The sequence below is a fragment of the Cryptomeria japonica genome, chromosome 9 (assembly GCF_030272615.1).
Source record: "Cryptomeria japonica chromosome 9, Sugi_1.0, whole genome shotgun sequence".
In the NCBI taxonomy this organism is placed as follows: domain Eukaryota; kingdom Viridiplantae; phylum Streptophyta; class Pinopsida; order Cupressales; family Cupressaceae; genus Cryptomeria; species Cryptomeria japonica.
Window position 1 is genome coordinate 449,808,490 of NC_081413.1, and position 72,089 is coordinate 449,880,578.

The window sequence follows — 72,089 nt, forward strand, 5'->3', positions numbered from 1 at the left end:
CTTCTCTTGAATGATATGAATTTATTTGCACTTATTTCTTTCTTTGATGATGCAAACTCAACCAACCATAACCATCGCATGTCCATCTGAATTACATGAACAAGTCATCTATAAACACACCTTATTGGCAAGGTCGGCTAAACCCATAAAAAAATTACATCACATGATACCACCTGACCAATATTATGATTTACATTACATAGCATGGACCTAAATCAAGTAACCAAACAATTATATCCATCGGGGATTCCGCTAAGACCAAAATCCAACACGCTTCACTTACCAGTAGAAACCCTCAATGAAAGTTTAACCAGATCCAAATAGCACCACCATAATAGCACACCATCCAAAGAAAAGTTGTCAAATGCTCAGGATATGACCAAGAAGCACCAACAACATGATAGAAACTGATTCCAAAAGTCGGACCCAAAATCCACTAACCAAGTCATCAAAACAACATACCAATAAAGTTGAAAGCTAGCCGGTAAAGGCATAAACCAACTGGTAACCAGAAATACCAAAAGTGATTACCAAACCATGAAACTGCCAGAATATAGAAAGCATATAACCATCAAAATAAGCATCCAAAACCAATTCCAGAGGCCTGATCATACCTGACCAGAATCACAGCCAAAACAAAAATGATCACCAAGACTAACCAGGATAGATCCAACCGGGATAGTCTCCAACCGGGATATAGTGTTGACATCAATGACAATACTTAACCAAATCCAACATATTGCCAACCGAAGAGTCAAGTCCTTTTGGATTGAATCTGAGTTTTCAAAAAACAACAAAAACATAGGTTGCATTATCATCATTTATGATTGCATCTTGTCATTCCTTATTCTAATTTGTCAAAATTTTCAAAAAACATAGATTGCATTCTTGTCATAGATTACATTATCATCATCTAAGATTTTACTTTGTTGCATATCACTATCATCCAAAAACATAAGTTGCATTATTGTCCTTTTAAGCTACATTTGTCATTCCTTTAGTTGAATTGCATCCTTTAAATCCACAAATCTCAAAACATAGCATAGTGGAATGTGTGTTGAAACAAGGTTCCAATATTATATGATGCAACAAATCTTGACATACCAACCCATGCTTATTCTAATAGATGATACCCAGTTGAGATAATCACAATTCTATCCAACCCAACAACAAGGCAATATCATACAACCAAAATTTAATCCAAATGTTGTTCCACCTACAAACATGCTACCAAAGTATGGAATAGTTCAATTAGGATCACCACCAAACTTTGAATTAATTTTCATGCCAATGCAACTAGGATTTGTCAATATTTCACCAACACCATAACTGAATGTGTCACCGATTTTTTATTCAAATCAATTAAATCAAGGTCACTTTCAACAAGGGCCTTTGTCAAATGTCCAACCTACCTGTCATCCATATTTTGGTTATGTTCAAACTCAATCACTATCAAATTTTCAACAAGAGGCATATTCAAATGAAAAATTAAACTCAGAATCTGAGGTTAATGAGGCATTGAATAATCTTGAGGGTGTGGAAATTTTGGAACAAGTGATCTTAAGGAGACCTCTAAAATACTTCAGACACATTGTAAAACAAATGACCTCAAGTCTTGAGAATCAATCTCTCATAAGTGATGCAGACCTAGAACTGCCCTTGGATGTGACCAAACAAATTGTGTCCCACAATGAGTTCAAACAAATCAAGTCTCAAATCGTGTTTTAGAACAAGAGACAAAAATTCCACTTGTACAATACTAGCAACAAATTCAACCCATGTTTAGCAATGTTTCATTATTCCATCAATAAATTGACCCTCAAATGGCCTTCACTTCTCCTCTCATTTCTTCATCTCCTAAAGTTTTACAAGGGCAATTTACACCATCTCCTCCAAATGATACATCTAATAATGCATCCTCCCATGATAAATTCACAATAGAAATATGTGCTAATCTATGCATTTATACAAAACCATTATACTATTTGGAAATGCAAGATTCAATGCCACCATATGCTTCTATTTTATATAATTCCATTATAAGTCCATCCCCCTCATGTCAAAATATTGATTCCTTACAAGAATCCCCCATGTATATCCAAAGTCCAACCCCATGGAGAATAGAGCCCTAAAACAAATCAAGATCAAGATACCAAGAATGAACAATCACATCCATTTCTTGACAAATATAAATTTTTCTTTGATGATCCCCCTATTCATGTCCATTCTATGCAAGAACACAAAACCTTTTCAATTACCATTGGTATTCCACTCCCCGAGAAAGGTTAAGATATCCCTTCCATTCTTCCTAATGATACTATTGAAAGTCAAGAGTAGAGAACATTTAAATTTCATGTCCACCACAAGACCCTATCATCCCTTTAAATCCTCCATAAGATTCATTTGTTCCTCCATATTCATATCCTAATCCTCTATATATACCCCAAGATCTCATTTCTTTTTATGATCCCATTATTCCTCCCATTCCATCTCATGAAGAGCATGTCATTGATCATGATCCCCCTCATTTTTTTAACATGTTAGTGAAATATGTTCATCAATCCCAAACATGCATAATTGGTTCCTCCACTTTGGTCCAGTTTGATGCACTTCATAATCCCATCATTTGTTTCATATCATATCTACCTCATAGTGGACTCGTGTCCTCTTCTTGAAGCAAAGAGTATCCTAAAAGTCAAAATTTATATAAAGGCAAAGGGGTATACCTTCACAAGAAAGAACCCATCAATATCAAAATAAATCCTAATCGTCATCGCCTTAGTTATATAGCTAAGGCATTGGTGTCCTTGTTAAGTCTAAATCCAAATATGGGTCTAGCTCTTAATCCCTTCCATCCATCTTAGGTCCTTATATCTATTTTCCCCCTATTCAAGGTTAGAAAAAGTACACATATTCAAGCATCTTTCATCCATCAAAAGTCCTTCATATCATTCATATCCATCCATACATTCCTTTCCCCCTCCAAACATTTTGTATGCCAAGCATAAAAATCATAAGTACAATAATCCACATGTATTCAAGGATCAATATGTCTCATCTAATCAACATGTCAAAACAAAGAAAAATAAGATCCAAAAAGAAAAATAAATATGCAAAAGGCCACAAAGGCCCACTAGAAAAAACAAAGAAAATTCAAAAGCTATATGGCTTCCTAAGGCACTTGTAGAAGAAATGCATTCCTCAGAACTACAAATGAGTAAAAAATAAAAAACCATGTGGATTCCTAAGCGGTTCCTTGAAGTAGAATAGTCTAAATAAAAATCCAAAATGGCATCCAAAATTGCTATTCCTTTGTCCAAATATTTGATATCTTTCAAATCACCATACTTTTTCCCATCCAAATATCAAAATCTGAGATCCACTTTTCCTCCATCAATTCAGTTTTTCTCAAGGTGTGTACCCATGTTGATCTTGCCAACATTTCCATCTACTCAAGCACAATTATTCCAATACCCTATCCATTATCCAATGCATATTTTCCATCCTCCCATTCCTCTAATCCAATTCTTTACATAAATCCTTACCTTAGTCCCATCTCATTTCCATGTCATTATTCTACCAACACCTTTAAGCATACCTAAAATAGCCATGGTCCATTGGAACACAAATTTCAGAGGTATCATCTAAACAATGAGATACTTGAGTCCTTCCTCCATTTTTTATCAAGCATCCATTACATTCCAAAAACTATAAAAATAGAAAATGAAAAATATGAAAAATAAAAAAAAGAAGAAAAGAAAAAAAGTAAAGAAAATAATTCGTCCAATAGTGAAAACTTGGCAAACATGCACCTTGCACAAGTACCATGATGAAAACCTAGAAAACATTCATCATGTGTAATCTTTCATCAACTTGCATTCCACACTTGGGGGAAGGTTCCATTTATCTTATCATATATCATATCCTATCACCCTTCAATTTCCTTCATCCCTCGTATCCATTAACACATCATATCCATATCTCATTTTCCACTTTCAATCTTGACAAGGGTAAGGATCCTCCTAAACATCATACATCTTATGGACTTCACCTTGTCTATTATCTCTTATCCTATTCATGTCCCTTATCCATTTTTTATCTTGCTTATACTATCCATATCATATCACCGTCCATACACTCTTTTCCATCCCTTGATCTTGATCCAACATAAGGATGTACATTGAAAAACATGGTTTGAAAAACCTCTTGACATGTCCTCATGTCATGCCATTACTTTTACATTGTCATACCCCAGTCCCTTATCCCATCATGTGATAGCCCTTGGAAATTGCATCCCCTCTATATCCATAATAAATGGCCTCTATCTTCCCTCTATCCACCAACATTTTAGCAAGCTTATTTATCCATTTGTCATATTCCTTGTCTTGCTAGACACTTGGGGCAAATTAATGCACAAAGTCCTAAAATAAATTTAAAAAATCAAATTAAGTCCTTTAAAAATCACAAAAGCCAAATAAATTCCTCAAAAAAAATAAAAAAAATTTGGACAATGTCTTAAAATTATCCAAAATCATTCAAAAAATGTTCAGAAATAATCCAAAAACATTCAAAAAATGACGTAAAATAATTCAAAAAGACTCGTTAAATGTCCTAATAAAAGCATATAAAATCCAAATTGAAGGAACACAAATGGACCACTGAGAGGACAGGTGACAGTGCTAATAAAAACTTTCTAAACTAATCAAATCATTAATAACAGCAATCATAATTTAAGAGAAAAGATATTAAACACATCCATACACACAAGGAAATCACATAACATAGGATGTGTTGGCAATTAACACTCTATTGGTTAAGTTTTATTATGTTTTCATTGATGGCAACATGATTTTGGGTTCTGACTTCATATGGTGTACCGAGAGGCACTTCATAGACTCTACACTAGCACCGGCACCGGCAATGACAAGATAGAAGATTTCTTTGGTCACCAACAATGCAGGTCGACATGGTATAGTAAAGGTCATCGATATTGGAGGTCCACACATCTTGGATCTGGCATCAGCAACTTCATTTAATTTTTATTCATTTATGTTATATGTACAACATGTAATATGATATTGTATATATCCTTGTAAGCCAACATAAGGCATAAATTTGTATAGGGTATATAGGGGAGATTGATTAGATCCTTTTGCATGCATGGGGAATTAGAGATATACATGTGGAATGGATATATATGAATGTAATATAATATGAAATATATCAGAGAGACTATGTATGTGAGGAATTCATTGTAAGGGTTATTCCGGTATTGAGGTTTAGGGTTTTAATCAGAATAGACAGAGCTTAAACTGGAACTGTATTCTGGCATAGGAGATGCTATACTAAGCAGTTCACACTTCTCTAAATTGTTATCTGGATTGTTATGTATTCAGTGAGACTTCTATTGTAATGACCAGTATGCTCTAGGTTGTAAGCCTTCCTACAAGTGCAGGCCCATCATATATTGTAATATCTCTTCATATGGTCTGTGAATTGATATTGTGGGTCACAAATCCCACCGTGGTTTTTCCTCATTGAGGTTTTCCACGTATAAATTTGTGTGTTATGGTTCTCATTTATGTGTTTGTCTTATTGGTTGCATTGCTTCTTTCAATTTTGTTTATACCGGTTGGTGTATGTATGTTTTGCTAAGGCTAAAATCTTCTATTTTAGTATAACACCGATTCAGCCCCCCCATCTCAGTGTTATTGGTTTCCAATAGGATGTACAAGGAAAACCCACAGTGGAGAAAACCTCAATGAGAAATGTTGCTAAAGTCTACTACTTTAATCTAGCCTTACAATGAAAATGTTTTGATTACAAAGTTTATGGGGACCAATCCAGAGCACCAACCCCTGAAGTTTATGCACACCAACACAAAGGATTACCTACCCCTAGTATGAGCACCCACTTAGATGACTATAATAATGATAAAGATTAAAATTATAGATTGAGTACCTTATTACTAATGATTTTTTGTAACTCATAGTTTTATCTGTGCCTAAGAATTATTCCACTCTACTCAGCTCACAAGTTTCATCCTCTGCTCTCCGATATTTGTTCTTCTACTCTTTTGTATCAAATCTTTGATTTCTGCCTTATGTTCTCTTTCTCCCTTTGTTCACTTCTCTTCTTTTGTGTTGTGTATATTTTCTTTTCTTTTTCTTCTCTCCACTCTGAGTATATTCCTTTCAGAGTTCTTCAGAAAATCTGTCATGCCTTCTTTATTTCATGCTCTGTATATTCTTCCTTTTATGCAAAACTCTCTTTCTATCACTCCATACACAATGCTTCCCTCTTGTTGTCTCTTTTTCTCTGTTTTTTGTTTCACTCTATCTATCTTCACACTCTTCTCTCACAAATTCTTATGTTCCTTTTTCCTTTTTTAATTTTTTTAACATTTTTGCCAGTAGCTCAATTGAATGCACATCATGACATACAGGCTGATTTGGTCCTCTGTCTATTCCTTTTAGATAGATAGCCGCCATCATCAAATCCATCCTCTTAGTAATATTTTGCGTTTAAATTATTCTTTTGTGTTCAAATTACTAATTTTAGTAATCTTAAGTCTAATATCTCATTTCTAGATCTTCTCAAGCCTCACAAATGATCTTCTACTTTATCTATAGCTACACACATTAAATGTATCCACCTTCTCAACTTCAATCACAACAATCAAATTGTATTGGACTGATAACCACCATTTTTATTATATCTACATGGCTCTTCTCTAATACCAATTGGTCTCATTTATTGATAGATGGAATTTGATTCGTCCTATGCAAGCCACATCTTTCACTTCTCCTTCTTCATCATCGAGTTGTCTTCAGTCAATGAGTATGTGGACCTCTTTTATGTCGGCATCATCTTTTTCTTCCTTCATCATTGTATCACAAATGAATTGGTTTTTCTTTAATGTAAGTTGGCGAAACAACAACAACACTTAACTATTTCATCATATCCTAGGAGGTCTGGTCTTCTTTGGCGGTTGACTGACAAAACTACGGAAACTCTATGTTTTTGATCCCCATGGACTCTTTTATCATTATATTGCTGATGACTTGGTAAACAAATGGGTTGACCTATGAAATAGTGAAAACCCTTTTGTTTTCTCCTAGTGCAACCTTCTTTCGCTATATCATGGAAGGCCTAGTGGTCAAACAATGTTTGACTGCAAAACTGTGATAATCTTCCCCCTTTGTGTCCTTTCCACTATGCCTCAGATAGCTTGGTCGAAGTGGGGTCCACCCTTGTGGGATGGCGATAACATTTTTCATCTCATCACACCATTGCTGAGAACTTGGTAGTTATTTACTCTTTTCTCATATCACAAGCAATCAAGCAGTTTGTTGACTTTTGATTGCGCAATGGTGATAACCCTTTCCTTTATCACTAAGTCGTGAGTGTCTTAGGCAAGGCAAGGTCCACACTAGTGAAATAGCAATAACATTTTTATCATAGCTACCAATCTCCTTTTTCATGAAATCATAATAGCCCGAGTGACAGTAAATGTTACACCCCCAAAATTGTGAAAACCTTAACGGTCACCTTTGTTTCAAGTCATGATTTTGTAGAAGGCATGATAGCGAAATAGTGAAACAACAAAAAAACTTGCCTTATTCCACAAAGCAATTAAAATTACCTTCTTGGCTTGATTCAATGCATTATACTCAATGTGTGGGCTAACTCCATGCTTTTTCAACCTGTTCAAATCTGCAACTATTTCCTAAATTTGTATCTATGTATATTGACATGAATGACAACTCAATACCAACAATCTCCCACTTTGACATTGATGTCAACCATGCATTCCATGCTTGCATTTAATTCTTTCCTTCTCCCCCTTTGACAATAATGGAAAAAGGTAGATGAACTAAGCTTGACTTTGTCCCCTTTGACCATCTTCTCACAGTAGAGAACTAATCAAAATTTCACCCAATAAACAGTGTAGCCTACCATTAATCTGCTAACCCGTTGGAGAAATGGTCTCTAATTGAGAACTATAACATCTATGCTCCTTCACCATTGAAGTACACATCAACTCAAGGATGTATAGTCTCAAGTTATGAACTCCCCCTGAACCACAAATCTTTATTTCCATTTAAGTGTTGGAGTGAGGGACAACACCAAACCTCAGTCTCAGATATTGAAAGGTATCCTTGGGTAGAGGTTTTGTGAAAATATTAGCCACTTGCTCACTAGTGCTAACATATTCAACTTTGACAAGTCCTTTTCAACAACCTTTTCTCTCAAGAAATGATGCTTAATTGCTATGTGTTTTGTTCTTCAGTGCATAAAAGGGTTCTTAGATATGTTAATAGCACTTGAGTTATCACATATAATAGGAATGGGGTTTAAATATTTTAATTGGAATTCCTGGAGTTCCTGCTTCATCTAGAAAACTTGTGAACAACATGTAGCAGTAGCTATGTACTCGACTTCAACTGTGGATAAAGAAATAGATTCCTATTTCTTGTTGTGCCATGAAACCAACCTATCACCTAGGCAGAAAGCTCCACCACTAGTTCTCTTCTGGTCATCCACACAACCTACCCAATCTGTATCTATGTTGGCTTGCAGAGTAAAGTCATAATTATTTGGATACCACAAACCATAATCAAGTGTACCCTATAGATATTTGAATATCCTTCTCATGACATTTACATGAGATTTCTTTGGGGCAGCTTGAAATATTTCTACCATGTGTATAGCTTGTACTATGTTAAGTTCGGAGGCATTTAGATATAGAAGACTTCCAATCATGGATCTATACATACTTTGATCAACATCAAGTGGCTCATCATTTTTACTTAATTTGCATCTAGTCACCATGGGAGTACCAACAAGTTTTCTTTCTTCCATTTTGAATCTCTTCAATATGTATTTGGCATACTTGGTTTGTGAGATGAATATACCTTTGTTTAGTTAAGATATTTGAAAAACAAGCATGTAGGACAACTCTCACATCAAAGACATTTCAAATTTTGATTGCATTTGATCAGAAAATTCATTACACAAATTGTCTTTATTCCTAGTAAGGATAATTTCATCCACATACACAACAACAATAATCATAAGATTACCTTATATTTTGATATATAGATTGTTGTCAACACATCCCTTTTTGATGCCTTGTTGATTTAGATATTTATCTAGTCTAGAGTACCATTCTCTAGGTGCCTACTTCAATCCATAGAATGATTTCCTTAATCTACATACAAAGTCTCCATTCTCATGCAACTAAAAACCTTCATGTTTCTCAATGTAGACTACTTCTTCAAGGTTGTCATTTAAAAGTCCAAATTTTACATCCATTTGGTATACTTTATGACATTTGTATGATAAAAATGCCAAAAGCAATATAATGGCCTCAAGTTTGGTAATAGGGGAAAATGTTTCTTCAAAGCCTATACCTTCTACTTGTGCATATCCCTTGCATACTAATCTGGCTTTATTTCTGAGCACTTTTTCATCCTCCTTTACCTTGTTCCTCTAGACCCACTTTGTGCTAATGGAATTCTTATCGGCTGGTCTGGGTACTAAGTCCCATGTTTTGTTCTTTTCAATCTGCTATGATTCTTCCTCCATTTCTTTCACCCAATTCTCACTCTTGCTAGCTTCAATGTAGTTCTTTGGTTCCATTTCAGTTAGGAGACAAAATTTGACTTGTTCATTGTTCCTTGCACATCTTCTCCTTGTTTATACACCTTCATTCTTATTGCCAATGATTTGATCTTCAGGATTATTCTTTTGTACATATTTATTTGGGGGCTTGTTAGTGACTTCTTCTTCAATTTTAGATTCTTCTTCCTCTTCATAACATGGTTCCTCAATCTAATTTACCATATTTTTCTTTACATTTTGCAAGTCTTCATCAACTCTTACATTTACACTCTCAACAACTTTCTTGAACTGTTTGTTGAAACACTTGTATGCCTTTTTGTGAGTTGAGTAGACCAAGAATATACCTTCATCACATCTTGCATCAAAGCTTCCTAATCCATCCTCATCTCTTCTGATAAAACATTTTCTTTCAAAAACTTTGAGGTACTTGACAGAGGGTTTCTTTTCATACCATAGCTCATATGGTGTCATTTTTCTATTTACTCTTAGTTTTACCCTATTAAGTGTGGAGACATATATGTGGACTACCTCCTTCCAATAAACATAAAGAAAATTTGACTCATTTAGCATTGTTCTAGCCATTTCCTCGACTATCTTATTCTTCCTTTCCACAACACCATTTTGTTGTGGTGTTCTATCTATTGAATATTGTCTTTTAATTCCATGTAGCTCACAACAATCTTGAAATTCATTTGGTGTTAACTCACCTCCTTGGTTTCATCTCAAGCACTTTAGCTCATATCCACTCTCTTTCTCAACCATTTTTCTAAAAAAATGGAATCTTTCAAATTCTTGTGACTTATCTTGTAGGAAGGTTACCCAAGTCATTCTTGAGTAATAATCATGAATGAGCATCATGAAATACTTTTCACCATTTAGAGCTCTTGTCCTAGTAGGACCACATAAATCAGTATGCACTAGTTCTAATGGTCTAGTGGTTGAATATTCTTTGGTCTTAAAACTCACGTTGGCGTGCTTACCTATTTGACACTCATCACATATAGTGTTTGTTGGTTTTGTAATATTAGGTATGTGTCTCATGTACCCCTAAGAGCTTACTTTAACAAGATTGTCAAAATTTATATCCATGGCCTAATCTTTTGTGTCGTAACCAATTCTCATCCACTTGTCCCATCATACATTTTGACTCATAGCATTCCCTCAAGTTATACACATTGTCATCAGTCCGCTTACCTTTAGCAATTAGTTTCCCATTACTTTATTTCCTTATTTCACATCCACTGGAGTCAAATGTGAATTTGTAGCCTTTGTCACACATTTGGCTTACACTAAGTAAGTTTTGTTTTAACCCTTCAATATAGTATACATTATGTTCTTTCAACTTACCATCAACACTTAATGTTCCTTTGCCTTTTTTCTTGATGGAAGAATTGTCACCAAACCTATCTGAGCCTCCATTCCAATCCTCAAATTTTATAAACTTTTTCTTGTCTCTTGTCATGTGGTTGGAGCACCCATTGTCAACAACCCATAGGTTTTTCATTTCTGCATGTAATGTTGCTTTCACTATTAGACTTGATTCATTTTTGTTATTTTTTTTTTCTAGCCACACTTGCTTGGTTTCTTTTCTTTTCTCTATTATAGCATTTTGATTAGATGTGGATTTTGGTTCCACAACTAATGTATTTTTATGTTTAGTAGCCCTTAACTTGCAGTGATTTTGCTATATGACCATATTTTTGACAATAGTAGAACTTTACATTTATATTAAAATATGAAACAAAGGGTTTGCCACCAGACAAAGATGTTTTTATTCTACACTCGTAGCTTTTATGGCCAAATTCATTACAATAATAGCATATAACATTAAAATCCCTTAGAACAACAAAAAGATTCTTATTTTCATAACTTGGATGAGTGCTATGCATAAGTGTACAAACTAAAATTTTATGTCCATATAAATTACATTTATAATAATAGCCATGAAATAGAGAAGCATACTAGTTATTATTATTGAAATTATTCCTCATTGGCCTTCTTGGAGTAGCATATCTTAGTCCTCTAATCTTCTTTCTCATGTACTTGACTGTGGTGAAGTCATCATCATCCAGCTTCGCCTTTCCTTTAGGAGCAACATGATTGTTTCTTGTAGCAGCAACAACAATCTCCTTCTTTGAAGTAGTAGCATGTGTCTTCAGAATTTCAACAGTAGTATTTAAATCAACTTTCTTTCTTAGATCATTTCTAACTGTAAAAGTTTGTCCATCACCATTCTCACTTGAAGATATAAGGTGTATATATTTCATTAGTGAATCCATATTGGTAGAACAATGGCTAACCTCATATCAAAGCTTGCATAATCCTTTGAATTCTTTTTCTTCTTTAGCATATCATCCAAGGTATTTGTGTTGCTTTCACATTTTAGCCTTAGCTTGAGATTTTCCTTGCATCTTTCAACCTCTTTCTTGAGATTCACAACTTGTTCTTCGAGTTTTTGACATTCCTCTTCTTTGACTTCCAATTATGATTTTATCACTTCATTCATCCTCTTGGATTCCTCTAGCTAAGTTGATAAGGTGTTAATATTCATTTCAAACTCTTCAAGTCTCTCACTCAACTATTTTTGTTCCTCCATGGATGACTTCTTGTATTTGGTGTGCTATTTCTTTAGTATCTTAATTTCTTCAAGATCACATTTTAGTTCTCCTTCAAGGTCAACTTCAACATCAACTTCATCTTCCTCATCACTATCAAGTAGATTTGAGTTTTTTGATTGACATTCATTCTCATTTAGCACTTCATTAGCCATCAATTGGTTGACTACATTTTCATTATCACCATCACTTTCAATTGACTCACTTTCATCATCTGAGACATCACTATCTAAGGTGAAGAGACTTTTCTTCTTTTTGAAATTTATTCTTCTATCCTTGAAAAACTTGTTGCCTTTACTTTTCATACTCCGCTCATTATCATCTATGTTTTCATCATTCAGGCACTTAGCAGAAAAATGTCCTATTTTACCACAGTTCAAACATTTGAAAGGCATCTTACCTTTATATTTACCCAAACCTTTCTTGAAATTCCTAACAAAGTTTCCTTCAGTAGTATCAAAGTTATTTTAATTAATAGTAGTTGCTACTTATTTTCCTTTCTTAGTTGTGTTAAAGGAATATTCTCTTTTAGATGTTTCAATACTGACAATCCTCATTTCATAGGTAGATAGTGAACTAAATAGTTCATCCATAGAGAAGGTTTTGACGTCTTTAGCTTCTTCAATGGTAGAGACCTTTGTGTCATACTTTGTTGTCAATGATCTCAACTCCTTGACAATTACTTCATCTAAAACATCCTCTACACGTCCTCTTATAGAATTAACTATTTCATCCACTCTTTGAAGATAATCAACAATCTTCTCTTCTTCCTTCATCTTTAGTTCTTCAAACTGACCTTGAAGGTTTTGCAATTTGGCCTCCTTTACCTTTACATCTCCTTCATAGATTCTTTGTAGCTTGTCCCATGTCTCTTTTGTAGATGTGTAGTGCATAACTTTGACAAACTCTGTATTAGATAGGCCACTTAGGATAGCACTCTTCGATTTAGCATTGTTCTCATATTCTCTTCTTGCATCAGGGTTTGTAGGAGTAACTTGAGGAACAATATAACAATTTTTTACTAACATCCAAACATCAAAATCGAGGGAGGATAAATAGGTTTCCATTCTTCTGCTTTAAAAGGTATAGTTTGTACCATCAAAAATTGGTTCTTTGGCAGAGGAGGATTATTTTTAGCCATTGTGTTTACAAACTAGAATATACCCAAGATGGAGAAAGCTTGTCAAACAAGGAACCTAGGGCTCTGATACCAATTGAAGGAATACAAATGGACTACTAAGAGGGGGGTGAATCAGTGGTAATAAAAACTTTTTAAACTAATCAAATATTTAATAATAGTAATCATAAACTAAGAGAAATTATATTAAATACATCCATACACACAAGGAAATCACATAACATAGGATGTATGAGGAAAACCCACAGTGGGAAAAACCTTGATGAGAAATGCTACTAGAGTCTACTACTCTAATCCAGCCTCACAATGAAAATGTTTTGATTACAAATTTTATGGGAACCAACCCAACGGAGTACCAATCAAAAGTAGAACCTATCCCTAATCTGAGCACCCTCTCAAATGACTACAATAATGATAAACATTACAATTATAGTTTTAGTACCTTGTTACAAATGATGTTTTTGTAATGCATAGTTTTATCTATACCTAATAATGATTATGCTTTGTTCAACTCACAATTTTCTTCCTCTACTCTCTAGTATCTTTTCTTCTACTTTCTAGTATCAAATCTCTAATTTTTGCCTTCTGCTATCCTTTTTCCCCATGTTCACTTCTCTACTTTTTTGCAGTGTATATCTTCTTTTCTGTTCCTGCTCTCCACTCTGAGTATATTCCTTTCAAAGTTCTTCACACACTTTGTCTTGCCTTCTTTGTTTCCTGCTCTCCATATTCTTCCTTCTCTACATGGCTCTCTTTCTATTACTCCATACACACTGCTTCCCTCTTGTTGTCTCCTTTTTTTTGTTTTCTATTTTACTCTATCTATGTTCACACTCTTCTCTCACATTTTCTTCTCTTCTTTTTTTTTTTTTTGTTTTTGAACAATTCAAACAGGAGTTGAATTGAATGCACATCATCGCATACAAGTTGATTTGATCCTCTATCTATTTCTTTCAAACATATAGCCACCATCATTAAATGAATCCTCTTAGTAATCTTTTATGTTCAGAATATTCTTGTGTTCAGATTACTATTTTTAGTAATCTTAAGTCTGATATCTCATTTTTTGAACTTCTTGAGCCTCACAAATGATCTTCTACTTGCTCTGCAAATACAAACATTAAATGTATCCACCTTATCAGCTTCAATCACAACAATTAGATTGTATTGGACTAATAACCACCATTTTTAGCATATCTACATGGCTCTTCTCTGTCAAAAATTGGTCTCATTTATCGATAGATGGAATTTGATTAGTCCCATATAGGCCACATCTTTGACTTCTCCTTCTTCATCATCAAGTCATCTTCTTGGTCAATGACTACATGGACCTCTTTTATCTCGACATCATCTTTTTTTTCTTTCATCATTGTATCGTAAAAGACTTGGTTGTTGTTTTATGCAAGTTGGCAAAATAGTGACAACATTTAACTTTTTTGCCTTATAGCAAGTGGTCTAGTCTTCTTTGACGGTTGACTACGAATCTGCAAAAATTCTATCTTTTCTCCCCGCAAACTCTTTTTTTGTTACATCACTGATGATTTGGTCAATGTATGGGTTGACCTATGAAATAGAAAAAACCCTTTTGTTTTCTCCCCATGGACCCTTCTTTTTCTATATCATATAAGGCTTGGCATTCAAACAATGTTTGACTATGAAACTACGATAATATTCCCCCTTTTGGTCCTTTTTTCTATGCCACAGATAACTTGGCCAAAGTGGGATCCACCCTTGTAGGATGGTGATTACATTTTTCATCTCATCACACTACCGCCGAGAACTTGGCAGTTATTTACTTTTTCACCATATCAAAAGCAATCAGGCAATATGTTGATTGTTGACTACAAAATGGCAATAACCTTTTCCTTTATCTCTAAGTTGTGGGTGGCTTGGGCAAGGCGGGGTCCGCGTAGGTGAAATAGTGATAACCTTTTTATCATAGCTACCAATTTCTTTTTTAGCAAAATCATGGCAGCCCTAGCAGTAGTAAATGTTACACCCGTGAAACTATAAAAAACCTTAATGGTTGCCCCTATTTGAAGTTGTAGTTTCACAAAAGGCATGATATCAAAATAGAGATGATAACAAAACAACGAAAAAACTTGCCTTCTTCAAGAAAGTGATAAAACCTGCCTTCTTACCTTGACCTAATGCATTAAACTCAACATGTGGGCTAACTCCATGCTTGTTAGCCTATTCAAATCTACATTTGTGGATATTAACATCAATGACAACCCAATGCCAACACAAATAATCGTAGAAAATCCTAAAACTTGGAAAACATTAGAATCTAAAAACAATCAATATCATTTCATCTCATTAATAAACTATCCATTTTGTACATAGACAAACATCTACATGAGCATCAAATAGAAAACACAACAAACACTATGCTTAACCAATCACACATCAACAAATGAACTATTCAATCAAACACGCATTCAAACTAATTGAAATTTTTATATAAATCAAACAATAGAAATATTATTGGTCCTTATTAATTGTCATGTGTCTTATATAGGGTATGGTACACTCAAAACCAGATTGTGTCCTATCTTAGATAGTGTACTGCATTGCCTGAAACTAGGCAACATGATCATCCTATCATCAAACAAACATTATCAATTTTGATACCAAGATCAGAATGTCTATTTGATTTGTTTGGATCTGTGAGTCTTATTTTTTTGATTGATTTATCCACAATCATGTTCCTATGTTGCTTGATGATGTCACTAAGTGTTTTAGAGTGGCTGGGATGGCTCATGGTCATTTTTTCATTTTGTCTTTTGTTTGTAGGACGTTTTGTAAATTTTTGGGGCAGGTATGTCTTGGATGGCTATGTTGGCATGTTAACATTGTGGGTGGTTGGGATGTGCCTTCAAATTTTGTTTCGTGTTTTGAAATTGCTCAGTTTCAATGTTTTATGTTCTTTATATATCCCCTTAGTTCAGGTCTAAATATTTATACCCTAAACCCTTAAATCCTTTTTTAAATAAGCATCTCTTTTCTTTTAATTGTTCATTGACTGCTTTGAGCTAGTTCCCGGTCACATTAATCATGACTTGAGCCTATTATACCATCATCATGACTGACACCATGTTAGGATTTATGATAGTCCCAAAGATACTGAGACGGGGGGGGGGGGGGGCTGAATCAGTATCTAACCGGTTTATAGAATTTTTGACCTTATTAAGTATTTTGCATTCTAAAACAATGTACCGGTAAACAAGAATTAATGCAGTAAATAAGAATAGTAAAGACAACATAGAAAGCACACCATAACACAAGATGTTTAATGAGGAAACCCGGTGTGGGAAAAAACTCGGTGGGATTTGTGACCCACAATATTCACTCACTGGCCAATGAATGGATATTAATTACAAGAGGGGCCTGCACATGTAGGAAGGCCAACTACCTAGAGCTCAATGCTCAATTACAAAAGGAAGTCTCACCAACTTACAAAATGGATTATGAGAATCCAATATAATGTACTGCAACAAAATAGCATCTGCTATGCCAGGTTCAGTACCAGTTTAAGCTCATACAATAACCATAAACCCTTCTACAAAATTTGCCTTAATATTTTCTCTACATATCCATCATATCTATTCTCTATCATGCATCCTTCAAAGTATCTACAAGATGTCATACTTATATATGAGTCTTATGCCATGTCAGCTTACAAAAAAATATTACAATTAAATACAAAATAAAATAATCAAAATGTTGTCGGCTGAGATGCTAGTAAACATTATTGTCATTGTCAGTGAACTATCTGCCGGTGTAGAGTATGTCGGTGTCGGTGCCATAAGATTGCAAGGTTGGCATCAATGACAAAACCTTCAATCACCTTTAACTACCATTAGAGTGTGCAATGCCAACAATCTCCCTCTTTGGCATTGATGACAACACTCATGAGAAAAATCCAAAAAATTGTCCCAAAAGTGACGTCCAAAAATCTTACCAAAACTGTGTGCTCCCCCTGAGCAGATGATCTCTTTTGCAAGTCATTTTTCTCAGTTCTACTACTCCCACTTTGATATCAATGACAAAGGTTGTCAAAAATCTGTCAAATGAGTGCAGTTTTCAGCTAGAACCTTGTAGTGGGTTGGTTACAATCTGGAATAAGTCTGCTAACACCAAGTTCAAACTCTGAGTAAATGTGTTGCTATCCTTCAAAGTTGCCTCCGTTCTCTAAATAGTACCGGTTGTGTGTGTGGAAAAGTGAACCTGTAGCTGGAAGAACAACACTTCAATTAAGTCATTATATGCATGGTTAGTAATCAATAATCAATAAGTAATAAACCATAGCAAAGCGACCAATTTTCTTCTAAAAGATGCAAGTATAAGATTACTCTCAGATTTTTATAAGCAATACTAGTGACTAGACTACACCAAGACGAAGGATTTAATCTATGTGATATTAACTATATGGATGCAAGATGGATGAATAGTTCAAGCAATAATCAATTCAAGCAACAATGGATGCAAGCAATAATGGATGTAAAATGGATGCAAATAATCTAAAAAGCACAATAATCTTCAATGACTCCAGAGCGAAATTAGTGTGATAATAATCTCCAAGCGTCTTCTCAAAAATCTTTGGGGTAAATTGGAATGAGAGCTGAAGACTGAAATTATAGAGAATCACAAGAGAGATTATGAAAAAGCTTAATTTTGGATTAATTGAAATAATTGAGAAATCATGTTTAGTTAACCTTGAGATAGATTCCAATTATAGTTTAATTGAAATGCATTCAAATTAGAAGTCCAAGTTGCATTGGAAAATAATAATAAATTAATTCCATGCATATCTGATAAAAATAGATAATTCTTTAATTTATTCAAGAAAAAGGTCTTTTCAATGCAACTGAACTTCTTTTTCTGAAAAGCTTTGAGTTCCAATTTTAGAAAATAATTCAATAATTGAATTAAATTGCTTTTCTGATTTCAAGTTCTAAATTTATAAAAAGAAATAATATCTCAAGTTTGATTTCTCTCTCAATTCAATTCTTTTTGTTTTATTTTCCATTCAACTCTTTGTAATAAATTAATCCTTTTGTAATAAATTAATCCTTTTTGCATGATTGAATGGCAAATTTATTAATTAATTAAATATGCAAGGATATTTCATAAATTAAAATGGGATAATTGATCAAAATGATATTATTGGAAATGATTTGATTAATTAAATAAATATTTAATTAATATTGAGTAGTTGATTTGCCATGTGATATTTGATTATTAAAGAATTAATAATGTGCTCAAAATTGATTTAATTGCCTTTGGTGATGTTGTTGAGATTAGGGGCCCATGGTTTAGATGACGATTTTTAGGGTATTACATTTGCCCCTCTTTGAATTAATGTGCGAGCAGTGCGTTGGTTCAAAGAATGTGTGATGTCTAGGAGATGCCAGTTCTAAACTTGATTGATCACGAACTAGATGAAAAGCAAGGTGTTTAGCTTGATTCGAAGTGACAAAGCTGAATGAAGTCTGATTAAAGTGATACCGATCCCGAACTTGATTGAACTGAGGAACGGTAGAAAACAAAGACACCAAACTTGAACTTGATTGATCAAGAAGCTGATCTTACTGATCTAGAACTTGATTGAAATTAGATGTAGTGAGTGATGATAAAAATCAATCTTGAACTTGATTGATCAAGACACGATGAGTGAAGAATGAACCGTTCAGCTTGATCAAGAAATGAATGTTGAACACCTGCTTAGATTTAGTGTGATCAAAGATACTCTTGAAACTTTTGATTGAGTTTAAATGAATAATCAACTTGATTTGAAACGATGAAACTGATTAACGTTAAGAGATTAATTCAGATGGTTGAGATATATCAGCTTGATTTGAACTGATGAAACTGATATGCCCCTAGCGATTGATTCAATTCAGATGATCGAGAGATCTCAACTTGATGTGAAGTGATGAAGCTGAGATGCCCCTTAGCAATAAGGATTGATTTTCTTTAATTGAAAAGATTTTTGGTCGACTTTTGATGAAGATTTGAAAAAATTTCTCAACTTGTGAGATGTGAAGTTATAAGGTCGTGAGTATGCCCCCTCGGGAGCGAAATCGAAAGATAGCGAGGGATTGATTATAGGCAATTGTGTGGCGAAAATAAGTTATTTGAGCACAAATTGATTCTGAGGAATTTTTGAAAATTTTAGCGATGATTGATGAGAAATTGAGCGTAGAGTTGATTGTAAAGTTGATGTGTAGAATGAAATTGAATTAAGATTCAACGTTGAAATTTGAGCGCAATTTGAAGAAAGAATGAACATTTTATGAAAAAAAGCGCTAAGTGGTGAAAATTATGAAATTGGCTAGCAAAATGATCTCGAATTTTTATTTCAATCTCGAAAATGGAATCAAAGTAGGCAAATTAGCTAAGGGTACAATTTTCATGACCATCAGAGCAAGTTGAAAAATTAGGTTTTAGGCTATATATGGGACGAAAGTGTCATTTTCAAATCATTTTAACCCTCCAAGTTTGAAAATTCAAAAAGCCTTTTGTGAAGAAAATGGTGGTCCCTACTCGTTAGCATTGATTTGAATGCCAGAGATGTCACAATCGACCCCGAAACTACGAGCTAGCATTAAGTGATCGATCTTAAGCCTATTTATGTTTCCAATTTTGAAATTTTGTGTTCATTTTTCATGTTTTATCGTGCGAGACAGGATCTTGTCTCATACGAGAAACTAGTAAAAAGTATTTTGTCATGTGAAGCCATTAGAATTGTCATACGGAACCCACCCTTGTGTCGTACGACAGGTTGGTTAGAAGACCATTTTGTCATGCTGAGTCTATTAAATTGTTGTTTGAGGTTGTTTTCTCGTACAAGAGCCATTCCTAACTCGTATGAGATGTTGCTTTAACTATGTTTTGTTGTTCGAAAGGCAGTGATCATTTTTGAAAGGGTAAACATGAAATTTTGGGTTTGCATTTGACTTATTTGGATTTGCATGATGTTTAACTTCTCTTGTAGGCTCATTTGGAATGTTATCTGATGCTCGTTGTTGGTTTTTTTTTTGCAGGTTCGATTACCTCCTATGTTGTTTAGATGTGTTTATTCTCCCAAGATGGCATTAGTGCATCATTTATTTGAGGTTGAGCAGGCTCATGTTGATTTGTGCGGCTTGACTCATTTATTGCGATTACTTGATATTCGTGTGAATCACTAGATGCTCACGACATTAGTAGAGCGGTTTCATTCAGAGCATAATACATTTCATTTGCCAGTTGGGGAGTTGACTATCACTCCCCAGGATGTGTACAGGATTCTTTGTATCCCTTTTGCTGGGGATAAGGTGGATTATGATACCGCATTATTACTGGGATTACAGGCACTTAGGAACATATTCAAGGATCCAGACATTTTGACTCGTTCCATGAGTTGGGACATACTGATGAGTAGGTACAGTGAGGAGTATCCCCTAGCATGTGTTCTAGTAGGGTTCATCGGTTGCTTTCTGATGCCATACAGAGGGCAGCAGGGTTTCCAGAGTGGATGGGGCTAGATGCTAGAGAGGTTGATAGAGACCCCTTAGAGACTTGGCTGGGGTTCTTGTTTATTGGCCCACATGTATCAGGAGATGCATGAGATCATTTATAGAGATGGGTGGAGCATGGTCACAGGTGTATACATTTTGTAGGTGTGTGCTTAGGAGCACCTTCTCGTTTGTCGGTCGATAGTAGATGACAGTAGAGAGATTGGGCAGCCAATCATTTATAGGTATGCCAGATATATCACATAGCCCCATCTGGGCAAGACAAACTTCTGGAGATGGTAGCTTGATGACCTAATAGCTGTTGTATGGAGACCATACAGAGGATTCGAGTTGTGGGGTGACTGGCAGAGGGTTCGCAAGGACATTTTTGTGACACACCCATTGATCAGGAGATCACAAACTGTAGTGGAGTGATTCATCATTTCATGAGTGATGAGGTAGTACGGCTGGCCTCAGGGGATCTCGCAGGAGTATACAACGTATGCTCAATATGCAGATGAGGAGAGACAAGGATGGTCTCTACGGTTATCATACATGTTGGCGATGCAGAAGTTGATAGGGTTACACCTCCTAAGATGGGATTACTTGGATGATGTAGTAGATGCGGGGGTATTGCCCCAGTATAGAGATTATTTTCAGAAGCATCCATTCCCACGTTTTATAGACCTGGGTGAGTAGGCTCCGCATATTGAGGATGTTGAGGAGGATGCCCCCACACTAGCACAGGGCCAGAGACAGGGTCAGAGGCAGGGTCAGGCATAGAGAGCTGAGGCTCTGTGACGAGGTAGTGGTGATCCAGGTGCTAGCAGTAGTAGGGTACCAGTTGAGGGTGGATCCATTGGGTGAGTTGGAGTTAGATTGGGTGGGACTGAGGAGGAGCGATCAGCTCCTAGATAGGTGTGATAGTGGAGAGAGGAGTAGGGTGGAGGTGGTGGTGGAAGTGGAGATGGGGGTGGAGATGGGGGGCATGTGAGAGAGCAGGGACAAATACTAGATGGTCGATGAGGGCACGTCTTGCAGAGCTGCAGTCATAGTTGACAGTGGCGCAGACTCAATTGGCAGAGTGAGACCGACAGCTAGCTGAGGTGAGGGCTGACCATGATCGCCAGATCATAGCATTGAGAGCAGAGTCGAGAGTTGAGATAGAGTCTCTACGATAGGAGGTCCTTCTCCAGAGTAGTAGGGCAGCTTATTACGTAGCAGCATATAGTGTTGTAGTTCCTGTTGCACAGTAGGTACAACTCTATTCGCAGTATATGGCATGATCGGAGGGAGCTCGGACACCGTGCTAGGATCCCAGACATTAGGCTCCTCCTCCTCCACCAGGCAATGAGGGAGAGGGTGCCAGCTAGATAATTCTTTTTTTTGTAGCTTGGATATATTTTTTATAGATACCCCCATTTTTGTAGCCTATACGATTCTTTCTCTGATGGGAGTTTGTATATGTCATTGGACATCATTTTGTACTCTTATACTTGACATTTTATATATATATATATATATATATATATATATATATATATATATATATATATATAAACAAGATCCGATTTGACTTCATCATACTTGTGTTGATTCGTTTATGAGATGTCTCTTATTTGCATTATTCTATATGTATGCATTTCTTTTCCATATGAATGTATGTAATGCAAATGATTATGAATGTATATTTTTGTTTCTTTTATATGCAAATAAATGATAATGCAAATGAGTAACAATAAATGGTATGAAGCTATATGAAATGTTATGTATGTAGCTAAAACATCTCAAAACACAAGTACTCAATCAAAGAAATGATGATAAAAAGACCACTTAGCATAAGAAATGATGATGCTTTCAGCTCTCCTTCAGAAGATAAAGAGATTATTACCATACCGAAATCACTCTAGATTCACAAAAATGCAAAATGATATGCAAAATGATGTGCAAAATGCAACCTAAACCTAGTCACTAGATTTAAAATACTTAAGATTCATCACTGAGCATAATGAACACAACAAGAAGGTTAGAGTTCCTTTCTTTTTCAATGTGCAATATTAATTATCTTTTCCGCAATGACTCTTTTTTCGTTCATATCCTTGGATAGTTTGCACAGGGACCTGAATTGCATCATAAAGAAATTCCCTCAAAACGAACAAAGAAATGATATGGACCTCCCTGTAGCATACAAATAAGTGGAGTCGAGGTATGTGAGATGATTTTGCCTTGATGTGAAGGCTCTTATTACCGACACCCATCTAATTTATATGTTTCCAGATCATCGGGATCATTCCTACAAGCAGAAAACAAAGAAAATATTATGCCCCCAATCCTTGCTTCTCTTAGTCATAATAGACTTCCTCGAGTTACTCAGAGGGATAGTAATCGAAAATCAATATAAAAGACAGCATACAAAGAAAATTTTCATTCATAGCTCAAACTGTTTAGTGATTGTTTTTCGTTATGTTGTTTTTCTTGTGAACTCAGTGATAAACTCTTTGGTAGTTAGGAGATAGGTGACTGACTTGGAGTGGACGACCAGGTTTCACTGACAGAAAAAATGACTTGGTTGACACTACTTAGGATATGTAATATGCTCTGTCGAGTAACCTAAGACTAGGATGTTGATCAATTTCTAGTCATGAGGGTTCCAACGAACTAGGATGTCACGAAAGTGACTGAAAATATGTACAAGCAAAAGCAAATGATGCATGAAAGCAGGAAATGCCAATGTTGCATTGATAGATGGAGCACTTGAGTACAAGAGGTGCCTGTTTGCCAGGTTTTCACCTGCTTGGCAGAGATTCACTTTTTTTTTACCAAGGTGCCTGTTTACCAGGTTTTCACTTGGGCAATTTTTTTATTTTTTTTTGTTCTTTTTTATTTTTTATTTTTTATTTTTTGTTCTTTTTTCAGGACCTTTTCCAACTATAAAAGTTTGCTGGAGCAGAGAATGCTAAGTGAATAATTTCTTCAGGTGGATGGTGTTAATCGATTCATGGAGTTGTTCTCCTTCTGAGTTTGAGATTTGATAAGCACCAGAGCCAAATACTATAGTAACAATGTAGGGACCCAGCCAGTCGGGTTCAAACTTCTCTTTATTATCACGAAACTGTTGTTTTTTGGATTCTCTCTCAAGACTAGGTCACCAACTTGAAATTCTCTTTGGAGAACCTTCTTGTTATATCCTCTGGACATTCTCTTCTGATGCACTCTGAGATGATCAAACCCACTTGCCGACGCTCATCCAGCAATTCAAGTTCTTGCAATCTAGATATTCTATGATCTTCATCAGTAACAAGACCCTGAAATGAAACTCTTAGAGATGGTATTTCTACTTCAATGGGTAATACTACTTCGGACCCATACACCAAAGAGAAAGGTGTAGCCCCAGTAGGTGTTCTGATACTAGTTTTGTAAGCCCATAGTCCAGGATTGAGTTGCAGATGCCAATCCTTCCCAGATTTGTTCATTGTTCTATGCAAGATAGTCAGTAGGTTTTTGTTAGATGCCTTAGCTTGTCCATTACCTTGAGGGTAATATACTGATGACCAGTGTTGCTTTATTTTGAATTTCTCACAAAGCTCATCTAGATCTTTATTCTTAAACTTTCCTCCATTATTAGTCACGATGGACGAAGGTATCCCATACTTGCAAATTATATAGTTTAGGATGAATAAGGCGACTTTTTTACCAATTTCTTTGATAAGCAGAACTACCTCTACCACTTGGAGAAATACTCAGTGGCAGTTATGATGAATTTATGTCCATTGGATGAAGTCAAATATATCTTACCAATGAGATCAAAGGCCCATTGCTGAAAAGGCCAGTGTGTAATGAATGGTATGAGATCCCTTGCCGGGGCATGTATGAGATTTCCATGAAGCTGACATTTCTCACAAGTCTTAGCAAATTTTATGGCATCTTTTTCCATATCTGGCCAGTAGTAGCCAGCCCATAATAGTTTCTGAGCTAGAGTAAAACCATTCGAATGAGATCCACAAATACCTTCATGGACTTCCGGTAATGCACATTTAGATTCTTCAGTTTCTAGACATCTAAGCAATGTACCATCCAAACCTCCTCTAAATAAATCATTAGCTATGATAACATACCATGAAGTGTTTCGAGTTAGGTTTCTTTTGTTGTTATGAGTAAGGTTTTCAGGGATAATTTGATCGCATAGATAGGAGTATATGTGGCTGTATCAGGATGAGTCATGTCCAATAATAGAACATACTATTTCCGTCTCAGGAGAATCAAAGCAGGGTAATATAACTCAGGTATAGATGCCAAGGTGGCCATAGCATCTGCTGCTCTATTCGCTGATCTAGGAATCTGTTGGACTGATACAAAAGCAAAGTACTTATTGAGATCGTCCACCATCCTCTTGTAAGGCATCAAATTCTCATCTCAAGTTTGATATGTATCATTGATCTGATTGATAACCAGCTGAGAATCTCCATAGATATGTAATTCAACAACCTTCCATTCAATGGCTAGTTTTATCCCATTCACCAAAGCTTCATATTCTGCAATGTTGTTTGTGCAAGGGAATAGAATCTTATAAGACTTTGGGATTGAATACTTTTGAGGAGTAATGAATAATATGCCAGCACCTAAACCATTTTGAGTAAAGGAACCACCGGAAAACATCTTCCAAGGTTGTTGAGTAAGATGCATTATTGATTCATCTAGGAACTCGATGCGTAGTGGTTGAGTATCCTTAAGTGGAGCTTCAGCAAGTTGATCAGCAATTACCTATCCTTTTATGGCTTTGCGTTCCACATATTCAATGTCAAACTCTATAAGGATCATAACACATTTCGCCAATCTTCCAGTGAGTGTTGCTTTATTAAGAGGATACTTGAGTGGATCGATTTTGGCCACCAACTTGACTAAATGTGCTAGCATATAGTGCCTTAGTTTTTGTGATGCAAAGACTAATGCCAAGCATTCTTTTTCTATTATACTATAGCTCATTTCATAAGACACCAATGTCCCATTGATGTAATAAATAGCTCTTTCCTTTTTGTTGTCATCTTGTTGCACGAGAAGTGCCCCCAGTGATGAATCAGTTGCTGATATATATAAGATTAGTGGCTTACCCTGAATAGGTGGCATCAATATTGGTGGATTAGATAGGGACTCTTTTATCTGCTGAAGATGTTGTTCACACTGCTGATCCTAGTTGTATATTATTCCTTTTCTCAATACTTTTGTAAAAGGTTGAGCCTTGTCTACTAGCTGAGAAATGAATCTTCTAATGGATTGAAGATGTCCCTGTAGACTTCTCATTTGACTGATGTTCTTTGGAGGTGGCATTTCCATTACAGCTTGGACCTTCTCAGGATCAACCTCGATTCCCTTCTTTGAAATGATGTAGCCAAGTAGTTTACCAGATGTCACTCTGAATGCATACTTCTTTGGATTTAATCGGAGCTTGAATTTTTTCATTCTATCAAGTATAGGACCTAACTCTTGAATATGCGTTGATCTTTTCATAGTCTTCACTAAGATGCCATCAACATAATCTTCCATATTCTTGTGCATCATGTCATGAAAGATAGTTGTAACTGCTCTTTGATATGTTTCCCTTGCATTCTTTAACCCAAATGGCATGACATTCCAGCAAAAGGTTCCCCATGCATAGGTGAAAGATATCTTTTCTTGATCTCCAGGAGCGATTTTAATCTGATTGTAGCTTGAAAATCCATCCATTAGTGAGTACATCTCATACCCAATTGTCATGTCGACTATCATATCAATATTTGGCAATGGAAAGTCATCTTTTGGACATGCTTTGTTGAGATCTCTAAAATCTGTACAAACTCTAATAGATTTATCTGCCTTCGACACAAGCACTATGTTGGAAATCCATTCAGCATAATCTATTGCTCTGATAAATCAAGCTTTGAGCAGTTTCTCTAGTTCAACTTTGACCAATAACGCTACATGCGGGTGCATCTTACGGAGTTTTTCCTTAACTGGTTTTACTCCTGGTGTGATGGAGAGATGGTGCATAATGAGATCAGGATCCAAGCCTGGCATATTAGAGTACATCCATGGAAAGTTTATTTTCTTTTCTAAGAATAGCTGAGTGAACTCCTTCAATTCTTCTGCTGATAATGATTGAGCTACGTGAATGATTTATGGTGTCTCTTGATTCCTGATATTCACTGGCTGAGTTGGCTCGATCAATATGGAAGACCACTCCTAGAAATGACTGGGCAGTATACCAAGTATCTCACCTTCAGGTGCCTCAAAGAGGTTTTCACCTTTAGGTATGTCCTTTATTTTCTCTTTTTTAGATTTTGACATCGCCACAATATGGTTTTCACCATCAGATCTTTTCTTTTTATTTTTCTTTTTTTTGTGACTAAGACACTTGATATCCACTTCAGTCATATTTTCACTCTGTTCACTGGTGGAAGAGTTTATAGGTTCGACTGCATTGAGATAATAGGATAATGTATAGTCATTGGCAAAAGTAGGTATATCCATGGGTTGGTTCTATAAAGTACAGACAATCAATTCAGGATGTACTAAGGACAAATTTTGGATAGGTTCAAAAGCATTCACGGTATTTTTATCATAGTTGTGGATCGAAAAGTCGAGTTCCAGAATGATACCTTGCGTAAGTGTCTCGAGACCAGGAAGAGTCAGATAATGATTATTAAAGTTCACGTTAATATTTAATTGATCTAATCCAATAGACATACTTGTAACGTTGTTTACTATACCAAATTGGATGTCATATCCTGGTTTAACATCAATAAGACTAGTAGGCAACTTTTCATTGTTTGTATCAGATGATTCAGAATTTGAGGCTGAGTGGATATCATCATTAATAGGACTGTCATTAGACTCATCAGAGTCATCGGATGAAGTTTCCAAGCCTCTTTCAGGTGATTTAGTAAGAATATGTATGGTATCAATACCAACATCTTTAATGCTACAAGTTCCTTCATGTTGTGGTTCATTTGTCATTTGTATCTGACACACCTATTGACATGATCTCATTGTTTCTGTAATTTGTTGTCATCTACTCCATTCAGCTTCTTCTAGATTGATGACTAGTTCTTGTTCTATAGCTTCCAACTCTTCCTGTGTAGTGCTATAACTGATTTGTTCTATTTTAGGAAAAGGGCACATAGATGAGAAGCTTTCTGGTATTCTTCCTTCTTTCAATCCTTGTTCATAATTTGCTTGCCTCTTTTGTCTAATTTCTTATATTTCCTTCTCTAGTTTTATGCGCATCAACTCTTGAGTATCATCTATGACACTACTAGATTCTTCTGGAGTTTCTATAGTGGATGTGTCTGAATGATAGTCAGGACCCCATTCATACTCATTTGAATCAGTCTCTGAATCATCTACTTGTTGCCTGCCAGTATATGTGACTAGAAATTTTAATGGTGCAAACAATTCTCTGATTCTTACGACTTCATCTCTTATATCCTCAGGAACCTCAACTTCTTGTATTATCGTAGTTGATACCATCAAAGCCTGGGCACTAACTATTTCTTCTTTCTTGACTATTGATTCCTCTTTCTCTTTTCTACACTCTAATTTTGTTTGTTTAGTGTCTGCTTCATGTAATGTTAAAGGTGATATCTTTTCCGAGCACTTAGACTTAGAAACATGTTTTTGGTTTGATGTCTTTTTCGGATTGTATCCCAGTCCAGCCTTATCATTTGTGGATTTGGTTTGTAGCTGAATTGGTTCAGTAATACCTTCCTTTTGTTTTCCCAAAGGACCAGTACCTAGGTATCCCATACGTTGAATTATTTTATAGCTAGGACCATATTGGTTTGAGGAAATCTCACAATGTCGTGCCTCCTCATTTTGACTATCTTCCTTAAAGAGCTAGTTAAGCACAACATCCTCTTCTATTTCATCTGCCAAGGAGGTAGAAGACTATACAAAGAGACCATCATATATGGTATTTGGAGCCGAAGTTTGTGTTCTCATAGCCTCTGATGGCTTGTCCAACTGTTTTGGTGATGGAGGGAGAGAAACTAATGATAGTACTGGTTCTATCTTGTAGCCATCCATGCCGGTATCTATAATCTTCAATCTCTTTTCTAAGTCTTTCATCAGTGTTTCTAGATCTTCATTTGGAGAGGCTTCCCTATTATGAGGCACAAAAGTATTTGCACCTTTTGTCAATACATTATAGATGACATTTGTATCAGCAGGAATACTGACTTTAGCTCTGTTATAGGGAAACTTTAAGCATTGGTGATACGTTGATGGTACTACCTTCATTTCATGAATCCACAACCTGCCCGGTAAAATATTGTATGACAATGGAATATCAAGAAATTGGAAAAGGACTTCTCTCTCTACCGGTCCCACTCTGATTGTTAATGATGCTAGACCTTTAGAGGTCCTCTCTTCCTCATCATAGGCTTTAATTGTTATTTTCTTGCCTGGATCAATGACATTTTCAGAGAATCCTAGTTGTGTAAGTAGATGATAAGTACAGATATTCAACCCCGCGCCTCCATCTATCAAAACACGTTTGACTCTGTGTTTGTGGATCATGGCTTCAATATGCAATGGATGGTTATGTGGATGATTTAATGAATTTTCATCTTCTTCAGAGAAGGTCAAATAGTGAGGTGAAGTCAGATGACCCACCATAGACTGAAACTGATTAGTTGTAGCAATTCAAAAATTGAAATTTGAGCATTTGTCCTTTTTAATTGTTCAACTATGTTGTATCTAAAGGATGATGATGAAGTTAACCTTTTAAATTTGTCCAAGGTTGATTCCTTTTGTTTGTTTGGCAAGGCTGTTGGGTTTGATGTTTCTTGAGTCGGAGTGGAAGAACTAGCTTCTTCGAGAGTGACTTTCTTTTGAGATCGGGTCAGAGCTCTTGCATATCGTGATTCATTTGGTTTATCTTGAACTATAATCACATTGCAATATTTTGAGTGTGAAGGCTCAATCATGTTGATAACGTTGTCCTGGCTGGAATAAGTATAATTTACCTTAGCACCTCCTTTGGTCTTTGAGGAATCACCTTGTTCGTAAACAGGCAAAGGGTCCTTAAATGCTTTATGATCAGCATTGGTTGGATGATTCCCAACAACAACTTTACCAGCGTCTATGAGATCTTGAATCTCATGTTTTAACTTCATGCAATTGTTTATGTTATGACCCTTATTCCGATGGAAGTCACAGTATTCATTTTCTCTCCACCATCTTGGTTTTACATCTGGATCATATGGTCTGGAGTTATCTGGTAGTGTTATCAAGTTGTTTGCCAATAGAGTTTTGAAAGTGGATTCATATGATTCTTCAAGAGGAGTAAAATCACGCTTAGGTTTGGAAAGCCAAGGCTTTTCTTTGAACCATTCCTTTGTTTTCTTTGGCGAGTTCTCTACTGCAATCTCAGTAGCTTTAAGTGCTTGTGTACCACTAGCCAAGTTGAATATTATGGATTTTGAGTTGGTTTTGATAGTGTCTACTACTCCATCATTAACAACATTCTTGTTGTTGTCTTTGGCAAATTTTCAATACTTGTTCATCTCTTTAGAGCTAGATCCTATTTGTGTTTCTTTCCAATGCATGATATCTCCTTTCTTTATGAGCACATCTTCCATTCGAATGGCATTATCTACCATTTTGTTAAATGATGGGTGTACTTGCATTTGTATACTATATTTCAGTTTGGGGACCAAGTTCGTAAATAGGCAAAGGGTCCTTAAATGCTTTATGATCAACATTGGTTGGATGATTCCCAACAACAACTTTACCAGCGTCTATGAGATCTTGAATCTCATGTTTTAACTTCATGCAATTGTTTATGTTATGACCCTTATTCCGATGGAAGTCACAGTATTCATTTTCTCTCCACCATCTTGGTTTGACATCTGGATCATATGGTCTGGAGTTATCTGGTAGTGTTATCAAGTTGTTTTCCAATAGAGTTTTGAAAGTGGATTCATATGATTCTTCAAGAGGAGTAAAATCATGCTTAGGTTTGAAAAGCCAAGGCTTTTCTTTGAACCATTCCTTTGTTTTCTTTGGTGGGTTCTCTACTGCAATCTCAGTAGCTTTAAGTGCTTGTGTACCACTAGCCAAGTTGAATATTATGGATTTTGAGTTGGTTTTGATAGTGTCTACTACTCCATCATTAACAACATTCTTGTTGTTGTCTTTGGCAAATTTTCAATACTTGTTCTTCTCTTTAGAGCTAGATCCTATTTGTGTTTCTTTCCAATGCATGATATCTCCTTTCTTTATGAGCACATCTTCCATTCGAATGACATTATCTACCATTTTGTTAAATGATGGGTGTACTTGCATTTGTATACTATATTTCAGTTTGGGGACCAAGTTATTGACAAATATATCCATTTTCTCAGAGTCTGGGATAGGTCGTGGATACCTAGAGAACATCTTTCTCCAGCATTGGAGGAAAGTAAGAAGAGGTTCCCCTATTTTTTGTTGAGTATTACAAAGGTCGATCATAGTCACGGGATGTCGAATGTTGTATGAGTATTGTTGTAAAGATAGTTGGATTAGTTCTTCAAATGTTTTTATTCCTTTGAGTAGACTTGAGAACCATTCCATTTCTTGACCCCTTAAACTCCTTGGGAAGAGATGCATGAGGTACATTTGATCGTGCATGAACTCCATACAAGCAGCACTAAATTCCCTAACATGATCTTGAGGATCCGAGGTACCATCATCTTTGTCAAATTTTGGAATTTCCACTCGTGGAGGAAATGGAGGCATGTATAGATTCTTGTCAAATGGAAAGGGACATATTGTTTCTATAGAATATTTTTTGGGGACTTGTCCTTATTCTTCCATTCTGTGACCTCCATCCGCAAGGCTAGTAATTGTTTGTGTACCATGAGTATAGGTGAGTCTTCCTTTTTAGTAACAAGTGTCTGGACATCATATCCAATAGGAAGTTTGGCACCTTGTTTTTCTAGTTCTAAGAAAGTCTTCCTTCTCTCGGGTCATGACAGTTTTCATCATTTTTCTAAAGTTTTTGTCTTTCTGACAGTCAAGGATTTCTTTTTCTAGAGGTTCAGCGTCTTCATCAGTCTCACTTGATGATGAGGAGTCACTATGATTTTTGGGAATATTACTCTCATTTTTGTTTCCATCATTGTATTCTATCTCATGTATGGTGGGAGATTCAGGTTCATCAAAAATTGGTCCCCCTGATGACGACGGCATGTCAGTGAGTGGATCCTTCACGTAGAACAGATTATCTTGATATTTGAAGGGTTGTTATTTGCCTTTGGCTTCTTTCTTATGATAATTCCTGGTTTGAATAGGCATTTTTATGGATTAGTGTGACCTAAAGTTGTTTGTGATGCAGAGGTCAAGATCAATTTCAGAGCTAGTTGTTCTATTTAGAGTATTGTTTAGGAGAAACAACTGAGATTTAGTCTGATTTCAGGAATGATCTATCCTGTCTAAGACGTTATATAAGTTGATTCTAAGCGTAAGGTAAGATTCAGTCTAGTTTCAGGAACGATCTATCCTGTATAAGATGTTATCTAAGTGACTAAAATTTGATAGGTAGTTGATGTTAGTATTTTGGTATGGTTTTTTCATTGATGTCAACACCCACTAAAACACTAGAACTTTGGAGATCCACCAGCATTCACTAGCAAGCAAATAACTATTGCACAATTACTAGTATATGGTTCACCGGCAGGATATATTCACCGGCAGTATATGGTTCACCTGGTAATGTCGAAGACATTGTGTGGACACTTTGTTTTGAAGAATTAATCATTGGTATATTCATATTTGCATATTTTCTTTTACTAGCAAATAGGTCCAGGGTTACCTAGGGTTACACCGGCAGGTTTATCTTTTCCAGATCAGCATGGCACGCTATGGAGATGACTAATTATTGTTGTAAATGCATTAAGCCGACATGTTTAATTGGTTATTGCATCAGATACTATATTGTTTGAAAAATGTTTTTATTCTAATATCTTGTAGAGCTGACCTACTAAAATTGGTCTTAGGTTATGGTATAAATGTAGGATCTTATTCATAAGATCGAATGTGGAATGCAAAAAAGAATTGTGTGAAGGTATATGAGAGATTAAGCAGAGCTATACATGAAGACATCATTTGAAGGTGAAGCTAGGTTTTTGTGAAAGCATATCAGCATTACACCGGTACTTAATCCAGCACATGAAGATGCTATCTTGAGAAGTACATTCTAATTGGATTTAACCATCCAACTGTAGTCAATGTGACTCCCTTTTTGTGATTGAGTAGTGAGCTCTAAGCTATTGGCCTTTCTACATGTGCAAACCCCATTTATGTACACTTACTATCTGTAGTAGTATCATCTGATTGTGGGTAAGGTTTCCCACCATGTTTTTTCCCCTTACAGGGTTTCCATATACAAATATTGGTGTTATGTGTTATGGATGACCTTGTGTTTATGTTTCACGATTAATCTTTACCGGTATAGCATTAACTGTTAACATTGTCTACCAACATACTTAACTGGTTTACCGATATTAAGCATTAAATTGATTAAGTTTTTTTGGTTTTGAATTTATTTGACAACTGATTCACCCCCCCCTCTCAGTTGTCTCCGGGACCTAAGAATTGGTATCAGAGCTTAGTCCTCTTTTTGTAAAAGTTTAACAACTCGAGGAGATCCAATGTCTACTAATTATTTCAGGAAGGACAGTCCTAAACTTGATCGAACCAACTATGGGATATGGAAGATCAGGATGGAGACACATCTAAATTGCATTGGTAAAGACATCTGGAAAGTTAAAAGGAAAGGTTATACTGCTGCTATAGCTGGTCAAGCTAGTCCAACTACCTTAGCTAAAGATGAGGAGAATGATTGCAAAGCAAGAGAAGCACTTTTGAGCGCATTATCAGATCAACAAACCATGGGATTATCAGATAGGTCTACTACTAAAGCTATTTGGGATCATTTGGAAACACTGAATGAAGGAGATTCCATAGTCAAAATTGTAAAACTTGAGAACTTCCAAGTCATGTATGAACATCTGAAAATGGAAGAAGATGAAAGGATTTCTGCTTTTATGGAAAGAGTTAATGAAATTGTTTTGGGTATTAAATGTTGTGGAGGAACCTTAAGTGAAGATGAAATTTTTTCAAAAGTTTAAAGAGGATTTCCACTGGCATACAAAATGAAGGTCCCTGGTATAAATGAGTTAAAAACAATGCCTAATACATCAATAACTAGAGATACATTGATTAGAAAACTTTCAGCCTTTGAAATTGAGGAATTTCGTCGTGTTGCTACTATAAAGACAGATTTAGCCTTTAAAGCATCAACATCATCTGTACCATCATTTGACAAATCTGATTGGAAAGCCTTTTATGCAAGATAACTTGAAGAAAGAAGGAAAGAAAATGAAGAACTTAAAGAACTTGTAGCACTATTTGCAAGGAAAATGCCTAAAGGTCCAGTTGGAAGTAAGTATGAAGGTAAAGCACCCTTTAAATAATTTAACTGCAATAAGATTGGTCATATGGCTTCAAGATGCCCTGATAGACATGCTAGACTAAGAGAAGAAGCTAGAAGAACATACAAGCCTAATGCTGAATATCAAAGATACAGATTTAAGAAGAACAAAGACAAATCTTGTTACATTGCTGATGAAGGTGTGACAAATGATTTTGATGAGGATCCAGTAGACAATGGATAGGTTTTTGTTGCTATAATAGAAGATCAACCGACACCTACTGCTCAACCGGTAGAACAAGCCCTAGTAGCTAAAGTTGAAGTAAAGGATGAATGGATCATTGACTTAGGATGCTCACATCATATGACAGGAGACAAAGGTAAATTATTGAACATTCAAGAATACAATGGAGGTTTAGTAAGATTTGGAGATGAAAAAGTCTATTCAATCAAAGGTAAGGGTACAATATCTCTTTATGGTAAGCATAATACTAATAATGTCTACTATGTTGAAGGATTAAAGCATAATATTTTAAGTGTTGGTCAATTGGTTGAGAAAGGATTTCAGTTACAATTCAAAAATGGAAAATGCAAAATCATGAACAGAACTAGTTTTGAAATTGCAACCATTAATCAGACTAGAGGTAATATCTTTCATTTGAATAACAGTGAAAAGACATGCTTGATTGCACATATAGATGAAAGTTGGTTATGGCATAAGAGACTCTGTCATGTAAACTTTGATTGAATGGTAAAGATCAGTACTTCTAAGGCAGTTAGAGATCTACCTAAAATTATGAAACCTCATAATACAATTTGTAAGGAATGTCAATTTGGAAAACAAGTTAGAGATAGTTTTAAAAGTATTCCAGAAAAATCCAATAATGCTCTTGATTTGATTCACACTGATTTATGTGGTCCAGCTAGAACTAAAAGCTTACAAGGTGATAGATACTTCATGCTAATTATTGATGACTATTCTAGAATGTGTTGGGTTACTTTTCTCAGAGAAAAATCAGAAGCACTTGGAAAGTTCAAACTATTCAAAGCAATGGTTGAAAATGAAACCGGTAAGAAAGTCAAATGTTTAAGATTAGATCAAGGAGGAGATTTCACATCTAAGGACTTTAATATATTCTGTGAAGTGAATGGAATCAGAAGACAGCTATCAGCACCTCAGACACCATAGTAGAATGGAGTTGTTGAAAGGAAAAACAGAACTATCTTGGATGCAGCAAGAAGTATGTTATCTGACGCAAATTTACCACATGTGTATTGGAGAGAAGCAGTCAGCATAGCAGTCTATACATTCAACAAAGTTCACATCAAAGGTGAAACCGGTAAGACCCCTCATGAACTATGGTTTGGTAATACTCCTACTCTTAAGTATTTTAGAATTTTTGGAAGTAAATGTTATATTAGAAGAGATGAGTATATTGGCAAATTTGATCCTAGAAGTGATGAAGGAATATTTCTTGGTTATTCATCTAAGAGCAAGGCATATAGATGTTTTAACAAGAGATTGCAGAAAATTGTTGAGAGTACAAATGTAAAAATTGATGAACAATTCAGAGGACCTTCAAGGTATATAGACTCTGAATCGGCAATAGAAATTGTGACAAATGAACCTACACTAAATCCACCAGTACAGAATGAAGATCCAGTTACCGCAGTACCATCTGAGGATTCCACAGTAATTGAAGAACAACAGCAAACTAAGACACCGTAGTATGTAAGATCGAATCATTCTAAAGATCAAATAATTAGAAACAAATTTAAAGGAGTTATGACAAGAGGAAGATTGGCAAATGAAGAGGTATGTCTTATTTCTCAAATTGAACCGTCAGCTGTTAATGAGGCATGTGAAGATAAATTTTGGATTAAAGTTATGGAAGAAGAATTATAACAAATTGAGAAAAATAATACTTGGACATTAGTTCCCCAACCTAGAGATAAAAATGTAATTGGAACCAATTGGGTATTTAGAAAGAAACTTAATGAAGATAGTAAGGTTGTCAGAAATAAAGCAAGACTAGTGTGTAAGGGATATTCTCAGAAAGAAGGGGGTGATTACAGTGAAACCTTTGCACCGGTAGCTAGAATTGAGGTAGTCATATTATTCTTGGCTTTTGTAGCTCACAAGAACTACAAAGTTTATCAAATGGATATTAAATGTGCATTCTTGAATGGAGATCTTGAAGAGGAAGTCTATATTGAAAAACCTGATGGATTTTCTTTGACAGATGACAATGATATGGTTTGCAAGTTAAGAAAAGCTCTGTATGGACTGAAACAAGCCCCAAGAGCTTGGTATGTAAGGTTGGATAAGTATCTTTTAAAGATGGGTTTTACTAAAGGAAATGCAGACAACAATTTATATTACAAAATAACTAATGATGATATCTTGATTATAGAAGTAATCGTTGATGATATAATCTTTGGAGGAGAAGATGGATTATATAAGGAATTTTCTATTAAAATGTAGCAAGAATTTTAAATGTCTATGATTGGAGAAATCAAATTCTTTTTAGGATTGCGGATTTCACAGATTGACAAAGGTATATTTTTGAGTCAATCCAAGTACTTGAAAGAGTTACTAAAGAAATTTGGGATGGAAAACTCTAAACCAGTAAGCACACCTATGACTACAAATGACAAATTATCTCAAAGGGATGAATCTACACCTTTTAATCCAACTAGATACAAATCTATGATAGGAGGTTTACTATATTTGACACAAACCAGACCTGATATTATGAATGCAGTATGTATTGTTTCTAGATTTCAAAGTAATCCTAGAGAAAATCATGAATCAACAGTAAAAAGGATTTTCCGGTACTTACAAGGCACTACAAATCTTGGATTATGGTATCCTAGAGATGAAAATTTTGATCTATATGCATACACAGATGCAAATTGGGAAGGAGATGTGGATGATAGAAAAAGCACCACCGATGGAGCATTCTTTCTTGGAAAGAGATTAGTTTCTTGGTTGAGTAAGAAACAAAGTTGTACATCTTTATCAACAACAGAATTAGAATATGTTGTAGCAGCAACTAATTGTACACAGGTACTATGGCTTAAGCAAATGTTGAAAGACATAAAGGTAAAATGCAAGGAACCCATTACTATATATTGTGATAACACTACAGCAATTGATATATCTAAGAATCTGGTATTACATTCTAAAACAAAATATGTTTCTATCAAACTGAATTTTCTAAGGGAAAAAGTTTAAGAAAAAGAGATAAAACTAGTTTATGTGAATACTAAAGAACAACTTGCAGATATTTTCACAAAACCTTTGCCTAAGGAGACTTTTGAATATCTCAAAGATCAGTTTGGAGTCATACCACCATCGGTAGAGACTTACACAGTTGATGATTGTCATCAACCGACAGAATTTGCAGAGAAATCTTTTACTCTGGTCTTTGATGAGGAAGCTACTTCTCAGGGGGAGTAGTTGGTATATTGAATTGATTGGTATTTTGTATATGAACTTGATTTTAATATTGTAACTTTGGCATTTGATGTCAAAGGGGGAGAGATATCTATGGAAAAACGCATTATCCTTTTAAGGAGAGATTGAAAAACTTTGGATAACACATGTTGCTCCTAGGGGGAGAGATTGTTGTTTAGGAGAGATTGTTGGTTGTTGGTATTTGGCATTTCTATTTTGGCACTTTGATGGTTTTTCCATCTTGTGTTGCCATCAATGCCAAAGGGGGAGATTTTTGGTATTTTGGTATGGTTTTGTCATTGATCTCAATACCTACTAAAACACTAGCACTTTGGAGATCCAGCAGCATTCACCGACAAGCAAGTAACTATTGCACAATTACTGGTATATGGTTCACCGGAAGGATATAATGATCAACGACACATGGAATGATATGGAAGAGACCAAGTAATGTCGAAGACATCATGTGGACACTTTGTTTTGAAGAATTAATCATTGGTATATTCATATTTGTATATTTTCTTTTACTAGCAAATAGGTCCAGGGTTACCTAGGGTTAGACTGGCAGGTTTATCTTTTGCAGATCAGCATGGCACGCTATGGAGATGACTAATTATTGTTGTAAATGCATTAAGCCGACATGTTTAATTGGTTATTGCATCAGATACTATATTGTTTGAAAAATGTTTTTATTCTAATATCTTGTAGAGCTAACCTACTAAAATTGGTCTTAGGTTATGGTATAAATGTAAGATCTTATTCGTAAGATCGAATGTGGAATGCAAAAAAGAATTGTGTGAAGGTATATGCAAGATTAAGCAGAGCTATACACGAAGACATCATTTGAAGGTGAAGCTAGGTTTTTGTGAAAGCATATCAGCATTACACCAGTACTGAATCCAGCATATGAAGATGCTATCTTGAGAAGTACATTCTTATTGGATTTAACCATCCAACTGTAGTCAATGTGACTCCCTTTTTGTGATTGAGTAGTGAGCTCTAAGCTATTGGCCTTTCTGCATGTGCAGACCCCATTTATGTACACTTACTATCTGCAGTAGCATCATCTGATTGTGGGTAAGGTTTCCCACCATCTTTTTTCCCCTTACAGGGTTTCCATATCCAAATATTGGTGTTATATGTTATGGATGACCTTGTGTTTATGTTTCATGATTAATCTTTACCGGTATAGCATTAACTGTTAACATTGTCTACCGACATACTTAACTGATTTACCAATATTAAGCATTAAATTGATTAAGTTTTTTTTGGTTTGAATTTATTTGACAACTGATTCACCCCCCCCTCTCAGTTGTCTCCGGGACCTAACAATTGGTATCAGAGCTTAGTCCTCTTTTTGTAAAAGTTTAACAACTCGAGGGGATCGAATGTCTACTAATTATTTCAGGAAGGACAGTTCTAAACTTGATGGAGCCAACTATGGTATATGGAAGATCAGGATGGAGACACATCTGAATTGCATTGGTAAAGACATCTGGGAAGTTACAAAGAAAGGTTATACTGCTGCTATAGCTAGTCAAGCCAGTCCAACTACCTTAGATAAAGATGAGGAGAATGATTGCAAAGCAAGAGAAGCACTTTTGAGCACATTATCAGATCAACAAATCATGGGATTATCAGATATGTGTACTGCTAAAGCTATTTGGGATCATTTGGAAACACTGAATGAAGGAGATTCCATAGTCAAAATTGTAAAACTTGAGAACTTCCAAGTCACGTATTTACATCTGAAAATGGAAGAAGATGAAAGGATTTCTGCTTTTATGGAAAGAGTTAATGAAATTGTTTTGGGTATTAAATGTTGTGGAGGAACCTTAAGTGAAGATGAAATTTTTTCAAAAGTTTAAAGAGGATTTCCACCGACATACAAAATGAAGGTCACTGCTATAAATGAGTTAAAAACAATGCCTAATACATCAATAACTAGAGATACATTGATTGGAAAACTTTCAGCCTTTGAAATTGAGGAATTTGGTCCTGTTGCTACTATAAAGACAAATTTAGCCTTTAAAGCATCAACATCATCTACATCGTCATTTGACAAATCTGATTGGAAAGCCTTTTATGCAAGATAACTTGAAGAAAGAAGGAAAGAAAATGAAGAACTTAAAGAACTTGTAGCACTATTTGCAGAGAAAATGCCTAAAGGTCCAGTTGGAAGTAAGTATGAAGGTAAAGCACCATTTAAATGTTTTAACTACAATAAGTTTGGTCATATGGCTTCAAGATGCCCTGATAGACATGCTAGACTAAGAGAAGAAGCTAGAAGAACATACAAGCCTAATCCTGAATATCAGAGATACAGATTTAAGAAGAACAAAGACAAATCTTGTTACATTGTTGATGAAGGTGTGACAAATGATTCTAATGAGGATCCAGTAGACAATGGATGGGTTTTTGTTGCTATAATAGAAGATCAACCGACACCTACTGCTCAACCGGTAGAACAAGCCCTAGCAGCTAAAGTTGAAGTAAAGGATGAATGGATCATTGACTTAGGATGCTCACATCATATGACAGGAGACAAAGGTAAATTATTGAACATTCAAGAATACAATGGAGGTTTAGTAAGATTTGGAGATGAAAAGCCTGTTCAATCAAAGGTAAGGGAACAATATCTCTTGATGGTAAGCATAATACTGACAATGTCTACTATGTTGAAGGATTCAAGCATAATCTTTTGAGTGGTGGTCAATTGGTTGAGAAAGGATTTCAGTTACAATTCAAAAATGGAAAATGCAAAATCATGAACAAAAGTCGTTTAGAAATCGCAACCGGTAATCAGACTAGAGGTAATATCTTTCAATTGAATAATAGTGAAAAGACATGCTTGATTGCACATATAGATGAAAGCTGGTTATGGCATAAGAGACTCTATCATGTAAACTTTGATTGCATGGTAAAGATCAGTACTTCTAAGGCAGTTAGAGATCTACCTAAAATTATCAAACCTCAGAATACAATTTGTAAGGAATGTCAATTTGGAAAACAAGTTAGAGATAGTTTTAAAGTATTCCAGAAAAATCCAATAATGCTCTTGATTTGATTCACACTAATTTATGTGGTCCACCTAGAACTAAAAGCTTACAAGGTGATAGATATTTAATGCTAATTATTGATGACTATTCTAGAATGTGTTGGGTTACTTTTCTCAGAGAAAAATCAGAAGCACTTGGAAAGTTCAAACTGTTCAAAGCAATGGTTGAAAATGAAACTGGTAAGAAAATCAAATGTTTAAGATTAGATCAAGGAGGAGATTTCACATCTAAGGAATTTAATACATTCTGTGAAGTGAATGGAATCAAAAGACAGCTATCAGCACCTCAGACACCACAACAGAATGGAGTTGTTGAAAGGAAAAATAGAACTATCTTGGATGCAGTAAGATGTATGTTATCTGAAGCAAATTTCCCACGTGTATTGGAGAGAAGTAGTCAGCATAGCAGTCTATACATTCAACAAAGTTCACATCAAAGGTGAAACCGGTAAGACCCCTCATGAACTATGGTTTGGTAATACTCCTACTCTTAAGTATTTTAGACTTTTTGGAAGTAAATGTTATATTAGAAGAGATGAGTATATTGGCAAATTTGATCCTAGAAGTGATGAAGGAATATTTCTTGGTTATTCATCTAAGAGTAAGGCATATAGATGTTTTAACAAGAGATTGCAGAAAATTGTTGAGAGTACAAATGTAAAAATTGATGAACAATTCAGAGGACCTTCAAGGTATATAGACTCTGAATCGACAATAGAAATTGTGACAAATGAACCTACACTAAATCCACCGATACAGAATGAAGATCCAGTTACCGCGGTACCATCTAAGGATTCCACAGTAATTGAAGAACAACACCAAACTAGGACACCTCGGTATGTAAGATTGAATCATTCTGAAGATCAGATAATTAGAAACAAATTTAAAGGAGTTATGACAAGAGGAAGATTGGCAAATGAAGAGGTATATCTTATTTCTCAAATTGAACCGTCATCTGTTAATGAGGCATGTGAAGATAAATTTTGGATTAAAGTTATGGAAGAAGAATTAGAACAAATTGAGAAAAATAATACTTGGACATTAGTTCCCCGACCTAGAGATAAAAATGTAATTGGAACCAAGTGGGTATTTAGAAACAAACTTAATGAAGATGGTAAGGTTGTCAAAAATAAAGCAAGACTAGTGTGTAAGGGATATTCTCAGAAAGAAGGAGTTGATTACAATGAAACCTTTGCACCGGTAGCTAGAATTGAGGCAGTCAGATTATTCTTGGCTTTTGTAGCTCACAAGAACTACAAATTTTATCAATAGGATATTAAATGCGCATTCTTGAATGGAGATCTTGAAGAGGATGTCTATATTGAAAAACCTGATGGATTTTCTTTGACAGATGACAATGATATGGTTTGTAGGTTAAGAAAAGCTCTGTATGGACTAAAACAAGCCCCAAGAGCTTGGTATGCAAGGTTGGATAAGTATCTTTTAAAGATTGGTTTTACTAAAGGAAATGCAGACAACAATTTATATTACAAAATAACTAATGATGATATCTTGATTATAGAAGTAATCATTGATGATATAATCTTTGGAGGAGAAGATGGACTATGTAAGGAATTTTCTATTAAAATGTAGTAAGAATCTGAAATGTCTATGATTGGGGAAATCAAATTCTTTTTAGGATTGCGGATTTCACAGACTGACAAAGGTATATTTTTGAGTCAATCCAAGTACTTGAAAGAGTTACTATAGAAATTTGGGATGGAGAACTCTAAACCGGTAAGCACACCTATGACTACAAATGACAAATTATCTCAAAGGGATGAATCTACACCTTTTAATCCAACTAGATACAAATCTATGATAGGAGGTTTAATATATTCGACACAAACCAGACCTGATACTATGAATGCCATATGTATTGCTTCTAGATTTCAAAGTAATCCTAGAGAAAATCATGAATCAACAGTAAAAAGGATTTTCCGGTACTTTTAAGGCACTACAAATCTTGGATTATGGTATCCTAGAGATGAATTTTTTTATCTATATGCATACACAGATGCAAATTGGGTAGGAGATGTGGATGATAGAAAAAGCACCATCGATAGAGCATTCTTTCTTGGAAAGAGATGAGTTTCTTGGTTGAGTAAGAAACAAAGTTGTACATCTTTATCAATAGCAGAATTAGAATATGTTGTAGCAGCAACTAATTGTACATAGGTACTATGGCTTAAGCAAATGTTGAAAGACATAAAGGTAAAATGAAAGGAACCCATTACTATATATTGTGATAACACTATAGCAATTGATATATCTAAGAATCCGATATTACATTCTAAAACAAAATATGTTTCTATTAAACTGAATTTTCTAAGGGAAAAAGTTTAAGAAAAAGAGATAAAACTGGTTTATGTGAATACTAAAGAACAACTTGCAGATATTTTCACAAAACCTTTGCCTAAGGAGACTTTTGAATATCTCAGAGATCAGCTTGGAGTCATACCACCATCGGTAGAGACTTACACAATTGATGATTTTCATCAACCGATAGAATTTGCAGAGAAATCTTTTACTCTGGTCTTTGATGAGGAAGCTACTTCTCAGGGGGAGTAGTTGGTATATTGAATTGATTGGTATTTTATATATGAACTTGATTTTATTATTGTAACTTTGGCTTTTGATGTCAAAGGGGGAGAGATATCTATGGAAAAACACATTATCCTTTTAAGGAGAGATTGAAAAACTTTGGATAACACATGTTGCTCCCAGGGGGAGAGATTGTTGTTTAGGAGAGATTGTTGGTTGTTGGTATTTGGCATTTCTGTTTTGGCACTTTGATGGTTTTTCCATCTTGTGTTGCCATCAATGCCAAAGGGGGAGATTGTTGGTATTTTGGTATGGTTTTGTCATTGATCTCAATACCTACTAAAACACTAGCACTTTGGAGATCCACCAGCATTCACCGGCAAGCAAGTAACTATTGCATAGATACAGGTATATGGTTCACCGATAGGATATAATGATCACCGACACATGGAATGATATGGAAGACACCTGGTAATGTTGAAGACATTGTGTGGACACTTTGTTTTGAAGAATTAATCATTGGTATATTCATATTTGCATATTTGCTTTTACCGGCAAATAGGTCCAGGGTTACCTAGGGTTACACCGGCAGGTTTATCTTTTTCAGATCAACATGGTATGCTATGGAGATGACTAATTATTGTTGTAAATGCATTAAGCTGACATGTTTAATCGGTTATTGCATTGGATACTATATTGTTTGAAAAATGTTTTTATTGTAATATCTTGTAGAGCCGACCTACTAAAATTGGTCTTAGGTTATGGTATAAATGTAAGATCTTATTTGTAAGATCGAATGTGGAATGTGAAAAAGAATTGTGTGAAGGTATATGCGAGATTAAGAAGAGCTATACATGAAGACATCATTTGAAGGTGAAGCTAGGTTTTTGTGAAAGCATATCAGCATTACACCGGTACTGAATCTAGCATATGAAGATGCTATCTTGAGCAGTACATTCTTATTGGATTTAACCATCCAACTGTAGTCAGTGTGACTCCCTTTTTGTGATTGAGCAGTGAGCTCTAGGCTGTTGGCCTTTCTGCATGTGTAGACCCCATTTATGTACACTTATTATCTACAGTAGTATCATCTGATTGTGGGTAAGGTTTCCCACCATGATTTTTCGCCTTACAAGGTTTCCACGTACAAATATTGGTGTTATGTGTAATGGATGACCTTGTGTTTATGTTTCATGCATTAATCTTTACCGGTATAGCAATTAACTGTTAACACTGTCTATCGGCATACTTAATTGGTTTACTAGTATTAAGCATTAAGTTGATTAAGTTTTTTTTGGTTTGAATTTATTTGACAACTGATTCACCCCCCCGCTCTCAGTTGTCTCCGGGATCTAATAGTTGATTGAACTAGCTGAAAGGTGATCAGCCAAATCATGCAACACAAATGGAAGAGGTACACTGTCTTGATTTGTTTATGCTTAGGAAAATGATAACCAGTATCATGTTTGCTGTAAGCTATTTTTAGGAAAGTTTGACTGTTCTATTCTGACAAAACCAAAGACTCATACGACTATATTTTCTGGACCCGACGATAATTTAGCAGCTACAGGATGACAATAGTTCTGTTTCGTAAGAGTTGCTGCCTCATACCGTATGACAAATGGGCATGTACAGGAGGACAAAAGATTGAAGGCAATTCTGTCTCATACGAGATAGGATACAGTGTGGGACGATAGATGACTTAGACTCATACGACAGATAATATGGTATAGGATGACAAATCAGTAGACTCGTACGACACAGGACCTAGTGCAGCATGATGGATTATTAGACTCATACGACTGTTCACAGGACAGAGCCTAGAAATTTTGAGTTTTTTCGATTGCTGAGTATGATAACTGAGTATGACTAGTTCTGAGATGGACTGATTTTTTACTAGAATAAACTAGTTTCTGACACGGATAGATTTCCGACTTAGGATGGACTAGTTTATGACACAGATAGAGTTTTGACTTAGGATGGACTAGTTTCTGACACAGACAGTTTTGACTTAGGATGGACTAGTTTCTAACACAGACAGAGTTTTGACTTAGGATGGACTAGTTTCTGACACAGACAGAGTTTTGACTTAGGATGGACTAGTTTTTGACATGGACAGAGTTTTGACTTAGGATGGACTAGTTTCTGACATGGACAGAGTTTTGACTTAGGATGAACTAGTTTCTGACATGGACAGAGTTTCGACTCACTAAGTTATTTCTAGTCTTCACCAATTTTTGGTATTTTAGTTTTTGTTTCAAGGATGAAAACATAGAAAACAAGTAGTACATATAGTGACTCCAATCACAACATGCAAACCCTAAGGATTTTGGTGAGGAAAGAAAACCTTTGCTTGTAGACTCAAGTACACACCCAATAGCTAATCAGAATACGACCGCTGAGTCTCACACAATGGATTCTCAATGCCATATTATCCGACTCCAAACGCTAATGGGGGCACGAAATGACAAGTATCTTGGGAGAGTTACTATCTCTCTTGCACAAAGATTATCCCCCTTTCGAAGGTGAACCAGTTAGCTTCTAATTTTAAATTGGATTTAGTCAGGGATCCATTTGGCACGTCAAGGTATAAACTCAATTAATAGGTCTCCCAGTCTTGAAAACCAAGGTTTAATATACCCGAAGGTATGGAGGAGAACTATTCCCGAGCACTGTTGTTGACTTGTTTTTTTATAAAATCACATTTATTTTATAGTGGGTTGGAGTACTTGGCGTCTAGCCGTTCCCACTTAGGTCATTCCCCTCTCACTAGCCGTAAAGGCTATAGAATTATTAGCTCCTTAGGAGGGCAGGCTTGCTAAAGATGTTGCAATCAATCTTAAGAAAATACTTCAAGGGTCTAGATTTCTGATTGTCTAGAAGAAGACAAGAGCATACTCTCCTACCTCTCAGATTTTTCTAAAACATAAAAGATTGATTTTGTTCATTAACCAAATAGGAAGTTAGGTGCCTAAAAATGAATTTAAATAATACACGATGTTTAGTCGATTCTCCTCAAGCAACCTGCAAAGACAATGAGTCAATAGTCATATTGTCTTTGTGCAACAAGCATATTCTTCGATAAGCGTTCTACAAAACTAGTTAGGCTGTGAAAAACTCTAAGATAGAAAGATAAACAATCAGGGTTAGTCATCAAAATATTCAATCAGAAATGAGAAAATTATGAAATTTGCCTATTTTACCAGAAAATACAGAATCGTACGACAGACACTTGACTCGTATGAGACAGGATTTAGTATCGTACGAAAGAAGATTGTTAATGATGTCTGCTCATATGACAGAGTATTTTTGCTCATATGACAGAGGATCTACTCGTACGATAGGATATTTTCAATTTGTGTGACACCTGTAGTTTGTCCTTTCAGCCTGTAAAAATTGTCATACGAGATGTATAGACGAAAAACTGAAAAATCTAAAATCTGGAAAATAACAAAAAAAAAAGTGGTCTGTCTTGGAGGCCAAAAAAGTGTTGTCTTTGGGCCCCACGGTGGGCACCAGAGATGTGTGTGTGGAAAAGTGAACCTATAGCTGCAAGCACAACACTTCAATTAAGTCATTATATGCATGGTTAGTAATCAATAATCAATAAGTAATAAACCATAGCAAAGTGACCAACTGCCTTCTAAAAGATGTGAGTATAAGATTGCTCTTAGATTTTTATAAGCAATACCAGTGACTAGACTACACCAAGACGGAGGATTTAATCTATATGATATTAACTATATGGATGCAAGATGGATGAATAATTAAAGCAATAATCAATTCAAGTAACAATGGATGCAAGCAATAATGGATGTAAAATGGATGCAAATAATCTAAAAAGCACAATAATCTTCAATGACTCTAGAGAGAAATTAGTGTGATAATAATCTCCAAGCATGTTCTCAAAAATCTTTGGGGTAAATTGGAATGAGAGCTGAAGACTGAATTTATAGAGAATCACAAGAGAGATTATGAAAAAGCTTAATTTTGGATTAATTGAAATAATTGAGAAATCATGTTCAGTTAACCTTGAGATAGATTCCAATTATAGTTTAATTGAAATGCATTCAAATTAGAAGTCCAAGTTGCATTGGAAAATAATAATAAATTAATTCCATGCATATCTGATAAAAATAGATAATTCTTTTATTCAAGAAAAAGGTCTTTTCAATGCAACTGAACTTCTTTTTCTGAGAAGCTTTGAGTTCCAATTTTAGAGAATAATTCAATAATTCAATTAAATTGCTTTTCTGATTTCAAGTTCTAAATTTATAAAAAGAAATAATATCTCAAGTTTGATTTCTCTCTCAATTCAATTCTTTTTGTTTTATTTTCCATTCAACTCTTTGTAATAAATTAATCCTTTTTGCATGATTGAATGGCAAATTTATTAATTAATTAAATATGCAAGGATATTTAATAAATTAAAATGGGATAATTGATCAAAATGATATTATTGGAAATTATTTGATTAATTAAATAAATATTTAATTAATATTGAGTAGTTGATTTGCCATGTGATATTTGATGATTAAAGAATTAATAATGTGCTCAAGATTGATTTAATTGCCTTTGGTTAGGACCTTGGTGATGTTGTTGAGATTAGAGGCCCATGGTTTAGATGACCATTTTTATGGTATTACACTGGTGAGATGATGCATTTTCTCTTCTGGTGTCTTCTACCCTTGAATAAGTGCCTTAGAGATCTCTTTCCATAGAGAGATGAGGTTATCCAACTCTGGACTGAGTCTGCATTTTAGCTCTTTAGCTTTTCCCTTTAACCTTTCCTTTTCCTTCTCTAACTTCTCCAATTTTTCTTCAAATCCAACAATTTCTTGCTCAATAACTGATATTGGTTCAGATGAGCCAATGATATTATCAGCTATGTCATCAATTGCCTTTTGCACTTTTTTGATTTCCTTGTCAATATCCACTGTCAAAAGATTTGTATTACAATTGTCTATGTACAGTTCCTTGAACTCTGTAATTGTTGTATCCAGTGCTGGTAAAAGAGTGTCAATGTGTTCCATGCACTTCTTTATTGTTTCCTCAAAGAATTTCTCTTTTTCCTTTTCTATTTTCTCCTTTTAATGTTTCCTCATTAATTTGATCTACAGTCAATATATTACCAGTGATGTATTTAGACAATGTGTCTAACTGACACAAAGAATCCTTATTATCTACATTACACTTGGGTACAATCAATTTAAGAATGGGTATTGTGTCATCTATAGCCTTATAAGCCAATGCATTACAATCAATAATTTTCTTAATAAAATCTAAGATTACTTTAGTCACATTTGTTGGTCTAAATTCTGTCATAGAAGTACTGGATGACTATCCAATTACCTTAACAATTTTAGTTCTTCCAGTGGGAGCAATCACATTCCTTGCCTCGACCTCTGGAGGGTCAGTCTATGTCTGTATTTCTACTATCAAAGGTTTAGGCTTCTTAGTAGATGTCGGTGGCACTGTCTCTATGTATACCTATTTCTCAACATTTTTCTTTGCTTGTTTCTCTATTTGTTTCATAGTGTTGTCAGCCGGTTTTTCTGATGGTATCCACTGCCAGTTTCTCTGTCAGTACCTCTGCATTGTCCACTACAAGTATCTCAATTGGTTTCTCTATATTCTCAGCAGTCGGTAACTCTATCTTTGTTGGTTTTTTAGTGCTTGGATTGACAGCATTGTCAGTAACCATTTCACTACCCCAATCTCTATTAGGTCCTAGAGACAATTGAGAGGGGGGGGTTAATCAGTTGTCAAATAAATTCAAAAGAAAACAACTTAACCAACTTACTGCTTAATACTGGTGAACCAGTCTTTTATACCGGTGAACAATTTTATCAGATAATTGCAATACCGGTAAAGATTAATGCATGAAACAAAAAGACAAAGTTATCCACAACACATAACACCAATATTTGTACGTGGAAACCCTGTAAGAGGAAAAACCACGGTGGGAAACCTTACCCATAATCAAATTATACTACTACAGATAGTAAGTGTATACAAATGGGGTCTGCAAATGCAGAAAGGCCAAGCACCTAGAGCTCACTGCTCAAACATAAAATAGGAGTCACACTGACTACAATTGGATGGTTAAATCCAATAAGGATGTACTGCTCAAAATAGTATCTTCATATGCTCGATTCAGTACCGGTGTAGTTTTGATATGCTTTCTCAAAAACCTTGCTTCACCTTCAAATGATGTCTGTGTGTATAGCTCTTCTTAATATTACATATACCTTCACACAATTCTTCTTCGCACTCCTTTACCGATCTTACAAATAAGACCTTATATTTATATCATAACCTAAGACCAATTTTAGTAGGTCGGCTCTACAAGATATTACAATAAAATCATTTTATGAACAAAACAATATTTGATGCAATAACTGATTCAACATGTTGGCTTGATGCATTTACAACAATAATAAATCATCTCCATAGCATGCCATGCTGATCTGGAAAAGATAAACCTGTCGATGTATAACTTGGACCTATTTGCCGGTAACAACAAATATGCAAATACGAATATACCAATAAACAAATCTCCAAGACAAGGTTTCCACACGATGTCTTTGACATGACCAAGTGTTTTCCATGCCTTTCCAAGTGTCAGTGATCATTATATCTTGCCAGTGTATCAGATACAAGTGATTATGCATAAGTAATTTGCTTACCGGTGAATATTGTTGATTCTCCAAAGTGCTAGAGTTGATAAAGCTTAGTAGGTGTTGACATCAATGACAAAACCATACCAAAATACCAAAAATCTCCCCTTTTGGCATTAATGGCAACATAAGATGGAAAAACCATCAAAGTGCCAAAATAGAAAGCCAAATACCAAAATACCAATAGTTATCAAAATATAAGTAAGCTCTCCCAAAGTAACAATCTCTCCCCCTAAGAGTAACATGTGTTTCCTTGTGTTTTTCCATACCAATCTCTCCCCCTTTGACATCAAATGCCAAAGTTACTAAAAAAACAAGTTCATATACAGAATACCAACCAATTTAGTATACCAACTACTCCCCCTGAGAAGTATTTTCCTTATTAAAGCCAGAGTAAAGAGATTTCTCTGTTAATTTTGCCGATTGATGACAAACATCAACTTTCTAAGTATCTACCGGTGGGGGAATGACCCCAAGCTGATCTCTAAGATATTCAAAGGTCTCCTTAGGCAGAGGTTTAGTGAAAATATCCGCAATCTACTTTTTAGTATTCACATAAACCAGTTTAATTTCTTTTGCTTCAACATTCTCCCTTAGAAAATTCAGTTTGATAGAAACATGTTTGGTTTTAGAATGTAGTACTGGGTTCTTAGATATATCAATTATTGCAATGTTATCACAATAGATAGTTATAGGTTCCTTGCATTTTACCTTTATGTCTTTCAACATTTTCTTAAGCCATAGTACCTATGTACAATTAGTTGCTGCTACAACATATTTTGATTCTGTTGCTGATAAGGATGTACAACTTTGTTTCTTGCTCAACCAAGAAACTAGTCTGTTTCCAACAAAAAATGCTCCTCCAGTGGTGCTTTTTCTATCATCCACATCTCCTGCCCAATTTGCATCCGTGTATGCACATAATTCAAAGTTTTCATCTCGAGGATACCATAATCTAAAATTTGTTGTGCCTTGTAAGTACCGGAAAATCCTTTTTACTGTTGATTCATGATTTTCTCTAGGATTACTCTGAAATCTTGAAACAATACATATTGCATTCATGATATCAGGTCTGATTTGTGTCAAATATAGTAAACCTCCTATCATAGATTTGTACCGAGTTGGATTAACAGGTGTAGATTCATCCCTTAGTGATAGTTTGTCATTTGTAGTCATAGGTGTGCTTACTAGTTTAGAGTTCTCCATCCCAAATTTCTTTAGTAACTCCTTTAAGTACTTGGATTGACTCAAGAATATACCTTTGTCAGTCTATGTAATCTGTAATCCTAAAAAGAATTTTATTTCTCCAATCATAGACATTTCAAATTCTTGTTGCATTTCAATAAAAAAAATTTACATAGTCCATCTTCTCCTCCAAAGATTATATCATCAACAAAAACTTCTATAACCAAGATGTCATCATTAGTCACTTTATAATATAAGTTGTTGTCAGCATTACCTTTAGAAAACCAATCTTCAAAAGATACTTATCCAATCTTGCATACCAAGCTCTTGGAGCTTGTTTCAATCCATACAAAGCTTTCCTTAGCCTGCAAACCATATCTTTGTTATCTGTCAAAGAAAATCCATCAGGTTGTTCAATGTAAACTTCTTCTTCAAGATCTCCATTCAAAAATGCACATTTAATATCCATTTGATATACTTTCTAGTTCTTGTGCACTACAAAAGCCAAAAATAATCTGACTGCCTCAATTCTGGCTACCAGTGCAAAGGTCTCATTGTAATCAATTCCTTCTTTCTGAGAATATCCCTTACACACTAGTCTTTCTTTATTTCTGATAACCTTACCATCTTCATTAAGTTTGTTTCTGAATACCAATTTGGTTCCAATTACATTTTTATCTTTAGGCCAGGGAACTAATGTCCAAGTGTTATTCTTCTCAATTTGTTCTAATTCTTCTTCCATAGCTTTAATCTAATATTTATCTTCACATGCCTCATTAACTGATGATGTTTCAATTTGAGAAATAAGACATACCTCTTCATTTGCCAATCTTCCTCTTGTCATAACTCCTTTATGCTTGTTTCCAATTATCTGATCTTTAGAATGATTTAGTCTTACATACCGAGGTGTCTTTGTTTGCTACTGTTCCTCAGTCATAGTGGAATTTTCAGATGGTACCGATGTAACTGGATCTTCATTCTGTACCAATGGGTTCAGTGTAGGTTCATTTGTTAGAATTTCTATTGCTGGTTCCTGAATATATATACCTTGAAGTTCCTTTGAATTGTTCATCAATCTTCACATTTGTACTCTCAACAATTTTCTGCAATCTTTTGTTAAAACATCTATATGCTTTACTTTTAGATGAATAACAAAGAAATATTCCTTCATCACTTCTAGGATCAAATTTCCCAATATACTCATCTCCTCTAATATAGCATTTACTTCCAAATATTCTAAAATATTTAAGAGTAGGAGTAATACCAAACCATAGTTTGAGGGGTCTTACCAATTTCACCTTAGATGTGAACTTTGTTGAATGTATAGACCGATGTACTTACTACTTCTCTCCAATATACATGTGGTAGATTTTCTTTTGATAATATACTTCTAGCTGCATCCCAGATGGTTCCTTTTTCCTTTCAACAACTCCATTTTGCTATGGTGTTCGAGGTACTGATAGTTGTCTTCTGATTCCATTCACTTCACAGAATGCATTAAATTTTTTAAATGTAAATTCTCCTCCTTGATCTGATCTTAGACATTTGATTTTCTTACCAGTTTCATTTTCTACCATTGCTTTGAACAGTTTGAACTTCCCAAGTGCTTCTGATTTTTTTCTCAGAAAAGTAGCCCAACACATTCTAGAATAGTCATCAATGATTAGCATGAAATATCTATCACCTTCCAAGCTTTTGGTTCTAGCTGGACGACATAAGTCAGTATGAATTAAGTCAAGAGCATTATTGGATTTTTCAGGAATACTTTTAAAGGTAGTTCTAACTTGTTTTCCAAATTGACATTCCTTACATACTATATTGTGAGGTTTGACAATTTTAGGTAAATCTCTAACTGCCTTAGTAGTACTAATTTTCACCATGCAATCAGAGTTTACATGATAGAGTCTCTTATGCCATAGCCAACTTTCATCAATATGTGCAATCAAGCATGTCTTTTCATTGTTATTCAAATGAAAGATATTTCCTCTAGTTTGATTACCAGTTGCAATTTCTAAACCAGTTCTATTCATGATTTTGCATTTTCCATTTGAATTGTAACTGAAATCCTTTCTCAACTAATTGACCAACACTCAAAAGATTATGCTTTAAACATTCAACATAGTAAAAATTGTTAGTTTTATGCTTACCATCAAGAGATATTGTACCCTTACCTTTGATCAGACAAGCTTTGTCATCTCCAAATCTCACTATACTTCTATTATATTCTTGAAAGTTCAATAATTTACCTTTATCACCTATCATATGATTTGAGCATCCTGAATCAGTGATCCATTCATCCTTTACTTCAATTTTAGCTCCCAAGGCTTGTTGTACCGGTTGGACTGTAGGTGTTGGTTGATCTTCTGTTATAGCAACAAAAAACCATCCATTGTCTATCGGATCCTCATTAGAATCATCAGTCACTCCTTCATCAACAAGATAACAAGATTTGTCTTTATTCTTCTTAAATCTGTATCTCTGATATTTAGGGTTAGGCTTGTATGTCCTTCTAGCTTCTTCTCTTAGTCTAGCATGTCTATCAGGGCATCTTGAAGTCATATGACCAATCCTATTACAGTTAAAACATTTAAAGAATGCTTTACCTTCATACTTACTTCCAACTGGACCTTTAGGCACTTTCCTTGCAAATAGTGCTTCAAGTTCTTTAAGTTCTTCATTTTCTTTCCTTCTTTCTTCAAGTTATCTTTCATAAATGTCTTTCCAATTAGATTTGTCAAATGATGGTGCAGATGATGTTGATGCTTTAAAGGCTAAATCTATCTTTATAGTAGCAATAGGACCAAATTCCTCAATTTCAAAACCTAAAAGTTTTCCAATCAATGTATCTCTAGTTATTGATGTATTAGGCATTGTTTTTAACTCATTTATAGGAGTGACCTTCATTTTTTATGTTGGTGGCAATCCTCTTAAAACTTTTGAAACAATTTCATCTTCACTTAAGGTTCCTCCACAACATTTAAATACCCAAAACAATTTCATTAACTCTTTCCATAAAAGCAGAAATCCTTTCATCTTCTTCCATTTTCATATTTTCATACCTGACTCAGAAGCTTTCAAGCTTTGCAATTTTGACTATGGAATTTCCTTCATTCAATGTTTCCAAATGATCCCAAATAGCTTTAGCAGTTGATCTGTCCGATAATCCCATGATTTGCTGATCTGTTAATGTGCTCAAAAGTGCTTCTCTTTCTTTGCAGTCATTTTCTTCATCTTTAGTCAGGTTAGGTGGATTAGGATGGCTTTGAGTAGGAGCAATATAGCCATTCTTTGTAACATCCCAAATGTCCTTTCCAATGCAATTTAAATGTGTCTCCATTCTGATCTTCAATATGCCATAGTTGGTTCCATCAAGTTTAGGACTGTCCTTCCTGAAATAGTTAGTAGACATTGGATCTTCTCAAGTTGTTAAACTTCTGCAAAAGAGGACTAGGCTCTGATACTAATTGTTAGGTATTGGAGACAATTGAGAGGGGGGGTGAATCAGTTGTCAAATAAATTGAAAACAAAACAACTTAACCAGCTTACTGCTTAATACCAGTAAACCAGTTTTTTATACCAGTGAATAGTTTTATCAGATAATTGCAATATCGGTAAAGATTAATGCATGAAACAAAAAGACAAAGTTATCCACAACACATAACACCAATATTTGTACGTGGAAACCCTTTAAGGGGAAAAACCATGGTGGGAAACCTTACCCACAATCAGATGATACTACTACAGATAGTAAGTGTATACAAATGGGGTCTGCACATGCAGAAAGGCCAAGCGCTTAGAGCTCACTGCTCAAATACAAAATAAGAGTCACACTGACTAAAATTGGATGGTTAAATCCAATAAGGATGTACTGCTCAAAATAGCATCTTCATATGCTGGATTCAGTACCTGTGTAGTTCTAATATTCTTTCAAAAAAACCTTGCTTCACCTTCAAATGATGTTTTGCATGTATAGCTCTTCTTAATCTTGCATCTATCTTCACACAATTCTTCTTCGCACTCCTTTACTGATCTTACAAATAAGATCTTATATTTATATCATAACCTAAGACCAATTTTAGTAGGTCGGCTCTACAATATATTACAATAAAATCATTTTACAAACAAAACTATATCCAATGCAATAACCAATTCAACATGTTGGCTTGATTCATTTACAACAATAATAAATCATCTCCATAGCGTGCCATGTGATATGGAAAAGATAAACCTACCAATGTATAACTTGGACCTATTTGCCGTTAACAACAAATATGCAAATACAAATATACCATTAAACAAATCTCCAAGACAAGGTGTCCACACTATGTCTTCGACATAACCAAGTGTTTTCCATGCCCTTCCAAGTGTCGGTGATCATTATATCTTGTTGGTGTACCAGATACCGGTGACCATGCATAAGTCATTTGCTTGCTGGTGAATATTGCTGATTCTCCAAAGTGCTAGAGTTGATAAAGTTAAGTAGGTGTTGACATCAATGACAAAACCATACCAAAATACCAACAATCTCAATGTGTTCTCCCTGTGATCCAATCTCAACATTATCAGCTGGTTGCTTAGTAGCAACATCATTTTTCTTTTCCTCGGTGCTTTCTTTGTCATCTATAATATTTACCTCCTGAGTATGTATGTTCATAGTATACAATATTTTAGACTCAGGGTTTGTGTCCTCATGTGGTGTTTCCACATTCTCAGTAGCCGGTGTATTGTCAGTTAGTACCGATGGAGTAAGAGAAGGTGGTGGTAGATTATCTATCACTTTTATATTAGGTAGTCCACCTACCTTGCCTTTTCCCTTGTCTCGATCCTTTTGGTATACCTTGAATGTTTTAGGTCTATTCAGTTCTTCTTGTTTCTCTTTCTCAACAAAGAAAATATCCCATTTGTCAGCTGTCTCTTCTGAGATTTCATTTACCCTATCGGCCATTAGACTTACATGCAGGTGTCTTCTTGAAAAGATTGTTCTATTAGCTTCACTATCAATTCATCAATTTCCTCAACTGATTGTACCGGATGTACAACTAGCAGTTTCTCAATATCTATTTTCTTGTCTAACTCCATAATAGCTAGCCTCTTAGTATCTAATCGCCTATATAGATCACTAGGCAAATCATCTACAACTTCTATTAGGACTTTCTTATAAATGTCAAGGTGTAAGATGATGCTATTTTCAACACTTTCGTTCTCCTCATTGATAATTGTATCATATAATCTATTAACATTAGATAAGTTTCCATCATCTGTTATCTCATTTAGTAGGTTATCAAGTGGAGGAATGACATGTTTTTCCTTTCTCTTTCTTAGTGTCATCTTCTTAGCTGGTGGCCTCACTACTTGTTGCTTCTGCCTTTTCATCCTTGTTTCCTTGGGAGGAGGAGAGGGTACCAATGAGGGTTTTCTCTTCCTATCAACTCTTCTAAACTCAGCAGAAATTTCACTATTAGAGGATGTACCAACCGGCAAGAGATGTGCCTCATGTTGTAATCCTTCCAAATCACTTTCCTTGATACTAGTGATATTCATTATGTTTTCCTTTATTTCTTTGACCTACTTAGATGCACTCCTTATGTATTTTTCTCTTCTCTTCCTTTGTTTAAGTGTCTGCACACCACTCTCTATTGTTTCTCCACTACCAAAAACCTTTTCTTCCAGTTCTCTAGGGGCTTCAAGTAGGGCTTTGGCATATATTTCAATTATGTTCACATCAGCCTCATATCCCATTTTTGTCACCCCGACAGTTCTACGAAGAACTGCCTCCATCCAGATTTCATCTTTCTTAATTACAAAGAAAATTTCCTTTTGATACTTGTCTACAATGCTTTGTGGTAACCTTTCTCTTGTTTTTATTTTTGCTTTAAATTCTTGGAAATACTCTGTGATATTGTTGTCCTTATCTGTCCCCATACCAGTGAATATATCTAGTAGTTGTTTTCCTATCGGTATGTCATAACCAAAGTCTTTCTTGCCTATATCAGGAACCTCTTTTGTAAGATACAACATTAAGCATACAAGAAGATTATCAAAACAAAAAGTACCTTTCTTATCTCCTTTTATTTTCTTCAAATTGTCAGTCAACTCATCTTTCAACCATTCACATATATCTATTTTAGCATCAATGTTAACCATGTCATATGGACTTTTGATACATAGACTAGAAATTGAGTTCAGTCAGTTATCATGTGTGGTTTTGTATCCTAATATCATGCTAATGAATCTAACATTGTCATCTTTTACATCATTAACTCTCAGGGATCTGCCATCATAGGTTGCACCTGTTAAAGTCATTATTGTGTTATTAGGAACCTTTTTAGTTTTATCTGGCCTGCTACCAATGGATGGTAAGCTAGTCACTGCCCTAACTGCTTCTCTAGTGATTTTATGAATAGAGTCTAGCCAAAATAATTCACCATGAACTCTACTAAGCACAATCCTTACAAATTCCTTAGGAAATTTTGGGATGTCAAGGATTTCCACAAAACCTAAGGTCTCAATAACCTTATGTTTGGGTTTCACAGTTCCATTTTCATCACAGATAACATTTTTTATACATTTTCATGATTTCCTTAGAACCTAATTCCTCAATGTGGCAATGTATGTAAATTCTAGGGTCTTCTGCATATGCAACTCCTTTAGGGATTTTTGAAAAAGCACCTAGGGTATCATCCTATTTCATTACTTCAGGGATAATCTTGAAAACGGGCGTAGGGCATTTAACTACCTCTATAACAGTAGGATTTGCAATGAATTCTGGAACAGAGGAGGAAGCCATTGATAAATACATTAACCTACCTGATAGGTTTGGATGCTTGAAAGAACTTGCTTCACTTCTCGCTTTGGATGCCTTTGCTCAATTTTTTCACACTCTCTGAAAGTTTGAATGCTCGATGAATGAAAAAGAGGGAGAATATTGATTTATATTGTCTTTTCCTTCAACAACCATAATAAATGCTTGTCAGTTAAGTGAAACTTAACACATCTACCGGTAAAGAAGAAGTTCATCTTCTCACCATCAACCAAGGGTAAACTTGCATGATTTTAAATTTGTTGCAATACCCCCAAAAGGTTTCTTTTTAGTTGGATGAAGAATCTCCTATCGGTGGAGTAATACTCTATTCTACCAGTGAAGGAATAGTCTCATCAACATTCTGATCTCTCTTTCTAATCCATTATCTTGAAAATTATTGCTTTACCTCATCTACCTTATCTTTGCCTTTCAAATAGAGTCCTTTATTATTTGCCGGTGAAGTCTTGCTTCTACAAAATTTTGCATTATGTCCAATCTTGTTACAAGCATAACAAGTCACATTGTTTTTTCTGAATAGCCTTTCCATATCCTATGCCAGTTTGTGTTCTGCATTAATTAGATAAGTGTCCAAATCTTCCACAAACATAACATCTTACATTCATTCTGCAATTTTCTGAATTATGACCAATTTTGTTGCATTTGGAACATTTACTGGTGGGTGCATTAGTGTTCTGATTGTTTCTAGATCTACACTGATTTTCTCTATGACCATACTTGTTATATTTAAAGCATTTCCCATTAAATTTGTAAGAATTAGGTTGTCTTACTGGTTTGTTGTTATCATGTTTGTTTACAGTACCGGAACTTTCACCAACTTCAAATCCAAGTCCATTAGTGTCTCCATTTGGTTTCTGACTTTTCAGCATATCATCAAGTTCTTCTGAACTTTTCTTGAATTTCTCTTTATGTTGATTTGCAGTAGCCAACTCATTTTCCAAAAATTCCTTTTATCTCTTAAGTTCAGTTTTATCATGTTCCATGTGAATTAGATCTATCTTCAACATATCATTTTCATGAATGTGTCTTAGATTTTCATTTCCAGCATCATTGAGTCTCCTAGTCAAGTCATCTTCATTCTTTTTTCTGTCTTCAATGTCTTTACAAAATCTCATAGTCATGTCTTGCATTTCATTCCTCAAGGTCATGTTTTCTTGCCTCATCTTTCTTACAAGATCATTAAGAGTTTCCTTTTCATCATCATCATCATTTTGTATCTTCTCATGAAGTTCTCTTCTTTTGTTTCTAGCAAAAGTGAGATTCTCTTGAAGTCCTTGAATGAATTCCTGTGCAGTCCTTAGATCATCTTCAAGTTTGATATTCTTCAATTTTTCTGCATCAAAGTCTGCAAGAGTTGTTTCCAATTTCTTTCTCAAGTTTTCCATCTGTATCGGTGTTAGAATCTTCCTCAAGTTGTTAGGCTTTTGAAAATAGAGGACCAATCTCTGATACAAATTGTTAGGATTGATGATAGTCCCAAAGATACTGAGAAGGGGGGTTGATTCAGTATCTAACCGGTTTACATAATTTCTGACCTTATTAAGTATTTTGCATTCCAAAACAATGTACTGGTAAACAAGAATTAATACAATAAATAAGAATAGTAAAGATAACATAGAAAGAACACCATAACACAATATGTTTAACGAGGAAACTTGGTGTGGGAAAAACCTTGGTGGGATTTGTGACCCACAATATTCACTCACTAGCCAATGAATGGATATTACTTTCAAGAGGGGCCTGCACATGCAGGAAGGCCAACTGCCTAGAGCTCACTTATCAATTACAAAAGGAAGTCTCACTCACTTACAAAATGGATTATGAGAATCCAATATAATGTACTGCAAAAAAACAACATCTGCTATGCTAGGTTTAGTACTAGTTTAAGCTTAGACAATAACCATAAACCCTTGTACAAAATCTGTCTTAATATACTGTCTACATATCCATCATATCTATTCTCTATCATGTATCCTTCAAATGATATACAAGATCTCATACTTATATATGAGTCTTATGCCATGTCGGCTTACAAAAAGATATTACAATTAAATACAAAATACAATAATCAAAATCCTGTCGGTTGAGATGCTGGTAAACATTATTGTCACTGTCGGTGAACTATCTGTTAGTGTAGAGTCCATTGGTGTTGGTGCCTGTCGGTGCCATAAGATTGCAAGGTTTCCATCAGTGACAACACCTTCAATCACCTTCAACTACCATTATAGTGTGCAATGCCAACACACCACGCGTTAGCCATCCGATTCCTAGAACCTTTTAATGTTTTTCTTTATTAAGCATCTTCTTCCAGATTACCATGCAATTGCGTAGATTGCCAAAGTTGCTCATTCATCCTAACTTCGCAACCTCGCTCGCACACATGGCACATGGATCCATTGGAATATGACTCTAATTGTGTGGAGCAATGAATTTCTTGCACATTCAAGACTATGTGATAAATCAAATATGTGGGTCCAAACCTTCTACTTAATAAGCTATTACATTGAATAGTTATATCTTGTCAAATCAATGACTCAGACCATTGCACAACAAGGCAATTAGCCAAAGTTGCTCATTGGGCTTAACTCCGCAACTTCGCTTGCAGACGTGGTGCATGGTCCCTACCAAGGACAATGATGTATACTTGGACTAGTGGGTGTGTGACATGAAAGATGCCACACATAACATGGTGAGAACGTGGGTTCACTTTTCTTACCATCTAATTGTGATAACATGAGGGTACCTACCATGAGATCAATACCCAAGATGTTTGTGTGATTGCATAGCTAGCTAGAGATGCATAATGAAGCTAATCCCATAGTTTTGAAATTGCTTTACTAGGAGTGGATATTTAAAATAATAAGTGTATACGTGCATACCTCTCATTTGTCACTGTCTGACAAGTATCTCATTGTTGGGGCCCCAACGTTCAAATACAAACTTCAATGGTTACTTCTTGCCATCAAACATGTATATGTGGTTGCACTAAATGTTCTCAATTTCCCATTGCAATCTAGAATCCCTAAATATGTTAGCTTTACTCCAGTTCAAATTTACACTCATCATATCTTTTGCATATTAATCATGTCGTTGTTAGTGTTTATACTTTAGGGTTTCTGATATAGGTTATAGTTGCACTTATTGTATTAATTCCTCTACTCTCTCCATGTGAGATTTAAGTCTATGAGATAATTTGATTATCTAGAATTTCAAAGGGATTAATTCTAAAGTTTTTTTTGAAACCATAGCTATTATCTTTGTCTATTTATGAAAACCCTAACTCTAATAATGGTTGAATCTTCTATACTAGGAAAGAGAAAGTTATCAAAAAAGATATCTATGGAACTTCCTCGGTCCACAGAAACACAAAAGAGGTCTAAGAAAAGGGATAGGAATGATGAATTTATAATTGATCATTCTATTGGATGTAGGGATGCTCTAATCCTAACATGGGGTTTTAGACTTTGGAGAAGAGGTTACAATAAGAAGAAGGAAGGTATCCCTATATGCAACATTTGGAGTTATAATCTTGCAAGGTTAGTGCTTCTAAATGTGTATGTAAATGTTGAATTGATTGTAGCCATTGCCAACAATTATAGGCTAGACACTAGAGAAATTGTGGCCATGGAAGGTGGTAGATTGATAGTAATAACAAAGAAAGTTATTGATGAAGTATTCATGATTAATCTTAATTTGGATTGGGCTATGAATCTAGAATATCTAAAGAGGGAATATAAGAATAATGAAAGTTTAACTAGGGAGAAGATTGCTACATTATGATCTCTAGGTAGAAGAGATCAAAAGCAATTAACTTAAAAGGAGGTTTCCCCCTATAGTACTAGTTTGTTTGTTGGATACTTCATAGACACATACCATTATTTATGTCAAGTATGTGTTGTAGATGCTAGAAGCAAGATCCCAAAATGGGTCTTGGTTATATGTATGGACATTCAAAATAGAGATATAAATAGGCCTTTTCATTATGCTACTCTAGTGGTTAAGGGTCTTTGCAATGACTTGTGTGAATTCAAGAAGGGAAAGTAAATGAATTTCAGGTATTATTCTTTATTGATACATATTTTCTTGGACAAGGGTCTTAAGGTTTGGCATTTTGACCTTCATGTTACTTCTATTGTAAAAGGTGAAGTACTTCTAGTCCAAGAATGTAATTATATTTGGGATATGCATATGAATGAGTCCAATTATCTTACCTTTGCAAATCATTTTGTTAGAAAGTTGCTAAGCATTCTTCAAGGAGAGGTAAAGATGGGGTCTAAGCAAGCAAGTAAGGAATTTTTTGAGGCCCACTGATCTCACACCTAAATTGAGAGTCCGTCATAATTGGAGATCATGGTTCCATTTTAAGGACCACACTATCATTAGGGTTTTTGGTATCCCTATTACTCCTAGGAATTTTCCTATTACTATGAAAGATAAAGTTGATTTCTTTGAAATTTTCCATCAGTTAGTAGATACAGAGAAGTCCTTAGTTGGAGGGTCACATAACAAGGGCCCATTTCTCCCATCACAAGTTGTGGAAGGGATGAATCACTTCAATAATATGAAGACATGTGATATTTTAGAGTCAATGTTGAATAGGTAGAATATTCCCCATGACAAATATAGATATTATGACTCTATGTGTTTCATTCAAGAACTTGGGAAGGCTAAACCAAAGAATCATCAATGGGATGGTGAATAGGATCTTATTAGGAATGTTGAAGATTACAATGGTATTTTGAAGGTAAGGGAAAGGTGGTACAAAATACAATATGAAGAGAACAAGAAAAAGAGATAAAATAGCTCATATTGTTTTACATGGGAGATGCTCTTGATCCTTGAAGGAAGAATGAGGGCCATTTTTCTATTTATCTAGATGTGGATGCAATTCCTTTTCCTCATGAGAGGCCTAGATTGATATTTGAGCCACAAATTCAACAAGTGGAAGAGGAGAGGCCTATTTCTCTTCAATATATTGGTTCCCCTATCAGTTCTGCTTCTCCTCCACCATCTCCTCCACCTAGTTACCATGAGCTTCCATCCACTTTTATCCCTACTCAAGCTTAAGTAACAATGTCCTAGGAGCCTCAACCATTAAAGATGACACTTGTTGAAGCTAAAATGAAGAGACCAATGGTTGAATCTTCTACTTCAAGTTGATAACCATATCAGGTTTTGGTGAGTCCTAGAGCTATGACTCCTTTACACACATTATCTCCAGGTAGAAACATTCCACTTCAATCCCATGAGAGCTTTGATTTCCAAGGACAAACACCTTTTCCTCAAGAAATATTTGATAGTAGATTGGATGCCATAATTTAGAACCTTCAAAGGAGTGGGCCCTTAATGCTTTCAAGCTTGGAGGTGATATCAGTGAGAATATAAGACTGAATGCTTGTGAGCAGTTCATGAATGATGATGAAATCTTCAATACAAGAGAACTTCAATAGTTTGTAATAAGAAACATGGTCAATAAATTGGAGAGAAGGAAAGTAATCAGGCTTGATATCTTGAGGGAGTATGAAAGACAAAATGAAGGATGAGCTCCTAAGGACAGCTAAGGAGTAGTTGACCACCATAACCCCTAAATTGGGGAGATAGATTGTAAAAAAAGTGGTGTGCTTCTCCTAGAGGGGTGTTATCTCTTCTGCATTAGTATTTGATGCCTTGAGGAGAAAGCATGATATTGATTTGGACATAATGGATCTGAAACAAAGGAATAAGGTTCTCTTGTTGAACACAATGTACCACTAAGAGGGGGTGAATCAGTGGTTCCTACTGAGTCTATTCTCTTTAAACCAAGCTTTGAGTACTAGTTAACTACCTAAACACTAAGCAATCAAAATGACAAGATATGAGAGGATATCAAAAGACACAAACACACCAATGCATAACCCACAACACCAGATGTACGAGGAAAACCCTATATGGGAAAAACGTTGGTGAGAAATGTTGTTAGAGTCTACTGCTCCAATTAAGTGTCACAAGAAAACAACAGGTTACAAATGATTTAGGGCACCAACCCAAGGAGCACCAACCGCTACTAATTTTAGAGCACCAACCCTTGCACTAGGCACCAACTCAGTGTAATATAATGAAATACAATTTTAATGTAATGTAACACCTAGTTGCAAATGAGTTCTGCAACACCTGATCAACTGATTTCTATCGGTTATCAACCTTCTCTTCTTAATTGGTTCTTCCACTACCGGTTATCAGATTTGTCTCTCTGATCACTTATCAATTACTCCCATCCTTTCTTCTCTTTCTCTAAACCTCACACTTCACAGTGTCACACTTGGATGCTTTCTTAACCATTCAATCTCTATCAGTACGCTTGACTGTTAAGATTATAACAATCTGTTGGTTACTCTATCTCTGTCGGTTAGAACCTCTCACCAGCTCAGCTTGTTAACTCCACACTCTAACTCTTTGTGAAAGAACTCTCAGATAGATAGTCTCTTTTCTTTCTCAAGCTCTCTTCTCTCTCACAACTTGCATCCATCACCAATATCTTCAGTCTTCAGTTCACATATTTTATTGTGAGGGTTCCCATCAAAAGACACATTAAAATGGTGGTGTGCTAGGGTTTTCCTCTACCAACTCAATCTGTATCTGATTTAATCGAATCTAATTTTTTGGGAAGATGATTTGCAAAATATCAAACAACACTGCCATATCCTTACCTTCCAAAGCACATTTTCTATTTTTAGATGTTTGCAACATGCCTTTTGGCATTGCTATGCCAATCACCTTTAATGGAATGGTTGTTTCCTTTAGCCAATGAAGAAGGGATCATATCATCATGTAAAGTTAGTTCAATTACCTAGCCACTCTATCTCCCTTGAGCAACAACATTTTTCCATTGTCCCATGATTTGTGGTGTCTTAAATAATTCCAACCTCCTTGTTAACTTTATGTCGATGAGAACTTCACTGACCTCTATGTGCTTGCCACTTGGTTTCCACCTATCATCCTTGTCGACATCCACCTATGCTCAGACTGCAAAGTCAGTTTGACATCCTTCACTGACCAAGACTTACTACCAGTTCAACTCACCTTACTGGTACAACCTAACTTCACCGGTAGACCTTCATACCTACTGACCTCTTCTATGTCGGTGGATCAACTTGGTCTTCCATCAAACATGTTGGTCCATCCATAAAATCTATTTACCGATTGCATTATACTTCTCTTGTCTATTGGTGATCACATTCCTTTGTTATTCTTTGCTTCTATGCTTTCTTTCCGATGGTCCTGGTTTACCAGTAGATGCTGCACTTCATGTGTACCAGTAACATACCTTTTCTATCTACTTACACACTCTTCATACTAGTTGACATTATTACTTACTTCACCCATATCGGTCACCACTACATTCTCACCGATGATCATTCCATACCGGTGGACATCAATGACAACATAATGCCAACAATCTCCCCCTTTGGAATTGATGTCAACACATGTTGTTCGTTCATCCATCCCATTTGACCATTCTACCCCTTTGACAACAATGACACAGGGTCGGGGCATCCTTCTATCTAATTCATTCTCCACCAGTTATATAGTGTATTCTCCCCCTTTGGCCATAATCCACTCAACCATCAGCATATAAGAATCAAATGTGATTGTACTATGAGTGTTGCCAAGTGGGAAAGTAGATACCTGTAATCATGAAATTGAGTTGGGTATTCCTACAACATTTTCCTTCTTCTATAGTTTGTGCTTCTAGTACACCCAAAAGTTCAAGCATGCCAGTACTACATCATAAACACTTGATCTCCCCCTGTGTCCAACATATGGTCCAAGAGATAGGAGATTTTACAATGAACTCCTCCTGAACCATAGATCTTCACACAAAGTTATATGCATGAAGCAGGTGACACTAGTCCTAACTTGTGTCTCAGATACTCAAAAGTGTTTACCGGTAGAGGCTTGGTGAAGATATCAACCACTTGTTTACCTGTAGGGACATACTCTACCTTGAATTATTGATCTGCCACTTTCTCCCTGAGAAAATGATATTTGATTGTATATGATTTGTCCCTGAGTGCATAACCAGATTCTTTTATATGTTAATTGCACTGGAATTGTAACACTGGATGGAAATGGGGTCAGAAATCTCTACCTGAATATCCTTGAGGGTCTACTTCATCCATAGCACCTAAGAATAGCATGTGGCAGTAGCAATATATTCTGCCTTAGTAGTAGAAAGAGAAATTGAATCCTGCTTCTTGTTGTGCTATGAGACCAACTGGTTACCTAGGAAGAATGCACCACCACTTGTGCTCTTCTAGTCATCAATACAGCCTGCCCAATCAACATCAATGTAGGCATGCAAACTAAAATCCCCTTTCTTGGGATACCATAGTCCATAATCAAGTTTCCCTTGCATATACCAGAATATCCTAATGATTGCATTTACATGTGACTATTTGGGTGTAGCTTGAAATCTATCCAGCATGCATATAACTTGCACTATATCCGGTCTAGAAGTAGTAATATATAACAAACTACCAATCATAGATCTATACAATGTCTGATCCACTACTGGTGATTCATCATCCTTACTCGACTTGCATCTAGTCACCATGGGGGTACCTACTAGTTTTTTGTCTTCCATTTGGAATCTCTTTAACATGTCTTAGGCATACTTGGTTTGAGAGAAAAAAAATCCCTTATCTTATTGTGAGACCTGTAAACCAAGGAAAGATGATAGCTCTCCAAGCACAGACATCTCAATTTTTTTTTTCATCTTATCAACAAAGTCCTTGCATAGAGTGTCCTTGTTACCTCCAAGAAAGATGGCATCTACATACACAACCACAATGATCATGTGGTTTCCAATTGCCTTGATGTATAGATTGTTGTCAACACTCCCCTTTCTGAATCTTTTCTCCTTCAAGTACTTATCTATCCTTGAATACAATTCTCTAGGAGCTTGCTTTAAACCATACATGGCTTTCTTCAACTGACACACAAAGGTTTAATCATCATGTAATAGAAACCCTTTCGATTACTCCATGTACACTTTGTCTTCCAAATTTCCATTAAGGAAGGCAGATTTTCCATCCATTTTATATACATTATAACCTTTGTAGGCTGAAAAAGATAGAACCATCTTAATTGCTTCTATTCTAGCTACTGGTGCAAATGTTTCTTCAAAATCAATGCCCTCTACCTGAGACTAACCCTTGCACATAAGTCTAGCTTTATGCTTAACAAATTTACTTTCTTAATTCATCTATTCTGGTAGACCCATTTGGTGCCAATGATGTTCTTGTCTTCTGGTCTAGGGACTAATTCCCAAGTCTTGTTCTTCTCAATCTGCTACAACTCTTCTTGCATGGGATCTATCCATTTCTGACTTTTGCTGGCCTCATTGAATGTCTTAGGTTCCACTTTAGTCATGAGGTAGAAATTTACTTATTCATCATTCTGGGCAAGTCTTCTTCTAGTCTGCACACATCAATTTTATTACCTAAAATCTTCTCTTTTGGGTGGTTTTTCTACACAAACCGGTTAGGAACCTTATTGGATGCTTCTTTTAATTCATTGTCTGACTGATTTTCTTCACCTTCATAACCTGAATCATCATATCGGTTCACTTGTGCGTGTCTTCCTTTATGCATATCCTCATCAACCTTTATATGCACACTCTCAATGACTCTTCTTAGTCTTTTGTTGTAGCATTTGTAGGCTCTACTGTGAGTTGAGTAACCAGGGAAGATCTCTTCATCACTCCTAGAGTTAAATTTGCCCAAGCCATCCTGATCCCTTTTAATGAAGCATTTACTCCCAAACACCTTGAAGTACTTGACTGAGGGTTTCTGGTCATACCACAATTGATAAGGTGTCATATTGTTGTTTGTTCTCAACTAAACCCTGTTCAGAGTATATGCTTCAGATGAACTGCTTCCTTCCAATACATATCCGGTAAACTTGCCTCATTCAACATGGTTCTGGTCATTTCCTTAACTGTCATGTTTTTCCTTTCTACCATACCATTTTGTTGTGGTGTCCTAAGTATTGTCTCTTGATTCCATGTCTTTCATAGTAATCTTCAAACTCATTTTATGTGAACCCTCCACCTCGGTTGGATCTTAGGCATTTCAACTTGCATCCACTTTCCAAATGCTTGTGATTTATCATAGAGGAAAGTGACCCATGTCATTCTTGAATAGTCATCAATGAAGAGCATAAAATATCTTTCACTGACAAGAGCTCTTGTCCTAGTTGGACCACACATACATGTATGTACAAGTTCAAGTGGTCTAGAGGTGTTGTGTTCTTTTATCTTGAAGCTCACTTTAGTCTACTTCCCTTTCACACATTCATTACAAAATGTGCTTACCATTTTGATGATTGGTGGTATATTTCTCAGGTAGCCATTTTTGCTTACTGGAACTAGATTATCAAATTTTTTGTGGCCTAATCTTCTATACCACAACCAACTTTCATCCACTTGTCCCAACATGCATTAGGATTCAAGACATTCTTTCAAATTGTATACATTTTCATCTATCCTCTTACCTTCAGCGACAACCTAGCCGGTACTCTCCTTTATATGACAATCGTTAGAGTCAAAGGTGAATTTATAATCTTTGTCAAAATTCTAACTCACACTCAAAAAATTGTCTTTAGGCCTTCCACATATTATACATCACATGATTTCAATTGTCCATCAATATTTAGAGTACCTTTTCCCTTTATTTTGATGGATGAGTTTTCTCCAAAACTCACCGAAGCTCCATTCCAATCATCAAACCTGATAAATTTCTTTTTATCACTAATCATGTGATCGGAACAACCATTGTCTAAAACCCACAAGTTTCTTCTTTCAGCATGTAGGGAAGTTTGCACTATCAGACATGATTCTGTTTTGTCCTTTTCTTTCTCAACACAAACCAGTTGAGTTTCCTTCTTCTTGTTAGCTGCAATTTTGTGCTCCAGTTTGGCTAATGGTTCCTAATTAGGAGTTGTCCTCTTCTCCTTGATTTTCCTATTCTTACAAAGCTTTGCAATATGTCCAAACTCTTGATAGTTATAGCATTTCACATTTACATTGAAAGTTGAATCTTTAAAACTATTGTAGGATATCGGTTTACTCTTCCTACATTCAAAACTCCTATTACCAAATCCATTGCACTAATAATAGATAACATTCATATCCCAGAGTGCATTAATGGATTTCTACTTTCATAACTCACAGTGGGATTATTTGTGAATCTACAGTTAGCTAACCTATGTTCAAATTTGTTACACTGGTAACAATAACTATGAAAGTTTGGAACATACTAGTTAGGTTGCCTTGGTCTTGCTAACATCTATCTCACGTGGGGTCTTCCTTTCATGGTGCTAACTCTAGTGAATCCTTCATGATCAACCCTTGTATTTCTCCTAAGATCTGCATTTTGGTATATTGAGTGTGGCCTCCAGTTCATTGATTGTGTATACCGGTTTGTGTGGCGGTTTCTAATAGCTTTTGCATAAGTCTTCTTACCAGTATCCTTTCAAACTATGAATGTTTTCTTCTCATCATCTTCACTGGAAGAATTGAACTGTATCTCCTTACTGGATGTATCTTTGTTGTTTGAACTTTGTCCTTCTTCAAATCCTGACACTGGTATGTTTAGATTTCTTGTATTTTCTCAACATCTTGTCCAAGGCTTCTGTGCTACCCTCATATTTGCTGCTCATTTTCATTCATCCTTACTCTTTTCAATCTTCTTTCCGAACTTCAATATTTCTACTTCTTGATCTTGATGCTCCTTTTCCTTCTTTATTAGATCAAAGGATGTAACTTCACATATCCTCTTGGCTTCTTCCAACTAGAGTTTTAAGTCAGAGATACCTTGATTGGACTCATCTAGAGATTTCTTCAAGAGACCTCATTCTTTTGTTGCAGCAATCTTGACCTTCTTGACTTATCTTCTTGTCTTACTTAACTCCTCAAGAGCACTTATGAGCTCACCTTCTAGATCCACTTTAGCTTCAATATCTTCATCTTCCACAACCAGTTCATCTAGTGCCATAAAGAGATTAACTTCTCTTTCATCTTCATGACAGTCATTTTTTGATGCACTCTCTTCATCTATGGCATCATCCTCAATGGTATATAAGCCATTTTGCTTTTGGTAGCTTCTTCTTTCTTGCTAGTAAACTTTCTTTTATTTGTTTTTACTAAAATATTTTCCAAAACTTCTTTGTTCATCTCCATCAGTTTCATTATAGGGACATTTTTCAGCAAAGTGTCCAACATTACCACAGTTGAAGCATTTGATTCGTAACTTTCCTTTATACTTACTGGAACCTCTCTTGACCTTTCTGAAAATTTTTGCTACCTCTGCATCCGAGTCTCCACTGGATCCATTATGAGCAGCCTCTTCCTTGCCCTTTTCGATGGAGTTGAAGGCTGCCTCCTTCTTTGAAGATGCTTCAGCGGTTGTCCTTGTTTTATAGGCAATTAAGGTGTTGGCATTATACACTCAGATGAGAATAGTTGATGTTGTCATTGATGGAAACCAACTGGTAACATGGTTCATAGGTTACACCAGCAACAAACATCATCTATCAGCACCGATAGTTACAACAAGTTTCTTCATACTGGCACCCAATCTACACCGACAACATCTTATACTATCTCTCTAAGACGACTTGAAATAATATTGTTTTGTATTATAATTATACTTGTATATCCAACATGATGTATTGTAAAGATTCATATATGTATGAGATCTTGTAGGTCATTTTAAAATAAGATTAGGTAATGTAAGGAAGCGATATATGAGATATGATAAGTTATGATAGAAAATGAACTGTATATACATTTTGATATAATTATATTATGAGTGAATAAGAGAAGAGTAGAGTGAAGCAAGGTTTATGGAAGAGGTACCGGATATTGCTTAAACCGGTACTTAATCAAGCATTCCAGATGCTATTTTGAGTAGTACATTATTATTGGATTTAACTATCCAATTGTATATTAAGTGTGACTCCATTTTGTTGTTGAGCAGTGAGCTCTAGGTAGTTGGACTTCCTGCATGTGCAGGCCCCTATTGTATAGGTAATATTTATTCATATTGGCCAGTGAGTAAATATTGTGGGTCAAAAATCCCACCGAGGTTTTTCCCCTACTGGGTTTCCTTGCCAAAAATATTTGTGTATGGTGTGCATTGATGCTTATTCTTTTGTTTCTCTTTACTACATCATTATTTGTTTACCAGTATATTAATCTGTGTTGTAAAGTTGCAAACAATTTAAATCTTTCATTTATCAGTTAGACACTGATTCACCCCTCCCCTCTTAGCTTCCATATAATTCTGAGTGCCAGTGATCATTATATCTTGCCAGTGAACCATATACCAATAATTGTGCAATAGTTACTTACTTGCCAGTGAATGCTGCTAGATCTCCAAAGTGCTAGTGTTTTAGTAGGTGTTGACATCAATGACAAAACCATACCAAAATACCAACATGTCCTAGCATCTAACAATTGGTATCAAAGCCTAGTCCTCTATTTGTAGAAGCCTACAAACTTGAGGAAGATTTTGAAACCGATACCAATGGAAAGTTTGAGACAACAGTTGGAAGGAGCTCTTGAAGATTTTGATCCAAAAAAATTGAAGAATATCAAACTAGAAGATGAACTCAGAACTGCTCAGGAATTTATCAAAGCACTTCAAGATAGCCTCGTTATAGCAAAGGATAAGAGAAAAGAATTACATGTGCAATTGTAAAATTAAGATGATGAAGAAAAGGAATCTCTCAGAGATATTGAGGAGAAACTGAGACAAGAGAACAGTAACATGAAGAATGAGATGCAAGATTTAACCATGAGACTATGCAAGGATATTGAAGATAGAAAGAGGAATGAAGAAGATTTGGCCAGAAGAATTAATGAACGATCAGATGGATCTCCAAGACTTAGTTATGAAAATGATATGCTTAAAACATATTTGATTCACATGCAACATGAAAAAGAGGAAGTTATGAGACAAGTTAGCACTT